General features: G+C 40.0%; 1 protein-coding gene across 1 annotated transcript; it reads right to left on the bottom strand.

The window, feature by feature from the left end:
• Positions 1 to 34,385: 34,385 nt before the first annotated feature.
• LOC113895104 (hepatitis A virus cellular receptor 1-like) lies at positions 34,386 to 57,015 on the bottom strand. Its single transcript, XM_027545839.1, has 9 exons — positions 56,827 to 57,015; positions 56,362 to 56,416; positions 53,781 to 54,113; positions 48,931 to 50,484; positions 47,799 to 47,894; positions 44,414 to 44,469; positions 41,236 to 41,350; positions 40,340 to 40,376; positions 34,386 to 34,777 (listed from the first exon to the last, which is right to left on the bottom strand). Exons 2-9 carry the CDS (start codon positions 56,402 to 56,404, stop codon positions 34,681 to 34,683), a joined length of 2,331 nt encoding a protein of 776 aa, XP_027401640.1. The 5' UTR covers positions 56,405 to 56,416; positions 56,827 to 57,015; the 3' UTR covers positions 34,386 to 34,680.
• Between the last annotated feature and the right edge of the window lie 15,074 nt (positions 57,016 to 72,089).

The raw sequence follows: 72,089 nt of genomic DNA, 5'->3' as shown, positions 1-72,089 counted from the left end.
ACCATAAACCAGGAAATCCTGAAGAACCTGCACCTTTCATCAAGTGATAAGGAAAATTAGGATGTCTACATCAAGATGGAAAAATGTAAACTTCCCCGATTTTTTTTATTTCACAAAATTATTAAAAGCTACAAGTGAACAATTATTGAGATGCAAATGCTTTCATACTGCAATAAAGCTATTTTGATTTTTAAACAAGCAATTTAGTGACATGGTGTGACATCTGCTTCAAAAAATCGAAGACAGAGCAAAGGAAAGGTTGAAACTATATAGGCTCATACAAAGTATACGCAACAAGATGGAATTGACAGTTGTTAAGCCAAATGATGCATCTACTTGCTGTTGCTCTTTAATTGCTAAATTGTGTCCCACTCTTTGCCACCCCATGGACTCTAGCCTGTGGGATTTCCCAGGCAAGAATACTGGAGTGGGTTGCCATTCCTGAACCAGGGATCCAACCCTCGTCTCCTGCGTCTCCTACATTAGCAGGTGGATTCTTTACTTGACAGGGCTTTATATTATCTATCTAAGTTGTAAAATGTTAAGAAATGACATTTTAAAATTCTCCTAAGACATAATCTCAGAGAAAAGGACAGTTCTTCAAGTGGAATATATTCAGTTCCATAAAAATATTCACTATATTTCAGTGTGGAACAATGAATGCTTTTTCATGAACCAGCCAGCACTCCTGAAGCACTGCTTTAGAAGATAGTTTGCTGACTGGAAATATTCTCTTGACTTTGGTTTTGAATCAAGGTTCGTCTTAACACTTCATTCTACACAAATACAAGTTATTCTATTGAACAGTTATTAGAAAACAAGATTATAGGAACCTCCTATTTCCCTATTTAAAAAAGAAAAAGTTAATATCAAGCAGAAAACTCTTATCTCTGGAAACTCATAGGAAGTAATCAAAGGAAGTAAGAAGACAAACTCACCTGGTGTTATACGCAGCTCTAGGGTGACTCTTCTGTCATTGTCCCACCCTCTCTGCTCAACACGGCAGCAATACAAGCCACCGTCAGATTGGACAGCATTGTCTATGGTCAAAGAGGCATCCCTTTCACGGTTATTTCCCTTTAGACGAAAATGTCTGTCTCTCCGATCGACAGCTCTGTATCCATCAGTCCAGATGTGTCCACACGGAGTCCAATTACATGACCCTCAGCCCCAACACGTGGGCATGACATCTCCAGTGTAGGTGCAGGGTAGAGTGAGACTGACCCACCACTCCACTCACTTGTTCGTAAGACGTTACGTCATCTATAGATAAAAAGAAACCAGAGCATGAGGTCTCAATATTTTACCTTTATTTTCATTTTGTTCTTATGTAGCTTATGTGGTTTGAAATCATCTGATTATCTTGAACTTTTAAAATTTAGTATAAGCATTTTTCTAAGCTAATATATTATTTGGTGGCATTACCATTTACTTGATATATATTTATAGATGAAACTTCTTATAAATGTTTTTCTGTATTCATGATTACTTTCTAATATGATAGATTTCCAACTGAGAAACTATCAGCATAAATGGCAGAAATATGCTCAGTCTCTTGGTATATATGACCAGATTTCTCTCCAAAAGATTCGAAACAAATGACACTGCAGCAATGCATGAGTGTGTTTATATTTCATCCTGTATTTGACAGGTATCTACTTATTAAATATGTAATACTTATACGTGGCTTTTCCTTTTCCCTTGATTCAATGACTGTCTCAGTTGAAATCTGCTTATAAACTATTGAATTTAAAGTTTTGATTTTCAATTTTTATTGCAATTTTAAAAATAGCTATTGCAAATAATGTCACCTCACAACCCCTCTCTTATTTAAAAAAAAAAAAAAAAAAGCTGAGCTAATGTTTTACTTGGATGCTTCCCTGATAGCTCAGTTGGTAAAGAATCGCCTGCCAAGCAGGGGATGTAGGTTTGTTCCCTGGGTCGGGAAGATACTCTGGAGGAAATGACAACCCACTCCAGTTTTCTTCCATGGGAAATTCCACGGACAGAGAGAAGCCTGGAGGGCTACTGTGCTTAGTCGCTCAGTAGTGTCTGACTCTTTGCGACCCCATGGACGAATCCCCATGGGGGATTCTCCAGGCAAGAATACTGGAGTGGGTTGCCATGCCTTCCTCCAGGGCATCTTCCCAACCCAGTGATCAAACCCATGTCTCCCACATTGCAGGTTTCTTTACAGTCTGAGTCACCAGGGAAGCCCAAGAATACTGAAGTGGGTAGCCTATCCTGTCTCAAAAGGCTCTTCCCAACCCAGGATTCGAACCAGGGTCTCCTGCATTGCAGGTGGATTCTTTACCGGCTGAGCTACTAGGGAAGCTAAAAAAAAAACAACAGTGCTTTACTTTAAGCATCATTGGCTAGAAGGCAGAAGCAAGGAACCCTTTTAGAAATCAATTCTAAAAAAAAAATGAGTCTATAATACTTTCAGGAGAAACTGAGGCTTATAATAAGTTTTAGGATCAATCCAAGAAATTCAAACAGGGATCCCTGCTCGTGAGTTGATGACAGCTCCGGAATGGGCACAGTCTGCTTACCCAGGTAAAACCAAAAATTAGAGAATATTCAGTCAAATACTAAACTTCGCCTCTTAAAAACAAACAGGCAGGAAAACTCTCCCCTGTGGTAGTGGCTTATAAAACATTGCATTGCCAAATGTAGTCTGAGTGGTTCTTAAAAGAAATCTGAGATTCAACAACTAATCATACTTATAATTGGGCTGTGCATCTGGGAAATGCTCTGGGAATAAAATGTTCATATTACATAAAGTAAGAGTCTATTTTTTCCCTGTAATTCTGATAATATTTAATTTAACCACATATCATTTTTGGACTACAAAGGTAAAACATACTATTTATAAAACTTTAAGTAACAGAAGTATAATTCTAAAATGTACTTTTCTTAATTCCCACTTCTAGAGATTGTTTTGGAAATTTACGGGATGTCTATCCCTAAAATTTCCCTTATTACATCAAATGCTTTTAATTAATTTTTTTCTTTCGATTTACTTATTTTTTTTAATAAACAATTTTGACCATACTGCAGACATGTGGGATCTTAATTCCCTAATGAGGGATTGAACCCACATTCCCTATATTGGAAGCACGGAGTCTTAACCACTAGAAAACCCAGGGAAGTTTTCTTATGCCAAGAAAACCCAAGAACATCTACTCTCCACCATCACATCTACATATCCCCTACACCCTCCCAAGCTCAAGGCTTCCAAATCATAGACCACATGCTCACGTACCTGGCAGAAGGAGTAGGAGGCCCAGGATGGCTAACCAAGGATACGTGATGCTATTGAACTGAAGGAAAGAGAAAGCAGACTGGTTAGTGTGCCTTCCAAACGTATGGTATCAGAACCAATACAGCTAGGTGGTATTATGGGGGCTCCGAGGAGCTCAGATCACTTATATCTCAGTACAGAGAGAATTCAGCAGGAGGTTGAAAATGGATAGGTAAGAAGATTTATTAGAATAGGATGTGTGTGAGACCTACAGCTGGTAGGTGAGTGTTGTGCTGCCCGAGGTACTTAGTAGGTTACATTTTTATAATCAAAGGAAGAGAGAGAGGGCAGAAGACCACCTTCTTTGTCTGAGTTTTCCATCACTAGTTCCTCCTACAAGTCAGATGGAGAAGTTTTTGATCCTATATGATGCATTTGGGACCATCATGGCACTATGGAGAAATTATTTCAGGTTTCACACATACAGGGTCGTTTATTTTGAAATGTCACATTTCCAACTCTGGCAATTGTCTTAACCTCTTATTGATACTTCTCCCGGCAATCTTGATTCCAGCTTGTGCTTCCTCTAGCCCAGCATTTCTCATGATGTACTTTGCATATAAGTTAAATAAGCAGGGTGACAATATACAGCCTTGATGTACTCCTTTCCCAATTTGGAACCAGTCTGTTGTCCCATGTCCAGTTCTAACTGTTGCTTCCTGACCTGCATAAAGGTTTCTCAATAAGCAGGTCTGGTGGTCTGGTATTCCCATCTCGTTAAGAATTTTCCGCAGTTTGTTGCGATCCACATAATCAAAGGTTTTGGCATAGTCAATAAAGCAGAAATAGATGTTTTTCTGGAACTCTCTTGCTTTTTTGATGATCCAGATGTTGGCAATTTGAACTCTGGTTCCTCTGTCTTTTCTAAAACCAGCTTGAACATCTGGAAGTTCATTGTTCATGTATTGCTGAAGCCTGGCTTGGAGAATTTTGAGCATTACTTAACTAGTGTGTGAGATGAGTACAATTGTGCGGTAGTTTGAGCATTCTTTGGCATTGCCTTTCTTTAGGATTGGAATGAAAACGGACCTTTTCCAGTCCTGTGGCCACTGCTGAGTTTTCCAAATTTGCTGACATATTGAGTGCAGCAGTTTCACAGCATCATCTTTTAGGATTTGAAATAGCTCAACTGGAATTCCATCACCTCCACTAGCTTTGTTTGTACTGATGCTTCCTAAGACCCACTTGACTTCACATTCCAGGATGTCTGGCTCTAGGTGAGTGTGAATGATCACACTATCATGATTATCCGTGTCAGGAAGATCTTCTTTGTACAGTTCTTCTGTGTATTATTGCCACCTCTTCTTAATATCTTCTGCTTCTGTTAAGTCCATACCATTTCTGTCCTTTATCAAGCCCATCTTTGCATGAAATGTTCCCTTGGTAGCTCTAATTTTCTTGAAGAGATCTCTAGTCTTTCCCATTCTATGAGAGTAGAAGAAAATAAGCAAACAAGCAAATAAATAAACAAACAAAAACCCAAATGAGTATCACCCAAGAAATAAAGGAGGAAACAGAAAAACTATTAAAAAGAAAAGTCAGAGAAAAATAAGAGCTGTTAATAATTAAGATTATACTTACTCCAAAATTTTATGACAGGCTTTGAAAAATGACATTGAGGAAACTTTCTAGAAAATACAACCTATCTACAAAGTCAAATGGCTGGGTGTGTTTCAGAATATTAAAACAGAAAATAGAGAGGAAGAAACTATTAATTCTTATACTAAAAAAAAAAAAAAAATGAGTCTCTAGACTGGGAGGGCCAACCAAATGCTAAACTTCAGGAATAAAAAGATCCCCACAGAAATAGTACATTATCATGAAATAGAAGAATATTAGACATAAGGAAAGATATTAAAAGTCTCCAGAGTGAAAACAAACAAAAAGATACTCACTGAAAGGACATAGAGTCAGAACGGCATTGGTCTTCTAAATAGACAAGCTAGAAAATAATGCAGGATTGCTTTCAGAATTCGTGGGGAAATGATGGTCATGAAAATAAAAACTCTGACTACAGGTTTAATACAAAATTGTAATTTGATGACATTGGGGAAATGGGCAGACAGAAAGTAGGGTGGTGGTGGCAGAGAGTCAAATACTATTTGCCCTTATAGGATGCCACTAGCTAATGTCCAAATTGACTAAAGAATACCAACATAAGCACATTATTACTAAAATCGAGGTAAAAAACAGAGAGAGAAAACTAAGGATTTAAAATTTTATGAAAAGACTTAGGAAAACAATTTATTATATTTTTTTATTAGTAAGCCTTAAAAAATTTAGAATAAGTTATTTATATTATTTTTAACACATTTTTTAAATAGAAATATTGAGCATATTTAGCACCTAGATCTTAGTTTCCAACACTGCTCTCCAACAACAGTAAATAGAGCACCTTGGAAAAATGGCTGATTCTGGGCCTGAGGCAAATACTTGAGATGAGTTTGGAACATCTTGCAATGCTAGGAAGTATGGAATGTTGGGGAAAATCCATAATTTAACAGTAGGATTATTAAAGGGACAGAGGAGACAACAGAAAGAGCTCCCAATGACCAGAGCTGGAACAATCTGAACAATAAAAAATAATGTAGTACTGGATTATAATGCAAAGTAGACAATAAATCCTATGATTCCATACTGACACAATAAATAATTGAATCAATACATACGTTGGGGAGAAGAGACAAATCTTCCCAGAATTCCAAATAATTGATGTAGATACTCCCTCCCCAAGGAGGTGAAGCAAAACTCCCTTCCTAATGTGTGGGCAGGACACAGTAATTTTCTTCCCTAAAAATACAGAATGGAGAGGGAGAGAAAAAGACTAACTTTGCAGTGGAGAAACCTGGCAAACACTGTTTGAAGCAGGCAGTCAAGATCAATGTCAACAGAGATAAGTCATGGTGATAGCTTGAGAGATGGGAGGTAAATGGAGCTTTTACTCTGCAGCCTCCTCCCAGAACCCACAACCTAAGTCTAGATACAAGGAAACTATCAGACACAACCAAATTGAGGGGTTTTCTACAAAAGTTCTGTCAAGGTCATCAAAAATACGGAAGGTTCAAAGAACTTACAGCTAAGAGGAACCTATGAAAATATGATGACTGAATGCAATGTGGTATTCTGAATGGAATCCTGGAAGAGGAAATGGCCATTAAGTAAAAACTAAGGAAATCTTTGGACTTTGGGTAATAATAATTATCAATGTTCGTTCAATAATTGTCACAAATAACCACACTTGTGGAAGATATTAACAATTGGGGAAAGTAGGTATTGGGTATATGGGAACTCCCTGCACACTCTTCAGGAGTTTTCTGTGAACCTCAAGCTGTTGTAAAATACATTGTTTATTTATAAAGAAGTACATATACCTTTGTTTTAGACATGAAAATGTTAACAGTAATGTGGTATCTGGAAGGGGTCACACACTGGAAACATGGACTAAACTTGGTTGTCTTCTCTTCCAAAGATAAGGTCAGTGGACAGACTTCAGGGAATTCACAAATATCCTAATACTGGATGGTTAATTCATATCATTGTACAAAAGTCTACTATTCTGGGGAGGGGCCATAGTAGTCCTAGACACTTCGTGTGTTTGCCACCTTCTCTCTGTGCATGCAGTTTGCTTCTAGAGAACCAATTCTCCCTCCTTCTCAGTCAACAAAGTTCAGCTGGCATTGATTTCATTTGTGGTGATTGGCTCAAGGATGGAGAGGTAACCCAAACAAAGGCAAGGATACACAGTCTTCTCACATTTACAGGCGCAGTTGAGAAACAGGGACTTTCCCTGTTTTTCACTGGGCTTTGAACGGCATGGACATAAGCCTGAAACCAATGTTGCTCATTGTGCCGCCAGTGGGTGAAGTATGCCTACAAGAGAGCCATTCAGGCAGAAGGCAAGTGGAGACATAGAGAAATCCCGGTTCTCTGACATGGTTTGAGCCCCTGCAACAAGGTCTACTAATTATGCCAATACAATCGCTTCCAGGTTCAGCATTGTTTTGAGTTTTCCATCATTAGGAATCAAAAGACCCCAAGTCTAAACCTAGAAGGGCATCCACATGTGGTGATGTGGCTGGATGACTAAACTTTTCCCAGTCTTAAGAATTTAACTATTATCTGGTCCAATAACCTGCTTCACTAAATGCCTTGCTTGTTGGTTTAGTCACTAAGTAGTGAGGGACTCTTTTGTAACCCTATGGACTGTAGCCCACCAGGTTCCTCTGTCCATGGGATCTCCCAGGAAAGAATACTGGAGGAGGTTGCCATTTCCTTCTCCAGGGTATCTTCCTGATCCAAGCATCGAACCCAGGTCTCCTTCACTGGCAGGCAGATTCTTTACCATTGAGCCACCTGGGAATCCCCTCACTCAACACCTGACTTGCACCAACTATTGTCACCTATTTCACTTTAGGCATGTGGGAATTCTTCTAGGTTCTGGGCACTGGGAGTAAAGACAGATTTTTTACACTTAAGGACCTGAAAGTTTCAAAACTTTAAGCAGAGGCAGCATTATCAGGTCCCATTTTAATGACAAGATCCTGAAGGACATAGACATACAAGACTTTTAAGTAATAGGAGAAAATAGAATCCAAGTTTTTGGATAAATGGCTCTTTCTGGTAGCCAGTAATTTCTCTCTGGTTAAATGTAATCCCACTCATTCACTTTTATTTGTTTGTTTCTTCATCAGGTATAGCGAGGGTTGGCAAACTGTGGACCATGGACCACATCCAGCTTTATAAATAAAGTTGCAACACAGCTTTACTGCAACACAACCATGCCCGTGTGTTTATCTATTGTCTGTGACTGCTTTCAAACTGCAATGGCAGAGTTGAATAAATGTGACAGATGTGATCTGTATGTATCTGTATACAGATATATCATCTGTATACAGTATGATCCACACAGCCAAAAATGGTTACTATCCAGTCTTAACAGTAAAGAATTGTCAACCTCTGAACTATATATTGCTGTGTGCCAGGCTGCAGAGTTACCCAAATGTTCTTGTCTTCAATAAGCTCACAGGCTAGTGCTTCCTAGTGGGAGACAAGCAAGTTAACAGACAACAGAACACATTGTGATAAGATGTGACAGGGAAAGGACAGAACACTGGGGGTGGTAGGAAAGAATCCTAGCTCCATCTTAAAGGCAGAAGGAGAGAGTCAAGGTCACTCTCTAAGTCTACAACTAAGGAACATCGGAGAGGATTGGGGTGGGATAGAAGGAATTTCAGGCAGAGGAGATTATCAGTGGTGATAGCTGCAAGACACTTTGGATTAACAAGAATTTCAGGTTTGCATGTGTTTTTTTGTATTATTTAAACTCTTTAAATATGTATATCATCATATCAAAACATAAAAATATTCTCTCTAAAAATAACTTTAAAAAACAGGGCTAACAATGAGACAATGCAGCAACCCAAGGATTTTGAGTGATATGTGTATGTGTGTGTGTGTGTGTGTGTGTGTGTGTATTTCACTATGGCTAGACTTGAAATCCCGTGGACAGAGGAGCCTGGTGGGCTGCTGTCTATGGGGTCGCGCAGAGTTGGACATGACTGAAGCAACTTAGCAGCAGCAGCAGCAGACTTGAAATAGAACTGGACATGGAACAACAGACTGGTTCCAAATAGGGAAAGGAATTCATCAAGGTTGTATATTGTCACCCTACTTATTTAACTTATATGCAGAGTACATCATGAGAAATGCTGGGCTGGAAGAAGCACAAGCTGGAATCAAGGTTGGGGGGAGAAATATCAATAACCTCAGATATGCAGATGACACCACCCTTATGGCAGAAAGTGAAGAGAAACTAAAAAGCCTCTTGATGAAAGTGAAAGTGAAGAGTGAAAAAGTTGGCTTAAAGCTCAACATTCAGAAAACGAAGATCATGGCATCTGGTCCGATCACTTCATGGGAACCAGATGGGGAAACAGTGGAAACAGTGTCAGACTTTATTTTGGGGGGGGGGGCTCCAAAATCACTGCAAATGGTGACTGCAGCCATGGAATTAAAAGACGCTTACTCCTTGGAAGGAAAGTTATGACCAACCTAGATAGCATATTCAAAAGCAGAGACATCACTTTGCCGACAAAGGTCCATCGACCTTTGTCAAGGCTATGGTTTTTCCAGTGTTCATGTATGGATGTGAATGTTGGACTGTGAAGAAGGCCAAACACCGAAGAATTGATGCTTTTGAACTGTGGTGTTGGAGAAGACTCTTGAGAGTCCCTTGGACTGCAAGGAGATCCAACCAGTCCATTCTAAAGGAGATCAGTCCTGGGTGTTCTTTGGAAGGAATGATGCTAAAGCTGAAACTCCAGTACTTTGGCCACCTCATGCGAAGAGTTGACTCATTGGAAAAGACTCTGATGCGGGGAGGGATTGGGGGCAGGAAGAAAAGGGGATGACAGAGGATGAGATGGCTGGATGGCATCACTGACTCGATGGACGTGAGTTTGAGTGAACTCCGGGAGTTGGTGATGGACAGGGAGGCCTGGCATGCTGCAATTCAATGGGTCACAAAGAGTCAGACATGACTGAGCAACTTAAATGAACTGAAACTTCTGTTGTTTAAGCTGCCCAGTCTGTGCTATTTGTTATACAACCCTGCAAACTCATACACACACACACACATATATACCTTAGAACAAGTCACTAGGGTCAAGGGATCAAAAGTACATCTCAGCAGCAGAAGAGGAAGACTGGCCAATTGAATCAGGTACCTACAGTGAGGATGGGCCCTTTGGTGGAAGGCTCAAGGGTAAGTAGTATGGTGTCTTCCTCAGGAAGGGAGCTCAGGGTTGTTAGAGAGCGCATAAAGGGCATGGTCCTGAGTTCAACAGGGGATCTCATCTGAAGTGGTGGTGTGGATGTGAGGTCAGATGTAGTCACGACTGTTGATGGAAGCACAGCTGTGGGTCGGGTGTCCTCATGCCAGAGGTGGTGGTGGTGGTGGTGGTGGTGGTGATTGGGTGGTAAGTGATTGTTGAGCATGTCGATGTGGGGGCTGTAACCGATTGAAGATATGTCTGGTACTAAGTGGAGACAGAGGAAGAAGGAAATACCACAGATATAGCTGGCATCTGTCCATTTCTTTGTGTTTCTGTTGCCTCATATGGTCCACAAGTCTGGATCATTAAAATGCCCACAATGATTGGGATTATTAACTCTAGTCTTGGCCTTTACAACCTGTACTTCATACACTGGCTAGAATAATCTTTGAAAATAAGAAATCATTATGTAATGACTACTTCTGCTAGCATACTGTTGGCTCCATGAGGGAAAAGCTGGTAATTATTTTGTTCTCTGCTATAAAACTAATATCTACTACAGCATCTGGTTCATGGTAGGTATTCTCAAAACATGGTATGAATGAATAAATGAACAAGGCCATCAAAAGGGAGTGCAAGATGGATTTTGCTGCACACACTGTATTCATAATTAACAATAGTACATCGTACAATTCAAAATCCTTGAACAGGGTAGAAACATGCTAGATATTTTTGCCACAATCAAAATCAAAAAAGCAGCTCCAAAAAGTGTGACATAGGGTGAAAATTCACCTCCTAAGCATCTGAATTTGGGCTCATTAGTAACAGTTATTCAACACATACCACCCTCTCTCAAATAGGCCAAAATTTCATAAACTTTAATGGATGAGAAAGACATCATTTTCAAGTGAATTTAGAAATGACCTCATATAATACTGAGGTGAACCAGTACTTTACAAAATAATATGAACAGCTGGTTATATCAGGCTTGAAAAGCAAAGACTTGGATTGGCATTGTTTATCTTCAACAAATAGGAATAACACTTTCTACCTCACAAAGTTGCTTTGAAAGAAAAATATACTAATGCTTATGAAAGTTCTCTAATTAAAAGCATCCACATCTGTTCTCCTCAAAGTTTAGAGCACATGAGAGTCACTTGAAGAGATTATTACACATAGTGAGACCCCACCTTCCAAGATGCCATCCAGTTAGGAAAAGAGCTGGAGAATCCTCAGTCCCTGGTACAGATTGATTTGGCATCTTTGAAGAGCACATTCAGCTCTGATCCTTGATGGTCTGAGTGGTCACTGTCTTCTAAAATGGTCATTTTAAAAAAGTAACTTGCCTTCTTCAAGTAGGATTGGAGAAGCTCACTCAATCAGTGTTCAGCCTGTAGCCAGAAAGGTGGCATTAGCAACAATCAGCATCACCAAACCCTCCACACTTCCAGTCCAAGATAGGACCTGGAAAAAACAATGATAAAGGAAGTGACAGGAATTGCTTTCATTCCATTAACTCGCACAGGGTATCTGGGGAGAGAGGCGGTTAAAAGAGCAATTATTACAGGGTGACAAGTTCTCTAATTGGCATACTCCAAGGAGGAGAGCAACTCTTGGTGGAAATAATTCAACCAATTAGGAGGCTACAGGTGGTCAGGAAAAGGCTGACTTACATGAAGCCCTGAGGATGCATGGAATTACAGATGAAAGAAAGGAACAAAGAACAATATAACAAAGGCTTGTTTTTCTTGGAATGTAGGTGTTTTCTCATGCAGCACATTTGAAAGATTCATGTGCAGAAACTATGAACTGTTTAAACTGCAAAGAACATTAGGTATTCTTTTCTCCTAGAGTCGTGGATTGTTAAAACCGGTCTTATCCAGGTCCTGCCTTTCTTACCTGGAAGGGCCATAGTTGCCAGTGTGAAAGGATAATAACCAAGATGACTTAAGCTCAGCACAGAGCATCTCACCCTATAAAATCAGGATGTGAAGGTCTATACTGGTCCACACTGAGTGTATACTTTTGCATCATCCAAAACCTGAAAATGATGTGTGGAAAAGGCAAACCTCACCTTGATGCCTGACCCCCAGCAAAATAAAACAAATCAAAAGCAAACAAAAGTCCTAAAAATAAAGAGAATAATAAAAAATGTATTCAGAGCTCTTAGCAGAACAAATTCCCCTGGCTCTAACTGAATAACACCTACAAAGGATGTTTCTTTTCCACATGTTATCTGACCTCTCATCTCTATGTCTTTTCTTATCTTACCATCTCTGGTATTAACATAAATACCCCCACCCTAAAACATCCAAACCAATCTCAGGATAAACCCTGTGTCACAAATAGGGGGAGAGACCTTCCAGGAAGAGAAATTGAGTGGATGAAGGAATGAAAAGGGCTTCTGCTTTACAGATCAGCTGTGGAAATCCATCACAGGGACTCCTGGATGGAAGGACTGAGAACACTTACTCAGAAAAAGCCGCCCAAGTTCAATCACCAGCCAGAGAATCAGAGGCCTTTGGACATTTCGGCTGTTGGTAGGCCACAGGAGTCAGTCTGTCCAAATTCCATTTCTTACACTCTAATTAATGCTGACAGAGCAGGACTTGAGGTTTCATTTCTCTTTTGCATCATAATTTTCTTTTTCCTTCTCCTGAATGGCCTCCCTCAATCTGGGATGTACGATCACATGTGCGGAGCACTTTTCTCCTGGCCATTAGTGTGTATGCAGACATGTGGAATGGTGGTGTGGGTGTGCTTGTACTCCCTTGTCCACTCATGTAGAGGGTTTTCCAGCATGTACATGAACACCTACGCTGTGTGTATGCATGCTCATAAACTATGCATCAGCCATGGTCCTTCTGGCTACTGTGCAGCTCACACTCGAATACAAATAACTCTCCTCCTACTGGCAGTGTTTCACACACAGACTCCTCATGGAGCCAAAGGGAAATTAGATGGGAATTTTGCCCTGCTCCCATTCTGGGTTCTCCCTCATCCAACTCCTTGGCCCCCTTGCCCTGATAAAAGAAATAAAAGCAGGGCTGCCATCAACCATCCCATAAGCCAAAATCCCCATTAGAGTTTATTGGGCAAGGAAAGAAGAGGTTCAACAGAGGAAATGTATGGTGATTGTTACCAGATTATACCAGGCTCAGGTATAAAAAAGCCAATGTCTGGGCCCAATTCCAACACTTGTTAGAGAAACAACTTGATATTGAAGAGCACACAAACCATATTTCAGGGCTTAAATCTCCTGATATTTATGACCCTTCTGGACTCTGGATTCAATGATATATTCTGAACCACAGAATCAGTTAGAAGAGAAATCAAATCAATGTTCAACAACCAAATATGTTTTATAAAACAGATTTATCTCATCATTAGTTATTGAATGCTTAATTATATGCCAGGCACTCTGCTATATATTATATGCTAGGCACTCTGCTATAGATAGATTGATAGATGTATTATTTAATTTTCACAGCCCTAATAAATAGATACTACCATTTCCTATGTAGCAGATTAGGAAACTGAGACTTAAGTGAAAGTGAAAGTAGCTCAGTCGTTTCCAACTCTTTGCAACCTCATGGACTCCTCTGTCCATGGAATTCTCCAAGCAAGAATATTGGAGTGGGCAGCCATGCCTTTCTCTAGGGGATCTTCCCAAGCCAGGATCAAACCCAGGTCTCCTGCATTCTTTACCGTCTGAGCACCAGGGAAGCTCAGAAATACTGAAGTGGGTAGCCTATCCCTTCTCTAGGGGATCTCCTCAACCCAGGAATCAAACCATGGTCTCCTGCATTGCAGACGGATTCTTTACCAGCTAAGCTACCAGAGAAGCTTAAGGGAGCTAAGTGATTGACACTCACAGCAAAAAATATTGTAGAAACAGAACTGAAGCCAAGACTTTCTGACCTCAAAGCCCAGATCTTAATCACTACACACTCCTTTGATCTGTGACCCTTAGGGCAATACACCAGGAGACCAAGCATATCAGTGGCTAGCGCCTATCTAGCCCCAGAGAGGAAATTTAAGGATGCACAAATATTCTAGGATTTTTTAAAAAAATCTTATTTGATTGTAACCAGCCAAATGAGCCTTAAATCTTCAAATTTCTCACACTGAGATATTATTGAAAGTACAAATCTTGGGTGAGGCACTGGACTCAAACTAAAACAGAGAGAAAAGGATGGAAATAGAGGGATTCAGAGAAAATCTTTCCACTCAGTGTTCACTAAACTGTGGAATTCTTTTCCGACCCCATTCCTAGGAACCTGGAAGACGTAATCTCTGAATAAATGGAATGGTCCAAATAAAACACTCAATAATACTGAGATTTGCGTGCTTCCAACAATGTCACCCAATCTCCCTTCAATAAAGTCATCAGAGAGTGAGTCTTGGTCATGCATGCACCTCTCCTAATTACTTTTTAGAACATTAATTTAAAATATGAATAGTAAAATGAGGATCTCCAGACATCTCAGGAAAGTCCTCAATATGAAAAGGATACAAAAACAAGACAGAGACCAGAACAAAACAAGTAAGAAAACAAACAAATAACCAAAACCAGTATCACCCCCCAAAAAAGAGAAGGAACAGAGAAACTCTAAAGCCAATCTGTAAAGTCAAATGGCTAGGAGTGTTTCAGAATAATAAAACATAAAATAGAAAGGAGGAAATTATTAAAGAAATCATTTTCTTAATTCTCATATCCAAAAGACATGAGTCTCCAGACTGGGGGGCTCAAACTAATGTTACATACAATGAATAAAAAATATCCCAGAAAAATACTGTTATCATGAAATATAAGAATATGAGGAATTCCCTGGTGGTCCAGTGGTTAAGAATCCACCTGCCAATGCAGTAAAGAGGGATTTGATTATGGGAAGATTACACATGCTACCAAGGAACCAAGAAGGCAGCCATGCCTGTGTGCCACAAATACTGAGCCTGCACTCTTAAACCAGTGTTCTTGAACAAGAGACGCCACCACAATGAGAAGCCCGCACACCACAATAAGAGTAGGCCCTCTCCCTACACGGAGAAGGCAGTGGTACCCTAATCCAGTACTCCTGCCTGGAAAATCCCATGGACGGAGGAGCCTGGTAGGCTGCAGTCCATGGGGTCGCTGAGGGTCGGACAAGACTGAGCGACTTCACTTTCACTTTTCACTTTCACGCATTGGAGAAGGAAATGGCAACCCACTCCAGTGTTCTTGCTGGGAGAATACCAGGGACAGGGGAGCCTGGTGGGCTGCCATCTATGGGGTCGCACAGAGTCGGACACGACTAAAGTGACTTAGCAGCAGCAGCAGCCTTTCCCTACAAGGAGAGAAAGCCCACTGTGCATAGCAATGAAGACCCAGTGCATCAAAAAACAAATAAATTAATAAATAAATAAATCTTTAAGAAAAGAATATTAGACATAGTAGAAGATATTAAAAGACTCCAGAGGGAAAACAAATAAAAAGGAGGGATTCAGAATTGGAATCTCATTGGTCTTCTAAATAGCCAAGCTAGAAGAAATGCAGGAATGTTTTCAAAACTCATAGGGGAAAATGATGCTCATAATAAAAGAAACTGACTCTGGTTTAGTACAAAATTGCAATCTGATGACTTTGGGAAAATGGGCAGACGGAAAGCAGGATGCTGGTGCCAGAGAGTCAAACTTTATTTGCCCTTACAGGACGTCAATAGTTGATGTCCGAATTGACTAAACAATATCAGAGTAAGCATATTATGACTAATATGGAGGTAAAAAACAGAAGAAAAATCCCAAAGTTAAAATTTTATGGAAATTAATAGAAAGGAATTTATTTTATTTTTAGTGATTAGCCTTCTAAACAACTAGATTACTCTAGACCTTTAGAACAATTTATGTTATTTAGAATACATTTAGGTTTTTAAAAATGTACATACTGAGCACACCTAGCACCCAGATCTTAGTTTGCAACACTGCTCTACAACAAAAGGAACTAGAGCACCTGGGCAAAATGGCTGATTCCAGGGTTGAGGCAGGAAATATAACCAGAGCCGGAACAATCTGAACCACATAATACAGGAGTTGTTGTTCAGTCACTCAATCATATCCTACTCTTTGAGACCCCATGGACTGCAGCATGCCAGGATTCCCTGTTCTTCAGCATCTCCCAGAGCTTGCTCAAACTCATGTCCATCGAGCTGGTGATGCCCTCCAACCATCCTGTCCTCTGTCATCCCCTTCTCTCTTGCCTTCAATCTTTTCCAGCATCAGGGTCTTTTCTAAATGAGTCAGCTCTTCACATCAGGTGGCAAAAGTATTGGAGTTTCAGCTTCAGCATCACTCCTTCCAATAAATATTCAGGACTGATTTCCTTTTGACTGGTTGGATCTCCTTGTTGCCCAAGGGACTCTCAAGAGTCTTCTCTAACACCACAGTTCAAAAGCATCAATTCTGCAGGATTCAACCTTCTTTATGATCCAACTCTCACATCCATACTTGACTACTGTAAAACCATAGCTTTAACTATACGGACCTTTGTTGGCAAAGTGATGTCTCTACTTTTTAATATGCTGTCTAAGTTGGTCATAGCTTTTCTTCCAAGGAGTAAGCATCTTTTAATTTCATGGCTGCAGTCATCATCAGGAATGGTTTTAGAACCCAAGAAAATAAAGTCTCTCACCTTTCCACTCTTTCCCCATCTATTTGCCATGAAGTGATGGGACCAGATGCCATGATCTTCATTTTTTGAACGTAAAATTTTAAGCCAGCTTTTTCACTCTCCTCTTTCACCTTCATCAAGAAGCTCTTTAGTTCCTCTTTGCTGTCTTTCATAAACATGATGGCATCTGCATATCTGAAGTTATGGATATTTCTCCTGGCAATCTTGATTCCAGCTTGTGCTTCATCCAGCTTGTCATTTCGCATGATGTACTCTGCATATAAGTTAAAATAAGCAGGGTGATAATGTACAGCCTTGATGTATTCCTTTCCCAATTTGAACCAGAAGTTCAGAATTTGAATATAGCATTACTGAATTATAGCCCAAGGTAGATAAGGAATACCTATGAGTCCATCAGTTCAGTCGCTCAGTCATTTAGGACTCTTTGTGACCCCATGGACTGCAGCATGCCAGGCTTCCCTGTCCATCACCAACTCCCGGAATCCACACAAACTCATGTCCATTGAGTTGGTGATGCCATCCAACCATCTCATCCTCTGTGTCCCCTTCTGCTCCTGCCCTCAATCTTTCCCAGCATCAGGATCTTTTCCAGTGAATCAGCTCATCACATGAGGTGGCCAGGTATTGGAGTTTCAACTTCAACATCAGTCCTCCCAATAAACACCCAGGACTGAGCTCCTTTAGGATGGACTTGTTGGATCTCCTTGAAGTCCAAGGGATTCTCAAGAGTCTTCTCCAGCACCACAATTCAAAAGCATTAATTCTTCTGTGTTAAGCTTTCTTTATAGTCCAACTCTCACATCCATACACGACTACTGGAAAAACCATAGCTTAACTAGATGGACCTTTGTTGGCAAAGTAATGTCTCTGCTTTTTAATATGCTCTCTAGGTTGGTCATAGCTTTTCTTCCAAGGAGCAAGGGACTTTTAATTTCATGGCTGCAGTCACCATCTGCAGTGATTTTGGAGCCAAAAAAATAAAGTCAGCCACTGTTTCCCCATCTATTTGCTATGAAGTGATGGGACCAGATGCCTTGATCTTAGTTTTCACACTCCACCTTCACTTTCATCAAGAGGCTCTTTAGTTTCTCTTTGCTTTCTGCCATAACGGTGGTGTTTCCAGCTTGTGATTCTTCCAGCCCAGAGTTTCTCATGATGTACTCTGCATAGAAGTTAAATAAGCAGGGTGACAATATACAGCCTTAACATACTCCTTTTCCTATTTGGAACCAGTCTGTTGTTCTATGTCCAGTTCTAACTGTTGCTTCCTGACCTGCATACAGGTTTCTGAAGAGGCAGGTCAGGTGGTCTGGTATTCCCATCTCTTTCAGAATTTTCCACAGTTAATTGTGATCCAAACAGTCAAAGGCTTTGGCATAGTCAGTAAAGCAGAAGTAGATGTTTTTCTGGAACTCTCTTGCTTTATCAATGATCCAGTGGATGTTGGCAATTTGATCTCTGGTTCCTCTGCCTTTTCTAAAACCAGCTTGAATATCTGGAAGTTTACGGTTCAAGTACTATTGAAGCCTGGCTTGGAGAATTTTGAGTCCATATGGATATAATAAATAATTGAATCAATATATACGTGGTGGAGAAGAGATAAATCATCACAGAAGAATTCTGAAAAATTGATGTAGATACTCCCTCCTCAAGGGGGTGAAACAAAACTCCCCTCTTCCAGTTGTTCTAAATAAAATTTATTTTTAAAGAAATACCTATATCTTGGGAAAGACCCTGATGCTGGGAAGAATTGAAGGCAAAAGGAGAAGGGGGTAGCGGAGGATGAGATGGTTAGATAGCATCACTAACAAAATGGACATGAATTTGAGCAAACTCCAGGAGGTATTAGAGAACAGAGGAGCCAGATGTGCTGCAGGCCATGGAGTCACAAAGAGTCAGACATGACTTAGCAACTGAACAACTACAACAAACATATATCTTTATTTTAGAAATGAAAATGTTAATAGTGATTTGGTATCTGGAAGGGGTCACACACTGGAAAGATGGACTAAGCTTGGTTGTCTCCTCTTCTTAAGAGCAGTGGACAGGCTTCAGGGAATTCACAAACATCCTAATACTGCATGGTTAACGTTAGTATTCTTGGGAGGGAGGCCATAGAATTCCTAGATTCTTCATGTGCTTGCCACCTTCTCTCTGTGTATGTAGGTTGCCTCTGGAGAACCAGTTATCCCTCTTTCTCTATCAACAAAGTTCAGTTGTCCTTGATTTCATTTGTGGTGATTGGCTCAAGGATGAAGAGATGACCCAAACAAAGGTAAGGATACACAGTCTTCTCATGTTTACTGGAGTTTTTGAGAAATAGGGACTTTCCTGTTTTTTATTGGGCTTTGAGCTATGAGGACACGATTCTGAGGCCAATATTAGTCATTATGCCACCAATAGGTGAAGTCTGCCTGATAAGAGAACCAATCAGAAGGCAAATGGAGACATAGAGAAACCCTGGATCTCTGACAAGATTTGAGCCACTGAAACAAGGCACATCAATGTGCCAGTAAATTCCCTTTGGTGTTTCAGGCACTTCTGCTGAGTCTTCCATCATTTGGAATCAAAAGACCCTAAGTCTAAACCTAGAAGGAACACTAGAGTGATAATCTGGCTGGATGGCTAAAGTTTTCCCAGTCTTAAGAGTTTACACTATTATCTAGTTGAACTACCTGCATCACCAATCACATGCTTTGCCCCAGCTAGTATTTGTCACTTATACTCTAGGAATGTGGAAATTCTCTTAGGCTCTGGGCTCTGGGAGTAAAGACAAATAAGACATAGATTTTATCATTAAGGACCTGGTAGTTTCAAATCTTTAAGAAGACATGGTACTATCAACCCCCATTTTAAAGATAAGGCCCTTGCGGCCACAGAGAATAAGTTTTTTAAATACCAGAAAACAGAATCCAAGTTTTCTGATGAAGGGCTGTTTGTGGTAGCCAATAATTCCTTTCTGGTTAAATGTAATCCTACTCAATCATTTTTACTTGTTCATTTCTTCATCAGTTATAGTGGGGCTCAGCCCATGGACCACATCTAGCCCATCATCTAGCTTTGTAAATAAAGTTTTATTGCAACACAACCATGCCCATGTGTTTATGTATTGTCTATGGCTGCTTTCACACTGCAATGTCAGAGCTGAGTAAATGCACCAGATACAGTATGGTCAACACAGCCAAAAATGTTTACAATCTTGTTTTAACACTAAAGAATTGTCAATCTGCAAAACATACATATTGAGTTCTTGCTTTGTGTCAAGCTGCAATGTTTGCCCAGCCATTGTTGGCCTCAATAAGCTCATAGGCTAGTGCTTCCTAGTGTGAGACAAGCAAGTTAATAGACAACAGAGTACACTGTGATAAGATGTGACAGGAAAAGGACAGAACACTATGGGAGTGTTACAAAAGACCTAGCCCAGTCTTACAGGTGGAAGGAGAGAGTCAAGTTCAATCTCTAAGTCTCCAGGATAACTGAATTTCAGGTTTTCAGGCGTCTATATATTATTTAAATTATTTAAAGATGTATATGGTAGTATTTAAAAGTAAAAGTAGAGGTTTGACAGAAAACACATAATTTTGTAAAGCAATTATCCTTCAATTAAAAAACAAATAACTTTTAAAAAGAAATCAATTTTCAAACTAAAAAAAAAAGTAAAAGTAGAATTTAACGCTCTCTCTCAAAAAAAAAAAAAAAGAAAAGAAAAGAAAAGAAACCTTAAGAAATAAAACAAGGCTATGTGCAGACTAACAGTGAGGCCATGTAGTGACCCAAGGATTATGACTGATGTGTTCATGTGTGTGTGTGCATTTGTGTGTGTGTGAGTGTTTCACTATGGTTGGACTTGAAGTCAGGAGAATGAAGTGGAAGTGTAAACTGAGGTGCCTGGAACACAGTCTGGGGTCAGATCACCAAGGGCCTGAAAAGCCACATGAAGAAGTATGGGTACTTTCATGAGAGTAAAGAGGAACTCTTTTTTTGTTGTTTTTAACTTAAATATAGTTGATTTATAATTTTCATGCATGATCATTGAACTTTAAAGCAAAATTTATTTAAAAGAATAAGAATTTCACGATTGGAAGCATTTTCAAGAGCTAGCTGTAAGATCACAAACATCTCCTCTACCTTGTACTATATGACTCTTGAGATCTGGAAATAACTTTAACGTGAGAAAGAGGCTCCTTTTATGGGCTCACTTACTTTTCCTGCTTATTATCAACCATGAGGATCCACTCAGCAAGCCTCCTATCATCTACGACATAAGCATCAGCTTCCGTACTTTCTGTGATTTCCTGTGGAATGCGAATTCAGACTGCCTGGATTCTATCTTGACCACATATGAGCTGTGCGGCAATGAGCAATTTCCTTAACCTCTCTGTGCACAATTACCCCTCTGTAAATTGGAGATAATCATACCTACATCTTGGATTGCTGTAAGTACTAAATGACATGGTCCATGGAAAGCGTTTAGCCAAGTACTCAGCAGCAGCAGCAGCAGCAGCAGGCAAATAGTAAGCAACCAATAAAAGTCACTTATCATTCAAGTAGCTGCTATTCAGGTAGTGTTGGAGGAGCATAGGAGAGAGAGTGACCTGTTGCAGTGTGCATTTTGTTACTGCCTGCTCAACATCCCTTCTTTTGTGGAACCCTTTCTTCCTCAATCAGTGTGAATCCAGTCCAGCATTTGAGTCAGTGGGTGCAACTAATCATTTTAACCTATTCCTTCATAGGAACTGGTACAAGACAAAGACAATATATGGTTTACTGGGAGAGGCTAGTTTAGAGCCATGGAGAATCATGACACCTGGAAAAGAAAGAAGAAGAAAGATGGTTAAATTATCCATCTATCCAAAGCTTGATACATGGTGTCAAGCCTCTGCTTGTGTCTTTCTTTCAAGTTGTCCTTTCTAGCTCAGTACAGCCCTAATGTTAGGAAAATGGGAAGGAAGTATTAGTATCATTCACTCAGTTGCCATTATGTGCCAAGTACTATGTCGTGTACATATATTCCCTTACTGCAAACCTGTAAAGAAGAATTAATATTTCACATGATATAGGCAAAGAAAGAGGAATTGCAAGTGTCGAAATTTTAACTCCCAATATAACTTTTGTTGTCTAGTATATTAGCTAGAGTTTTTATGGGACCAAGAGTCGCTCATATTACCCCTGGAAAGAACGAATTCCCAACAAGGACACTCACGGTCAGGAATCACTACACCATCAGGAACCTCCAAGGCATCATTTGCTTTGCTCTCCTCTTAGGTGTCTCTCTCTGCTTGTCCTGAACCTCTCTCTGTGACCAGATTCCTCATGAGTTCAGCTAGTTCCTGGTCCACTTTATACAACCCAGTCCCAAGTCCTCTCTATGACCCTCAACTCATCTCTCTGAGCTCACTGACTCATCCTCTTATTTATGAGTTCATTGGCCTTGAAAGAGGACTCCAGTCCCTCCAGTTCTCATTTCCCATGGCAGACTTCAGGTTGTAGTTCACTGGCAGGTCTGCGACTGGCACCCCAGGATCATGAGGGAAAGGACCACACAGAATACATCATTCCATTTGAAACTTGAGGAATGAGGGCAATGAATGGGACATAGTCCCTCAGAAGTGGCTGGGGTAAATGAGAAATGGCAAAAAAACTCTAACACAAATAAGATTTGTTTATGTTTTCCCCAAAATAGTCAGTTGAATCCAGTCAATAGTAACAGAGAATCCATTTCACAGAAGCCTAAACACATAAAGAGCTGGTTTTCCCTCTCATAACAAGACATCTGGATGTAGGCAACCCACATATTCAAAAATGTCAAGGACCCAGGCTCTTTTCTTTCTGTTCCTCCCTATTGAGTTGTCACAACATGGTCACTGTAGGGCTGACATTATTTCTGGATGTCAAGTTCATCTTTGGGAAGGGGAAGAGAGAGTCAGAGCACTTTCACATCGTGTACTATGACTTTCACTGAGGAAGGGAAGACCTTCTACGGAGACTTCCTCTCATAATCTGGAGCATGGCTACCAGTCAATTCTCAAATCCAAACTATATGTCTATGACTGGTTTAGGATGAGCAGAGCAGGGACATCCCTGAGTGTGGGGTTGGGACTTAGGGTCTCTGACATCAAGGGATGGAACATGGTGGTCTCATGAGAAAGTACTACAGTGGTATTAGGAGAAGGAAAGGCTGTTAGCTGAGCAACAAAGAGCACCTTCTTTAATAGAGCACACCTCTAAGAAAAGAGATCCTGAAAATGCACCCTATAGCTGGTCCAGTGCTTCCAACAGCAACAACTTCTTATTGAGTGAATGAGTAGATGAATAAATGAATGAATATTCTGACTCTTGAAACACAGAAACTAATACCAAGTTGAAAGAAGACAAGAGTGACAGTTATGAGATACAAATTTTCAGAAATATATGTGATATCTTGTCTCACCTCTTTGAACCTCAATTTCTTTATAAAATAAGACTGAATAATCCATTTGCCATAATTTGGGGATTAAATGAAACTGCTGCTGCAGCTGCTAAGTCGCTTCAGTCGTGTCCGACTCTGTGCGACCCCATAGACAGCAGCCCACCAGGCTCCCTCGTCCCTGGGATTCTCCAGGCAAGAACACTGGAATGGGCTGCCGTTTCCTTCTCCAATGCGTGAAAGTGAAAAGTGAAAGTGAAGTCGCTTAGTTGTGTCTGACTCCAAGCAACTCCATGGACTGCAGCCTACCAGGCTCCTCTGTCCATGGGATTTTCCAGGCAAGAGTACTGGAGTGGGTTGCCATTGCCTTCTCCATAAATGAAACTACATACAGGTAATTCTTTGAAACCAAAAAATTAGGAAATACTGTTTCAATTTACAAGCAATGGAAGCAAACACAGGAGGGAACTGGCATGGGTCATAAGGCCTTAAAGACCATCTTTCCCAGTGATGGAGGAGCTCCACAAAATGAAAAGGAGAAATAGAGCTTGGGATACATATTCTGATTGGCTCAAGAAGTGACTGTTAAATTAATTTTACCCTCTGAAGATTTTACCCCAAAGAGTTTCCATTTGAATTATTTAGGAAGTGCTATAATATTGGAAACTCATAATCTTTTGGCAAGTCCAAGACTTGGGTTAAGAAATTGAAAATAGAAGCATTAGACATAAGAGATAAAAAAAAATGTACACCATTCAGCTCCCCTGGGGATATCCTACTTGGCCCGAATATAATATAATCACTACTTTCAGGTTATATGACACTGTGGAACCAACCGCATATGAGTATAGCTATCTGCCTGTGACAGTTGAGCTCAGTTCAGTTTCAGAGACTTAGTGACAGTTGTTTTTTAAAAATATTTAAGCTAGCACAGGGTGAAGGAGCATGCCCCACCCCCATGACATTAGATATGATAAGGCCTGTGATTGAGGCCAGAACTGTCATGAGTCACCTGCAGGCAGAAGCTTATAAGAATTCGTATGCAAGTCACTATTCTCCCTCCCCTGTTAGAACGACTGGCTCCAAACAGTGGGAGCTCCACAAGCCTAGATCCCAGGCTAAGAATGACATCAAGCCAGAACCCCTGCCTCATGGCCCTCCCATGGAAGCAAACAGAAACACAAACAAAGCTGTATTGTTCTAAACCATTAAACTGGGTCACTGCAGCATAATGTCACGTGTCCTAATGCCACTGCAGTCACATGGAAGCAGCAGCAAAAGGGGTTAGAAACATTTCTTGAAGTAAGTCAGTCCAGGAGTGGAGGCTCTGACACTTCTGAACCAGAAGTCCTTCTACTCTTCACCCTTTATCCTTGCTCTCATTCATCCATCAGCCCAGATCTGTGGCTCTCAGATCCGCATCTTCAAACCACCAGAGGAACCTCAATTACTTGCCCAGCTTCTACCTTGGACATTGTGATTTCACTGGTCTTGGGCAGGGCATAGGCATTAGTACTTTTTATGCCAGATGTGCAGTTGGCTTTGAGAGCTACTTGTCTGCAGTTGCTTAACGTTATTTAACTGGTTCACCCTTCAACACTCAGTCTGAATCTTTTCCAAAATGTCCTCCTGAATTCAAAGTTCCCCCTTGGGCTCCAATAGCAACCTGGTTACATCCGATCTCTAATTAGAACATCACATAAAAGTATCCATTTCCACATCTACTTTTCAAACAGAATGTAATCTCCCAGAACACAGGGACTGTACTAAAGTCTTCCTGTGGGCCAAGCACCTGGATCTTGGCATCATCCTATATATCAAGGTATATACACAATAAATGCTTATTTAAGCAGAGAAAATACCACCTGATTAAATTTAAGAAATCATTGGCAGTCTCATAGAAAACAACTTTCATAGAAGCTTGGAAGAAATGACAACCATTCGAAGTTGAGAAGTGAATATGAAAGTAAGTTATTTGAAGATGTCTTGAAATGAGAAATAGAAAGGGAGATGATGATGATCAAGAGAATGGGTCATTTCATGGATGGGAAAAAAGTCAGTTTTGTAGCACTGGGAATGAAATTAATCAAAAGGGGAAATGTGTTTTGCAGAAAAGTTTAATTTTTATTAGCCAAAGTTACAAAAGTAGGAGAAGGAGGTAGAGAAAAGAGTACAGGTGTACACAAAGCCAAAAATAACCACTTCTGTGTGGAAGGTTTGGGTGATATTTTTTGTCTTCAAGCAAGTGCTCAATAAGTATTTGTTGGATGAACACATTATCTCTGTGTGAGTAAATGAGTGTATTTTTTCACATGTCCATAGTTGAGTTCATCGTCAAGTTGAAGGCAGCAGTTCCCAAACTTTTTTGCAGCTGTGACTGGTTTTGTGAGACATTTTTTCCACAGATGGTAGTTTCAAGATGATTCAAATGCACTGCACTTATTATGCCACCGCTAATCTGGCAGGAGGCAGACCTCAGGTGGTAATGTAAGCGATGGAGACCAGTTGTAAATACAGATGAAGCTTTGCTCACAAGCCCGCCAATCACCTCCTGCTGTACTGTCTGGTCCCAGAAGGCTGGGGGGCCCCTGCTTTAAGGCACAATATCATCTCAAATCTGTTAAGCCTTCTCAGATTTTTCTTTATATCTCCACACCTGTCTGAATTTTTCTTTTGTGTATCATGTTAATGCCATTTGATATACAAACATCCCTAGAAAATGCAGAGTATTGCTTTGTATACTATATTTCAAACTCACAAAATATTTTTCTATTGATCTCATGCTGCCTCCTTGTTTACTCAACCCAATGTTCTTGAAATGTAACTGTGGTACCATGTGTACATTTATCTTATACCCCTAACTGCTGCATAATATTAATATATCACTGAAGTGAAAGAGGAGAGTCAAAAACGGTCTTAAAACTCAACATTCAAAACACTAAGATCATGGCATCCAGTTCCATCACTTCATAGCTAATACATGGGGAAACAATGGAAACGATGACAGACTTTATTTTCTTGGGCTCCAAAATCACTGCAGATGGTGATTGCAGCCATGAAATTAAAAGACACTTGCTCCTTGGAAGAAAAGCTATGACCAACCTAGACAGCATATTAAAAAGCAGGGACATTATTTTGTTGACAAAAGTCCATCTAGTCAGAGCTGTGGTTTTTCCAGTAGTCATGTATGGATGTGAGAGTTGGACCATAGAGAAAGCTGAGTGCTGAAGAATTGATGCTTTTGAACTGTGGTATTGGACAAGACTCTTGAGAGTCCCTTGGACTGCAAGGAGATCAAACCAGTCCATCCTAAAGGGGATCAGTCCTGAATATTCATTGGAAGGACTGATGTTGAAGCTGAAACTCCAATACTTTGTCCACCTGATGCACAGAATTGACTCATTGGAAAAGACCCTGATGCTGGGAAAGACTGAGGGCAGGAAGAGAAGAGGATGACAGAGGATGAGATGGTTGGATGGCATCACCGACTCAATGGACATGAGTTTGGGTAGACTCTAGCAGTTGGTGATGGACAGGGAGGTCTGGCGTGCCTCCCTATTCATGGGGTCACAAAGAGTCAGACACGACTGAGCGACTGAACTGACTGACTGACTGTAGGCATTTTCCATATTATAGTCATCAATTCTTTTAACAATGAACACCTAGTTTACCTCCAACTCACTACTAATACAAAAAAGAAAAAAAGTTGCAATAAAGAACCTCATACATGTCCAAACATGGACTTGAGAAAGTTTCTTAGGGGTAGGTATCCAGACAAGGGACTGTTAAACAATAGGCTAGTCACACACTTAACTTCAACAGGTACTTAAGCTCTCTCCAGAACAACTGCACAGTTTTACTCCTACCTGCTGTGCTTCAGAGTTCTGTTTACCCACAACCTTGCTAACAATATGATCTCTCTAGAATTTTTGCTATGCTGACAGATATAATGTGCTACTGTGTTCCCTTTCTCTGACTACTGTTGACTTTAATCATCTCTTCACTTATTGGTAACATAAGTGAACATATTAAACTTATGTTTTCCCTTCAGTGAATTGACTTATCTTTGCCCATTATTCTAACTGTTTCTTTTCTCTCTCTCAAAGTGTGTGTGTGTGTAATGTGATCTGTGAACATTACAGTAATTCCTTTTGCTCCATTATCTCTCTGCCATCCTTTTCCATTGAATACTTCATTGAACTTAAATCCTTAATAATGACCTATTAAAACCTAGTGAACGTGATGGAATGCCAGTTGAGCTATTTCAAATCCTAAAAGATGATGCTGTAAAAGGACTGCACTCAATATGTCAGCAAATTTGGAGAACTCAGCAGTGGCCACAGGACTGGAAAAGGTCCATTTTCGTTCCAATCCCAAAGAAAGGCAATGCCAGACAATGCTCAAACTACTGCATAATTGCACTCATCTCATGCACTAGTAAAGTAATGCTCAAAATTGTCCAAGCCAGCCTTCAGCAATATGTCAACCATGAACTTCCAGATGTTCAAGCTGGTTTTAGAAAAGGCAGAGGAACCAGAGATCAAATTGCCAACATCTGCTGGATCATCAAAAAAGCAAGGGAGTTCCAGAAAAACATCTATTTCTGCTTTATTGACTATGCCAAAGCCTTTGACTGTGTGGATCACAATAAACTGTGGAAAATTCTTAATGAGATGGGAATTCCAGACCACGTGACCTGCTTCTTAAGAAACCTGTATGCAGGTCAGGAAACAACAGTTAGAACTGGACACGGAACAACAGATTGGTTCCAAATAGGAAAAGGAGTACATCAAGGCTCTATATTGTCACCCTGTTTATTTAACTTATATGCAGATAAATCATGAGAAATGCTGGGCTGGAGGAAGCACAAGCTGGAATCAAGATTGCTGGGAGAAATCTCAATAACCTCAGATATGCAGATGACACCACCCTTACGGCAGAAAGTGAAGAAGAACTAAAGAGCCTCTTGATAAAAGTGAAAGAGGAGAGTGAAAAAGTTGGCTTAAAGCTCAACATTCAGAAAACTAAGATCATGGCATCTGGTCCCATCACTTCATGGCAGATAGATGGGGAAACAGTGGAAACAGTGTCAGACTTTATTTTTGGAGCCTCCAAAATCACTGCAGATGGTGATTGCAGCCATGAAATTAAAAGATGCTTGCCCTCCTTTGAAGGAAAGTTATGACAAACTTAGATAGCATATTAAAAAGCGGAGACATCACTTTGTCAAAAAAGGTCCATCTAGTCAAGGCTATGGTTTTTCCAGTAGTCATATATGGATGTGAGAGTTGGACTACTGAGAAAGCTGAGCACTGAAGAATTGATGCTTTTGAACTGTGGTGTTGGACAAGACTCTTGAGAGTCCCTTGGACTGCAAGGAGATCAAACCAGTCCATCCTAAAGGAGATCAGTCCTGAATATTCATTGGAAGGACTGATGCTGAAGTGGAAACTCCAATCCTTTGGCCACCTGATGCGAAGAGCTGACTCATTTGAAAAGACCTTGATGCTGGGAAAGATCGAAGGCAGGAGGGGAAGAGGATGACAGAGGATGAGATGGTTGGATGGCATCACCGACTCAATGGACATGAGTTTGCATAAACTCTTGGCGTTGGTGATGGACAGGGAGGCCTGGCATACTGTAGTCCATGGGGTCGCAAAGGGTCGTACACGACTGAGAGACTGAACTGAATTGAATTGAATGATTTTCCTATTCTATTGGTTTTTCTAGCAAAGAGGCTTTGAGAAGAGTTATTCTTTGTGAGAACTCAAAAGGAGAAAGTTTAGTGCATATGACAGCACAGAGACAATTTGAGAATGGACTCTGACAGAAGAAGAGGACTAAATTTTTATCATTGTCATTGTGGATGGTTACTGAACTGGCTCTTTCCCTGTCAATAGATCTACCCCCACTCTAATATAAAAGGTCTTTTCAACAGGGTCCAAGTATTTTAAGAGATTTCTAGCTAGGAAAGAGAAAAGGAAGAGGAAGAAGTGAAACTTCTGGAGCTGCATTGCTAAAGAAAGCTTATTCTTTCAGACTCTTTGCTGTTAAATTATTACTTAAAGTTATCTTCTATAATTTAAACAAATAAGAAATAAATTCCCAGATGCCACCTTTATTACTGAATCAGAATCTCCAGGAGCAGACCCCAGGAATCTGTATTCTAATGAGTGCCCAGTTGATCTAACTCAAGAATCCCCAACCTTTGGCACCAGGGACCAGTTTCCTGGAAGACAATTTTTCTGTGGAGGAGGGGCAGGGGATGGTTTAGGCAGTAATGAAAGCAATGGTTTAGGTAGCAATACAATTCATGGGGAGCAATAGGGAGCAGCAAATGAACCTTGCTGCCAATCACCTCCTGCTGGGTGGCCAGTTTCCTAACAGGACTCCTACTGGTGCCAGTGCAAGGTCCAGAGGTTGGGGATCCCAATCTAACTCATTGTCTCCTAGGCTTCAGGCATCGGCATAACCTTTGCCAAACTCACATTGTCCTTTTGCCATTATTCACTCAAGTTGTTCTAGGTTAACTAAAATTGTAGTCATCCTAAATAATATCCATTAAATCATAGTTTTAATGCATTGTTTTCTAAAAATGTAATTAAAACACATAACTATTTTAAAAATCCATCGTGAACTAGCTGAAGGCAGCACCTACTCCACTTAATGATTCAAAGGTGTAAGTTTGGGAAGACTGGGTCAGCTGCTTCCAGGTCCATGTGATTCAAACTTTGGAGTCAAACTTTGGCCCTCTTATTCCAGGACCCACCTTCCTAGGCCTGGGCATCCTCACACAGTCCTATGGAAAGCCCCACACTTCCAGGACTCTACCCTGTCTTTCCCTATGTACCCTCTCCTGTCATGCCAATCAAACTGGATTTTTACTTCTGAACGTAGGACAGTATCACCTAAAGCATGTTAATAAATGTTAATATATACTCTGCAGGTTTAACCCTTGATAGCAAAAGTGCTTTCTATTCCAAGAATGGGTTTCTCCTCAAACAGATACATTCATACAGCCCTTTGCATCAGCATCTGAAATGGTACATGATTCTCCAGCTTCATTTCTTTTCAGTCTTCCTCAGTCACTCTGCCTCAGCCACACTAGAACACACCTCACTTTCTCCCTCTTAATATACAAGCTCTTCCTACCTCAGTACCTTTGCACTTGCTGGATTTCTTCCACATGTCTGCCATCTACACATTCCTTGGGTTTCAACTCAAACTCCCCACTTTCCCAGAGGCAGCTCCTAACCAATCCAGCTAAAGTGAAAGTGCAAGTGAAGTTGCTCAGTCGTGTCCGACTCTTAGCGACTCCATGGACTGCAGCCCACGAGGCTCCTCCGTCCATGGGATTTTCCAGGCAAGAGTACTGGAGTGGGGTGCCATTGCCTTCTCCGAAATCCAGCTAAAGCTACACCAATTCTCCACATCCCCATGCCCTCCAGGCATCCTCTATCACAGCAGTTTTTAACCAAGGGTGATATTTCCTCTAAGGGAGACATCGGTAATGTCTACAGACTTTTGCAGTTGTCACTACCTAGGGCTGGGTGTGTGGTAGGGGGGAAACAAGTGCCCTGTAGCAAACAGAGGCCATGTATGCTGATAAACAATCCTATGATGCATAGTACAGTCCCCTCCTGCAATGCATTATCTGGACCCAAATGCCATGTTTGAGAAGTTTAGCTCTATCAGTGTATTATGTTTTTTGCTTCTCATCATCAGCACCAGAACTGATGGTGTCGGGGTTTCTTTCCTACTGAATAGAGTTCCTCAGGAACTGGAGTTCAGGGTTGTTCTCTGCTTCACCTCAGCACCTAGAGGAGTGCCAGGCACCTTGACTCTCAAATCTGGTCCCATTTATCCTTGTCCTGAGAGCCCACAGCAAGTTGAGGATGACTGACCTCAAGTAAATGATGAGGATAAGAAAATATGTCACTTTAGAAAATGAAAACAAAAATGTGTTCAATTAATGAGTGTGCATACAAATGAAACTCATGATTGGGAGTTCTTCATGCTTTCATGTACTCACAAAATTATCTTTATAGCCATCAGTGAAAGATTGGTTCCTCTACTTTTAAAAATGTGCAAAATTTCTAAGTCCAAATATATGGTTTTAATTATGTTGTTGTTGTTGCTTACTCACTAAGTTGTGTCTGACTCTTTTGTGACCCCAGGAACTGTAACCCACTAGGCTCCTGTCCATGGAACTTCTCAGGCAAGAATACTAAAGAGGGTTCACCATTTCCTTCTCCAGAGGATCTTCCCAACTCAGGGACTGAACACACATTTCTTCCATTGGCAGATGGATTCTTTTACTACTGAGCCACCAGGATAGCCCTGGTTTTAATTATACCAGGATCCTAATGTCATAAGCAGATTGTAGAAATGTAATCTCAATGATCTCAAAAGACAAAAACGAAGGTCAATACATTCTATATTATTGGCATATCGACAGAAAATAATTTAATATTAACTAAATACCTTGCCTTCCTTCCTTCTAACCCATTCTTCCTCTTGCGTGTGTGTGCTCAGTCAGTGAGTTGTGTTCAACTCTTTGTAACCCCATGGACTGTAACCCAACAGGCTTCTCTGTCCATGGGATTTCCCAGGCAAGAATACTGGAGCAGGTTGCCATTTCCTACTACAGGGGATCTTCACAACCCAGGGATGGAACCTGTGTCTCTTGAGTCTCATGCATTGGCAGGCAGATTCTATACCACTAACACCACCTGAAAAGCCCATTCTTCCCCTCAGTTATCAAAAACATTTTTCTACATTACGATAGCCAAATTACCCATTATCAACTTTTCCAAAACAGATACATTTTTTCAGAAAAATAATAAGGGACCATATAGCAAGAGACCTCTGAATGCAATACCACAGAAATTATATACTGACCCCTGATGATAGATCTCCTATCACTGCAAACTACACACACACAGACACAATCTGAATTTCTGTAGTGTTTTTCTTTTTTCTTTTTTTTTACTTCTATTTTTCTCCCAAATAACGTCACTGGAATTACTACTACACCAATGTATGTGTGGAAATATTTCTAATAGGTGTAAAAAAATTCAGGACAACATTGTAAATCAACTATACTTCATTTAAAAATATATTAAAAAATTAGGCATAAAGAATGACCTACTCTAATGTCCACGGGGTCACGAAGAGTCAGACACAACTGAGTGACCTCACTTTCACTCTTCACTTTCATGCATTGGAGAAGGAAATGGCAACCCACTCCAGTGTTCTTGCTTGGAGAATCCCAGGGATGGGGGAGCCTGGTGGGCTGCCATCTATGGGGTCGCACAAAGTCGGACACAACTGAAGCAACTTAGCAGCAGCAGCAGAACTCTAATGTCATCCAACGTTCCTGGTAAGACTTAGAATTAGAGCTCAGGGACAGTCTCTAATTCTGTGTACCACTTGCTTTCTACTAAGCTTCATGTCTTGTTTCACAGAATGCTACTGGGTATGCCAGTAGTCATTGTGCTCAGGGGTTTCCAACATTTTGAAAATGCTCAATTAAGCAAAGTTAAGCAGGTTCCCAGAACCTGTAATGTTCCATCACAAAACTTCCAGAAGGAAAGGGAAAATAGAGCATAAATCATAAATTCAAAGGCCCACAAGACACAAAGCAGGTAACAAACATGAGGTTGAAGGCAAGGCAAGGGCTGAGGGATGTGGTACCATCTAGTGGAGCCCCGACTGCATAGGGATGCCGCCCAACATTGTCAGGGCTTTCCTGACAACTTTCAAATCTGGGCTTCAATTTGAAATCTGCATATTTATACATGTTGTCTTGGATTTTTAAAAAAAAAAATACATTGTAGTTGGAACATAATTTTTTTAAGTCAGATTAATCTGGCCCCATCGGTGAAAACTAGTAAACACTGTTTAGCAATCTTCTTTGACCATATAACCTTTATTCAGAGGTCCTATTTTAATTGCCAAGAATTTAACAAAAGTGTCAAAAAACATTGCCTTCAAAAACAAGCATCCAGCCCTCATGGACCACTTTGGTGTGAGTAGCTCTGAATGTCCCCCAAATTACTCAAGCATGAGTTATTTCAGGGTTTACTCAAAGTGAAATTAATCTCCAGTCTTTTAACTGTTCATGTAGAAATGCTTCTAAATGATTAAAATTATCCTTACATTTAGCCTTTGTCTAGTTCTTCTGGGAAAACAAAAATTTAATTGAGTTGTGAAAAAGAAATACAACACAGGTATTAATTCAATATGAAAAAGACCTTTTATTCTTCCAAAACAATTCTAAAAATCAAAGTTGTTTGAGGACAATTTAGCATTTTGTAGAAACTGGTAACACTATCAAACAATACTATTATATTTGCAAACTCTGTTTTCTAAAACAGAAAGCCTCTTTTGCTACTCCCTCCTTCTCTTTTTTCCTTGTATTTATTTCTGCCCTGACTCATTCTAAAAATCAGAGCCTGCCAGTTGTCAATATAAGTACCTAGAACTGTGGCACTGAGGTAGCAAAAATATCATAAATTATATGGCTATTGATTTTCTTCTGGTGCCTTCATAGTCTACCCAATATCATTGCTTCCTCTAACTGCTAAAATACCATCCTCCTTGCAAAGAAAGCATTTAATGCCTTGTATTTCTAGAACTCTGAGAAACCAAATTTGTCTATAATGGAAAAATCACACTCACCTCCATTTTTCTATTGGATAAATAGAAACCTGTACACACCATGATTTGAAACCTTGAGGACCCTATGCAATATCACATTTGGAGTCACTTTATTTAAAAAAAAAAAGGGGGGGGGGGACAATCATGAAATGCTTCCATGTTAAGTCCTCTAAGTCCCAAACTAGATGTCCTAATTCTAAGTTGTTTTCAGGTATTCTTGACAGCCTTGGTAACTGAGGTAGAAGTGTTTTTTTCTATCTTGCCAATGAGAATTCTTGATGGAAAACAGGATTCATGAGGTCTAAAGAGAATGTACAATTCTAAGAAGTATGTTTCATGTTTTGAAGAGACCTCTGCAATGTTCCGGCAATGGCACCCCACTCCAGTACTCTTGCCTGGAAAATCCCATGGATGGAGGAGCCTGGTGGGCTGCAGTCCATGGGGTCGCTAAGACTTGGACACGACTGAGCGACTTCACTTTCACTTTTCACTTTCATGCATTGAGAAGGAAATGGCAACCCACTCCAGTGTTCTTGCCTGGTGAATCCGAGGGACGGGGGAGCCTGGTGGGCTGTCGTCTATGGGGTCGCACAGAGTTGGACACAATTGAAGTGACTTAGCAGCAGCAGCAGCAGCTGCAATGATCAGAAAGTTTGAGCCAATTTAGTATAAAAAATTAGGACTCTGTGACAGAGGTTGACTTTACACAATTGAGCTAGCATCACTCTACCCAGTGGCCCTGAATCATAGGAATGCCATGGGAAACTGACTGAAAAATTGTGCAGCTGATTGAAAGCACTCTGACATGGTATCTGGTCACTGTCTTCTACAGTCAAGGGCATAATACTTTAGAATCTGGATCCAGGACTTAGTCTTCAGTAATGTAGACATTGTCTTCTTCTTGGATAGGCTTCGGAGCTGCATTTTTCAAAGCTCCGATGTGAGACTCTTTCAATGGAATCACACTGTAGAATAACAAGAGTAAGAGAAAAGGAGATCACTTCTCAAGTATGAGCAGCATATTTGTTTATGTTCATTCAAGCCTGGGTATTTCCATTTCTCAGAGCCCCATTCAAACATCCTATGAAATGAATAGAAGCTTCTAGAATTGTGAATATGAAGTTACAGGAAATTATTTTTACTAAGGAGGTAAAAAGTCACACCTTTTAGTTTCAAAAAACTCACACTGGTCTCTTTCAAGACACTCATGCAAAGGAACACAAAAATTTATAATCTAAGAAGACAAATACCACACACCAAATTGAAGTACTAAACCAGGAGGCACAATCTCAAAGATGGCCAGGAAATGGTTTGGCTGGTGTTTTTTAGCTGAGCACTGTGACCCTTTCAGTTTTTATTCCAATCCCAAAGAAAGGCAATGCCAACGAATGCTCAAACTACTACACAAAATTGCACTCATCTCACACGCTAGTAAAGTAATACTCAAAATTCTCCAAGTCAGGCTTCAGCAATATGTGAACCGTGAACTTCCTGATGTTCAAGCTGGTTTTAGAAAAGGCAGAGGAGCCAGAGATCAAATTGCCAACATCCGCTGGATCATGGAAAAAGCAAGAGAGTTCCAGAAAAACATCGATTTCTGCTTTATTGACTATGCCAAAGCCTTTGACTGTGTGGATCACAATAAATTGGGGAAAATTCTGAAAGAGATGGGAATACCAGACCACCTGACCTGCCTCTTGAGAAATTTGTATGCAGGTCAAGAAGCAACAGTTAGAACTGGACATGGAACAACAGGCTGGTTCAAAATAGGAAAAAGAGTCTGTCAAGGCTGTATATTGTCACCCTGCTTATTTAACTTATATGCAGAGTGCATCATGAGAAACGCTGGACTGGAAGAAACACAAGTTGGAATCAAGATTGCCGGGAGAAATATCAATAACCTCAGATATGCAGATGATACCACCCTTATGGCAGAAAGTGAAGAGGAACTAAAAGGCCTCTTGATGAAAGTGGAGAGTGAAAAAGTTGGCTTAAAGCTCAACATTCAGAAAACGAAGATCATGGCATCTGGTTCCATCACTTCATGGGAAATAGATGGGGAAAAAGTGGAAACAGTGTCAGATTTTATTTTTTGGGCTTCAAAGTCACTGCAGAAGGTGATTGCAGCCATGAAATTAAAAGACGCTTACTCCTTGGAAGGAAAGTTATGACCAACCTAGACAGCATATTCAAAAGCAGAGATATTACTTTGCCAACAAAGGTCCATCTAGTCAAGGCTATGGTTTTTCCAGTGGTCATGTATGGATGTGAATGTTGGACTGTGAAGAAAACTGAGCACCGAAGAATTGATGCTTTTGAACTGTGGTGTAGGAGAAGACTCTTAAGAGTCCCTTGGACTGCAAGGAGATCCAACCAGTCCATCCTAAAGGAGATCAGTCATGGGTGTTCTTTGGAAGGAATGATGCTAAAGCTGAAACTCCAGTACTTTGGCCACTTCATGTGAAGAGTTGACTCATTGGAAAAGACTGATGCTGGGAGGGATTGGGGGCAGGAGGAGAAGGGGACGACAGAGGATGACATGGCTGGATGGCATCACCAACTCAATGGACATGAATTTGGGTGAACTCTGGGGGTTGGTGATGGACAGGGAGGCCTGGAGTGCTGCAATTCATGGAGTCGCAAAGAGTCAGACACGACTGACTGACTGAACTGAACTGATCCTATATTTAAGATAAATATATATAAGTATACAAAAAAAAAAATGGCTGTCTGAGGAGACCTTACAAATAGCTGTGAAGAGACGGGAAGCAAAAAGCAAAGGAGAAAAGGAAAGATATACCCAGTTGAATGCAGAGTTCCAAAGAATAGCAAGGAGAAATAAGAACGCTTCCCTCAGTGATCAATGCAAAGAAATAGGGGAAAACAATAGAATGAGAAATACTAGAGATCTCTTCAAGAAAATCAGAGATACCAAGGGAACACTTCAGGCAAAGATGGGCTCCATAAAGGACAGAAATGGTAGGGACCTAACAGAAGCAAAAGATATTAAGAAGAGGTGGCAAGAATACACAGAAGAACTGTACAAAAAAGATCTTCATGACCCAGATAATCACAATGGTGTGATCACTCACCTAGAGCCAGACATCCTGGAAAGTGAAGTCAAGTGGGCCTTAGAAAGCATCACTACGAACAAAGCTAGTGGAGGTGATGGAATTCCAGTTGAGCTATTTCAAATCCTGAAAGATGACGCTGTGAAAGTGCTGCACTCAATATGCCAGCAAATTTGGAAAACTCAGCAGTGGCCACAGGACTGGAAAAGGTCAGTTTTCATGCCAATCCTAAAGAAAGGCAATGCCAAAGAATGCTCAAACTACTGCACAATTGCACTCATTTCACACACTAGTAAAGTAATGCTTAAAATTCTCTAAGCCAGGCTTCAGCAACACATGAACCGTGGACTTCCAGATGTTCAAGCTGGTTTTAGAAAAGGCAAAGGAACATGAGATCATATGCCAGCATCTGATGGATCATCGAAAAAGTGAGAGTTCCAGGAAAACATCTATTTCTGCTGTATTGACTGTGCCAAAGCCTTTGACTGTGTAGATCACAATAAACTGTGGGAAATTCTGAAAGAGATGGGTATACCAGACCACCTGACCTGCCTCTTGAGAAACCTGTATGCAGGTAAGGAGGCAACAGTAGAACTGGACATGAAACAACAGACTGGTTCCAAATAGGAAAAGGAGTACGTCAAGGATGTATATTGTCACCCTGCTTATTTAACTTATATGCAGAGTACATCATGAGAAATGCTTGGCTGGAGGAAGCACAAGCTGGAATCAAGATTGTCAGGAGAAATATCAATAACCTCAGATATGCACATGACTTCACCGTTCTGGCAGAAAGTGAAGAAGAACCAAAGAGCCTCTTGATGAAAATGAAAGAGGAGAGCGAAAAAGTTGGCTTAAAGCTCAACATTCAGAAAACTAAGATCATGGCATGTGGTCCCATCACTTCATGGCAAATAGATGGGGAAACAGTGGAAACAGTGTCAGACTTTATTTTTGGAACCTCCGAAATCACTGCAGATGGTGATTGCAGCCATGAAATTAAAAGACACTTACTCCTTGGAAGGAAAGTTATGACCAACCTAGATAGCATATTCAAAAGCAGAGACTTCACTTTGTCAAGAAAGGTCCGTCTAGTCAAGGCTATGGTTTTTCCAGTAGTCATGTATGGATGCGAGAGTTGGACTGTGAAGAAAGCTGAGCTCTGAAGAATTGATGCTTTTGAACTGTGGTGCTGGAGAAGACTCTTGAGAGTCCCTTGGACTGCAAGGAGATCCAACCAGTCCATTCTGCAGGAGATCAGTCCTGGGTGTTCATTGGAAGGACTGACACTGAAGCTAAAACTCCAATACTTTGGCCACCTCATGTGAAGAGCTGACTCATTGGAAAAGACCCTGATGTTGAGAAAGATTGAGGGCAGGAGGAGAAGGGGACAACAGAGGATGTTATGGTTGGATGGCATCATCGACTCAATGGACATGGGTTTGGGTGGACTCTGGGAGTTGGTGATGGACAGGGAGGCCTTCCGTGCTGTGGTTCATGGGTTGCAAATAGCCAGACAGGACTGAGCGACTGAACTGAACTCATAAAAAATATCAGAGCATATCAGAGGCAGTAAAATAGTATTGCTTCACCTAAGCATGTTCTAGATCACAGAGTCAAAAATCACACCCTGCCTTAACAGTCAAAATTAGAAAGCAATGGGTTAGATGAGTTTTATAACATGAATGCTCACAAATCAAGTTTACATAAAGGTCATTTGTGGAGTTTTGATATCAATGCTTTTTTAGAAGTTGTCTATAGGCACTATTTTTATTACCTAAGCCTGCCCAGAAATGATATGAAATGCAATGAATCATCACTCAGCTCTGATCTTTAAACAGATTAGTCATATAGCATGGAAACAGGTTAGTTGTCAGCAGCTCAAAATGAGTCAATGTGATATAGCTGCCCCCAAAATAACATCATGAGAAAATACACCTTTTTGTTTTGTTTGCTTTTCTATATTATACAACATCTTCTACAATAAATATTTTCTTTCTAATTAGGTGATTGAAAACTGAAACTTTAAAGAAGTAAACATTGAAAGAACAAAAGTAAACTAAAAGGATGTTATCATTCATGCTTTTCTGTCTGTAGGGAGCACTTATTTTTTTTCCACTCTTGGAAGCTGACAGTCAAAAACTCCTAAAGACCTGAGTTTTGAACTCTAAGAGACCTGCTGTGTGCTGTGACCATGGATTGGCACTTAACATCTCTAAACCTGTTTTATAATTTGTAAACTGAGAATACTACTACTGCCTGTCTCACAGGTTTATTGCTGTGAAGGGCATGTCTGCAATAATAAAATCCAGCATCTATGGAACACTTGCAATATGCTGGAGATTATTCAAGGCGTATTTTGTGGACTGGCTCATGTGATTAACTCAGATGTAGGAAAGACTGGGTACAAACATCCAATGAAAGAGAACTAAGAATAATGGATGGCAGTTAAAGAGGGACAAATTCGGAACAAACAAAGACTTTGCTGAAAACCCAAGCTGGACCAGATGAAGAAGTTTATTTTGTTAGAAGTAGGCAGTGGTTTCCTACCTTTACAGGTGCTTGGGGAAATGACAGCAGGGATGCATACAAAGAAGATTTAATTTTTTATTGCGTGAAGGGGTAAATTTGCAAAAACTGTAAATTGAAATGCCTGTGACGCCAGACAACTAATGTAAATGAACACAGCAGTCTGGGTATGGAATAATAGGGGTCGGAACCGTGGGGAGCTGGAGGCATGTCCCTATCCCCTGCCTTTGCGGGTCTTCAGCCTGGAGGTGTCTTCCTGCAGATTTTTGCAGAGCTGCCTTCTGCTTCTTTGGGGCTCACTCACATAGCCTACTGCCCTGCTCCAGTATTCCCCATGGTATTTCTCTGGAAGTTCTAGAAGGCCCTGCTTATTCATTTATATGTTTTCTGTCTGTTCTGCTCATCTTTTCAGAATATAATAGAAATTCAATAGACATGCAACAAACAAAGCACTGAATGAAATCAAATAAACTAAACAACCCATTCAAATGACCCCTGAAACAATATCTGCAATTTAGTTCTCTTGCTTTAAGACATAAGGTTTGAGGTGTTGTTTCTGTAGCAGTTATGACACAATTCCAGAGAAATATAGAGATGCTTGGAGAAGGAAATGGCAACCCACTCCAGTATTCTTGCCTGGAGAAAAGCAGGGAAGGAGGAGCCTGGTAGGCTGCGTTCTATGGGGTCGCACAGAGTCGGACATGACTGAAGCAGCTTAGCAGCAGCAGCAGCAGCATAAAGATGCTAAAATCATCACTGGAAGGTTGAACAGCAATGGAGGTGCCATATATACTAGATTTTGCAGGATCCAGAGTATAAAATGGAGAACTCGGAAGGAAAAGAGGAGAGGGACAGAGAAATTTTCCTTATGTTTACTAGAGTAAGAACATCAAAAGGCATTATTAACACAAACCATTTCAAACATACCGTAGTAGCTCCGCCTTCCTACCCTGGCAAAAATATCCTAAATTGAGGAAAAAATGAAGAGAAAATAAAACATATAAGCCAAAGAGTTTTTGAGATTTTTTTCCAAAGTATATTATTACGATTATTACTTTAATATGTGCAAAATCAGTACAGCTCTCAGAGTCTAAAAAAAATCAATTTAGAAGAAAGAATATTTTTTAAAAAGGAGAAAAAAATCAATCTGGACCCTAACCTGATAACTCCAGGTAACTTCACTTGAATCTCTAGGAGCCAAGTAAGCCCCTCTGTATAGAATATCTTCTGATTCATAGGTTTAGTGTATTGACCTACATGCCCTAGCTTACTTTAATACCATTATATTTCACTGAAAAAAAACCCTGAATATTGCACTTCTCCCACAGAAGACAGGTTTTACACACACATACACACACAATTGGTGGAAGGAGACCAGGAGGTGCTGGATAACTGTCATGTGAAACCCTTTGTTCTTCTCCTAGCTCTGAAATCATGTACCCTCCTAATGTCTCTTGTGCTTCTTCTATTAAGTGGGTGTTATAAAACCATCAACAGTTTTACTCCCGATAGGTATAAAATATCGTTATTGAGGGAATGCGAGAAGAACAAAATGGGAGGGAACAAATCTTGTATATTACAATGGCTTTTGACTTCCAAATCTCAACTTTACACAACCAGTGCTTATTTCTCCATATTTAAATTCTGAAAATGTTTGTTTGTTCCATGTTTGTGGAACAATAAATTTGAGATAAATTAAAAAAAAAAAGAAGAAGAAGAAGGTAAGAACCGAGAAAGTTATATGAAACTGAAAACATGTGGCTCAAGAGTACTCCTGTGGGCTCAAGAATATTTCTGAATATTTCAGTCCTGAGGTGACTTACTTCTCCTAACCAAGAATACCACAAACATGACCAACAATGCCAAAATAGTAACCAAGATTCCAATGTAGACTCCCTTGTTGGTGCTCATCCATGTTTCCTTTGCCAGCACCGCAACCTACAGAAACATCAGCAGATCAAACACAAAACAGAAAAATAAAACAACCTTGTTAGAATTACAGGCAGAAAATATTTCAGAAAATAATACACCCAGTCACATTATTGTTTAGTGGCCCCTTGCTAGTTCTGGATCACGAAGGGTAAGACCAAATGATGTAAAGTTATAGCCTTATGATGAAATTCTAAGACAACTCAAAAATCAAAATGTATTTCGGAGTGGTGGAAATGTTTACATCTTACTTGCAGTGATATTTAGAGAAGGGTACAGACTTGTTAAAACTCAAACTGTATGCTTCAAATGACTGTGCTTTATTAATTTATATATTTTATTTAAAAAATCTCTTTTCATAAATAATCCTCTTATGATACTAATAAAAAACAATTCTGATTCCTATATAAGTTGCCATGGTGGTGCTATTTGAATGTGTTCAGTTACTGAAACTGGCCATTAATTTAAACACTTTTTTGAACTAGAATTCAAGATTCTATGTCTTTATAAATGGGCATGAAAGTAGCTGCTCAGACTCATGGCTCTGCTTAACAATTAAAATGCTGTGCAATTGGGAAAAAAATTCCTAGCGTGACAGATCATCACTTCCTAGAGTAAACACCAAATATACCAGGTCATCATGCTTGCCTCCTTTACATAGCTTAATTCTAATTCTAAAAATGTCCCACCACCTAGGTATTTTAACAGAAAGGAAGTGGAAAATCAGAGAAAAAGATTAAGTCTCAAGTCTCCTCCTGCATAAGAGTTTAATCTCTGGAGTCAGAATCCCAGATTAACTTTTATTTAGTTGCTCTGTGACCCTAGCAAGTTATTTAGCCTCTCCAAACCTCTTTTTCTGTCAAATGCAGATTAAATAGGGTTCTTGGGAAAGGTACTTCAGGTACCCCCTGATAAATACTATGAGGAATACAGAGGAGGGTGACCTAGCCTCTGAGGTGTCCTTGCCTAAATGGAAAACAGCCGGTGCCTTGGGAGGGAAAAGCTGTTATCACCTTACTTGTGGGAGGGAAAGCAGTTAGATGGAACACAGGGTTACAGGAAGCGGTCTTTGCTTGCTTTTTAAAAAATATTATGTTACATAAAAACTGGAAGTTCATATTAGAGTGTGCAGCTCAGGATAAAGAAAGGAAAACAAAAATCAACCATAATTTCAACATTCAGAAATAGTTACTATTACAATTTTTCATTACATACTCTTTTAGAATTTTATCTTTCTAGTAGTTTTCTTAACAGACACAGTTACCGTATCCAATGTATACTACAGTATATACATCATTTTATTTTGTATCTATAACCTATATCTAATAATTTTTTTTTCATTTTTGGCAATGCTACATGGCTTGTGGGATCTTAGTTCCCTAATCAGCCATCGAACCTCTACTTACTTCATTGGAGGCATGAAGTCTTAACCATTGGACTGTCAGGGAAGTCCCAATGCTACCTGAAAAGTTAGTTTTTTCATTTAACAAATGACACTGTCTTCTCATGGCAGTAAGTACACTGCAGTGACAACATTTTTAGTGGCAATAAATGGGCATGCTTAGTTGATAAGTTATTAATCTCTTATTATTGAACTTTTAGGTTGTTTATAACATTTTCATGATTATAAACAGCAGCAATGTATATCTTGTTTTATACATCTTTATGTATATGTTCATTCTCTCCTTAAGATGCATCTCAAGAAGTTGACCTACTGGGTGGAAATATATGCTGCTTGGTTTCAAGATACTTGGGAGACGCTTGATATCTTCACGGTCAAGACACAAAAAGCCCACAATTATGCTACCACCTATTGTGAACTTGCTTCTATATTGCTTACATTATATAGAAGAGATTAATTGCTACTGAATATACCTATCCTGCAGGTAACTGAGGTCAAAAACAATCTTCTCATTCAGAGTGTTTGTTTCTTTTTTTTTAAAGTATCACAAGTCTGACTGACATGACATTTACATGGTGGCAGTTCTGCTATTTAACAAGAACAACAAAATCAGCCCATATCCATCAGATCAATCAGTACCCATATCATCAGAGTGATTAAAATCTTTCATATCATTCCTACGTGGTAGTGTTCTCATTGTCACTAAGTTATGCAACATAAGGCCATTTGGCGTCACATTAACCCCACTTTGCTTGAACTTGAATTTCTCTTATAATGTCCATGCTGCAATTTCTCACCACTTGCAATCAAGATTACTCTCATACCTGAATCTGTTCATGTTTTTTGCTTCTAAGAGTTATTTGCACATAGTGAAAGGAAAGTTGTTTCACCGAAAGGAGCCAAAAGTGAAAAATCTCACTGATAAATTCTTCTAACTTACACACAAAGATGAGGCTTTGATGAACATCATGAGACTATAGTCCCTTGGATTTTTCCCAAGCTAATTGTGGGGAAAATGCAAGAACAAATTACAGAATCAAAGAGTTTGAAGACCTTAGGACCTTAATGTGTCATCGTATGGGGAGGATTATATATAGAAAGACTCAGAAGTGGCCTCAAAATTTCTCTATAGGAGGAAAATTGGATTGGAAAAGGATATTAGGGGGCCTATGTTTAAGGAATCACACTTTCATTGACATAATATTTTTAGTGGGGATGGCCCCCATTCCACTACATCAATTCAAGTCATGTTATTTCTCTAACAATGATCTAAGTCTTTCTTGGTATGTAATGTTAAGTCACTATGCCTGAATTAATTCACTCTCTTTTTCTTATTTTCTGGTCAGGATAAATTCTGTCCTGGGTGTATATGTGTGTCATAAGTAAAATATGACTTCCCTGGTGGCTCAGACAGTAAAGCGTCTGTCTACAATACAAAAGTAAAATATAACTTTTCAGCTATTTCTAACAAGGTAGTGTATTTATATAGACTTTTAAAATTAATTAAACTATCCCTATTTAAGAGTCAAAGTGTTTCTTCCTTTATTTTTTTATATTAGAAAGAATCAATCTGTGGACTAGTCTGACAATAATAATCTCTAAATGTAACTTGATTCCAGAAGAGACATATAAGTGAATCAGGCTAATAAAATAGGAAGGAATATGCTTACAGTTTGATTGTTATGCCAATGAGGATCTGGAGACTGGGTCACAGTGCCATTTCCATCTGCTCAACAAGAAAGAAAATTAACGAGAATTACAAAAAGATATTGAACTTTCCTGTGAACACCAAATATATTCACACTGCCTTCTGGTAATGAAGGGAAAGTTGAATAATCATAGGGCCTAATGCTGTAGGCATCCCAAGAATAATACCAAGTTACTGCTGCTGCTGCTAAGTCGCTTCAGTCCTGTCCAACTCTGTGCGACCTCATAGACGGCAGCCCGCCAGGCTCCCCCATCCCTGGGATTCTCTAGGCAAGAACACTGGAGTGGGTTGCCATTTCCTTCTCCAATGCATGAAAGTGAAAAGTGAAAGTGAAGTTGCTGTCGTGTCCAACTCTTCGCAATCCTATGGACTGCAGCCTACCAGGCTCCTCCGTCCTAACATTTATTAATTTAAGTAGTAAGGTTGTGCTTTTTAACCATTTTGTCATTTTGAAAATGAACCCTTTTTTTTTTCTCCCTATTGGGAAAAAAAAAAATGCATGCTCACAGAAAATTTACTGACAACTTTAGACAAGTCAGAGTGGCCCATTGTCAGAACTAGGTTAAAAATTACCACTTACAGATAAATAATCAGTATTTTCATGGCAGCTCAGAAACTTCCAGTGAGTGCTCAGAGGTCATTACACATCCAAAGAGCAGAACCACTCTGCTCAAAATGAACATTACATTGGTTTTACATTCAAAATGTGAGTGAAATGCACTAAGATACCTCAAAACAGGTGGCATTCAACTCCTACATTATACGCCAGTGTGCCCAGACACTGATCCAAATGTGCTGTAGAAAATATGTTACATCACTCCCAAGGCCAGTATACCTTATACTACCTAAACTCCCAATATAAAAGGATACATTGCCTTAAAGTTTTCAATGTCCAAATTTTAATAGTGTTTTGAAATATCTCTTTTGTCCCACAGAACATATACTGTTGGCCCTTCTAAGCAACTATAGGTCAAATACAGGATTCTCTCTTTACTGAGTATCTATTACACACAAGCACTTTACATCCTTATACCCATTTTCTTAATCCGAAATTTTAGATGAGGTGCTGAAATGGTTGAAGTTTCCAACTCTACTAAAGGACAACAGCCTCAGCTCATAACCACTGCACACACTATGTTTCCATTCAATGAAAATACTGCAGATCTCAGAGATTGCCGTACTACTGACAGAGCTAGAAAACCATCATTTTCTAATGACAGTGAAAATGAACTAACCATATCCCCCTAAATTTTAACAGTTTACATAACTGTATCTACAATTTAAAAATTCCAACACTACGTCTTCAAGAGACAAAGACAGTGTCTACAGTCTAGTCTCCGTGTATGACTTATGTTATAACCTTAAATGCTTAAGCTATAGAATGAGTGATGTTTTTAAAAAAATAAAAAGGACTTCAGTCAGATGAAACTTGACTTCAGTGCTGACATGTCACTTACCAATGTGACCTCAATCAATGTCCTTTACATACACATTACATACATATGCATGTAAATGTAAGTATTTATATTTCTAGCTGGGGTAACCTTGAACTACAAGCTGTTGATAGCACCCGTCTCATAAAGTTATCACATTAGATGATGCAAGTAAGGTGCTTAACACCATATTAAACAAATATCAGGTATCACAATTATGTTGCTATATAATAGGAGCAATGGGGAAGGAACACCATGCAATGGATTTTCCAAATATCCTATCCTTCATTCCTTACAAACATGTAGTGAGGAATGAAACAACTTGCCCATGGGCATGCAGCTTGAAACTGCCATTGGCGGGCAGTTGAATTGGAAGCTGTTTGTCCAAAGTAGAACTAAATGTCCTCCTCAGTCTGGCAATGGCAAGAAATAAATCTGCCCTGAAAGAATTAAATGAGATATGCACAATAATTTGCTGGCACATGTATCTGAAAAGGTAGGTGCAGACTCTATGAAAACCAAAATTCCTCCTGGACTAACATTCTTGGCTTTGTGAGGCTTTAACCCACTGAAGTGTGACTCGGGCACTGTGAGGATTTGGCTGAAGGGCCTCAGAGATGCTGCCAAGACGGCAGCAGTCACAGAAGTCGTGGGGACACAGCTGCTGCAATGCCTGTTCCATGCTGCCAAGTCTACTTGACCAGGTTTTAGTGCCATATTTTAGAGTATAATTTCCCATTTTCTACTTTGTTCTTCCTCTTAGCCTAAAAGTGTGGGGTGCAGTTGCCCCAACTGCTCTTACCTGTATTTTTATCTGCTTTCTGTTTCTGTGCCAAGAAACACTTCACACCAAGGATTCCACTTTCAAAACCAAATGTCACTATTAGCTAATTTCAAGTAAATTGGTCCCTCTCTGAGTCCTGCTGCATGTCCATTTTCAATTAAGAGCTTCCTTGAGTGATTGGCAAAGTAGGCTACCCTGGGGGTCTCCTATAGCAACTCCTGAGCATGATGAATCACTCGCACAAGTCTTACAAAATCTTACAAAATCTGACCTTGTTGGATGCTTCACAGGCACATGGACAAATAAGCCAGTTCTGCATTACAAAGGGGTTCACATGTGGCACTCTCCAAATTTATCACCATGGGTAACAGAATTGGTTGGGAAAGATGACAATTCAATATCATCTTTATCCATTATAGGAAAAACAGACTAATCTTATATCTCAAAAGAATATGGAATTTCCAAAACTAGGGAGAACTGGAGTCTTTGGGAGTGAAATAGCACAATCCTAGTGGGACCTGCCTCTTTGGCTCTGGTGTCCATGTCCTCAACCCAACTCAAAGTGTCCATGTGAAATGAAAGCTCGACAAGGCAGCAGGGGAGCCTCCTGGCTCTGTGTCGTGTCTGGGGCTTAGAGGAAGCATAAACAGGCAACCAGTTTGGTCTGGACCAGTTTGGACTTAATTGTTTTAAGGCTCTGTCCAGGGAAGTATGCCTAGAAATAAGTTTAAAGACAAGGCTAATTCAATTTATTTAGAAAAATGTGGATATGTATGTGAATGATCCCAAATCATACAAGCTGCCTGTGTCACTCAAATGTACCTATTTCTGGACATTATAAGTAACAGTCATAGTTGCCACTCTATCACTTACCTTGTAACTGTGTCCCCAGATCTTTATCTCATATAACGCTTGTAAGAATAAGTAACATTTCCCCCATTTTCCAAAGGATAAAAACAGATTTAAAGAGGATAATAAGACATTTGTTCAAGTTGCATAGCTGAGTGGAATAGCCATTGTTGGCATTCAAGTTACGCTTGTCTTATTTCAGAATATGTGCTCTGAACAATGTGCTAATATTTATCAAAATTTGAATGCTATCAGGTGTTGAGGAAAGAAACTGAAGTTACCTGTTGAACAAGAGTGCCATGGTGAGCTGGTTATGTTTGTTTCATACAGGGTAGTAGGCTGGCTTTCTGCTGTCTGAGTTGGAGCAGATAAAGAAGCTATAGGAATGACAAGAACAGAAAAGTAGTGTTCAATTAGTGGGGGAAAATTTACACCCCCAGCAGAAAGAACAAACAAAACTAAATCAGAAATTACCCTTTGACTGTTTCTTAGAAATGTATTAATAGATGTCCTTGAGGTATTATCCTGCTATGAAGGCATTTCATTATCATGAATAAATCTGATCTAGATAATGATCTGAGAGCTTAAAAACAGAATTATTTCACTTTTTATACTTCTGTTGTTGTTCAGCTGCTAAGTCGTGTCCGACTCTTTGCAACCCCATGACTGCAGCATGCCATGCTTCCCTGTCCTTCTCTGTCTCCTGGAGTTTGCTCAAACTCATGTCCATTGAGTCAGCAATACTGTCTACTCATCTCATTCACTGCCACCTTCTTCTCCTTTTGCCTTCCATCTTTCCCAGCAGCAGGGTCTTTTCCAATGAGTCCGCTGTTTGCATAAGGTGGCCAAAGCTTTGGAGCTTCAGCTTTAGCATTAGTCCTGGGTTGTCATAAGAATTAAGGGGCTTAATACTTATAAAGCAGTTAGCATGTTTCCTGACACAGGAAACAGAGTAAGTGTTAACTTCACTGAAATCGTATCCTCAAGTGTTGGATTAAGCTTCAAAATGGATTAAATGATCTCTATTCAGAGCTCCTGTAAGACAGAGTCTCATTCACTTGGCCCTGTTCTGGCACCCTTATTTTTTCCTCATAATTCTATGTTAAACAGGGCCGAATGCATCATCCTTCTTAGATGTCTGCAAGCAGTGGTCTGGCTTTTTTTTTTTTTTTTGCTATTAATGATTCCTTTGAGAATCTAGTAAAAACCATAGGTCCCTCTCACTCTGAAAATGCTTTAAGATACAAAAGATGAATATAAGAGGGTACAAGTTGTTCACAGATTCTGTGAAGCCAGGTTTGGAAACCTGTTAAGAATCCCTACCCTAGATTGTACATCTGCCTTAACACCGTGCTCTGGATGGTGTGTATCCTTACTTTAAAAAATTCTGCACTTAGAAGTACTTTTGCTTACCTGGCTGGAGGTCCTCTGTGGGTGCTGGCATTGGAAGAGCAGAAGCAGAGGACCTCACTGTCACTGGAGCAGTGGTGACTGTCATGGTTGGAGGAGTGGTGTTGATTGTTGTTGGCACAGCAGTGGTGGTGGTTGTTGGAGCAGTGGTGACCATTGTGGATGGAGTAGTGGTGGTGGTGGTTGTTGGAGTTGTGGTGGGTGTTGTTTTTCGGTTAGTAGCAGTGGTTCTTGAAATAGTGGTAGTCATTGTTGAAGTAGTAGTAATGGTTGTCTTTCTTGTAGTTTTGGTTGTTTTTGGAGTAGTGGAGGTGGTGGCAGTGGTTGTTGGAGTCATGGTGGTTGTTTTGGGGGTAGTAGTGGTGGTTGTTGGAATAGTGGTAGTCATTGCTGGAGTAGTGGTAATGGTTGTCCTTGTAGTGGTGGTTGTTCTTGTAGTGGAGGTGGTGGCAGTGGTTGTTGGAGTCATGGTGGTTGTTTTTGGGGTAGTAGTGGTGGTTGTTGGAATAGTGGTAGTCATTGCTGGAGTAGTGGCAATGGTTGTCCTTGTAGTGGTGGTTGTTCTTGGAGTAGGGGACATGGTGGCAGTGGTTGTTGGAGTCATGGTGGTTGTTGTTTTGGGGGTAGTAGAGGTGGTTGTTGGAGTAGTGGTAGTCGTTCTTGGAATAGTAGTAGTGGTTGTCTTTCTTGTAGTGGTGGTTGTTCTTGGAGTAGTGGAGGTGGTGGTGGTGGTTGTTGGAGTCGTGGTTGTTGTTGTTTTGAGGGTAGTAGTGGCGGTTGTTGGAGTAGAGGTAGTCGTTCTTGGGGTAGTAGTAATGCTTGTGTTTCTTCTAGTGGTGGTTGTTCTTGGAGTAGTGGAGGTGGTGGTGGTTGCTGGAGTCATGGTGGTTGTTGGAGTCGTGTGGGTTATTGTTTTGGGAGTAGTAGTGGTGGTTGTTGGAGTAGTGGTAGTCGTTCTTGGAGTAGTAGTAATGGTTGTCTTTCTTGTAGTGGTGGTTGTTCTTGGAGTAGGACTGGTGGTGGTAGTGGTTCTTGGAGTAGTAGTAATTGTTGTCTTTCTTGTAGTGGTTCTTCTAGGAGTAGTGGTGGAAGGTGTCTTTCTTGTAGTGATTCTTCTTGGAGTAGTGGTAGTAGTTGTCTTTCTTGTAGTGGTGGTTGTTCTTGGAGTAGTGCTGATGGTAGTAGTGGTTCTTGGTGTAGTAGAAATGGTTGTCTTTCTCGTAGTGGTGGTTGTTCTTGGAGTAGTGGTGGTGGTAGTGGTTCTTGGAGTAGTAGTAATTGTTGTCTTTCTAGTAGTGGTGTTTGTTCTTGGAGTGGTGGTGTTGGTGGTAGTGGTTCTTGAAGTAGTGGGAGTAGTTGTCTTTCTTGTAGTGCTTGTTCTTGAAGTAGTGGTGGTAGTTGTCCTTCTTGTAGTGGTGGTTGTTCTTGGAGTAGTGGTGGTAGTTGTCCTTCTTGTAGTGGGGGTTGTTCTTGGAGTAGTGGTGGTGGTTGTTGGAGTAGTGGTGGTTGTTGTTGTTGTAGTAGCAGTGGTGGTGGTCGTTGTCGTTGTAGGTGGAGCTAGAAATCAACATGAAAGCAGGGATTCATCAAGCAGCAGGAAACAAGAGACTCGTGCTGGGCCTGTGCACCAACACAACCACGGAGACTGTCCCCAGGCAGAACTCAGCACTTATCTCCCATGAACTCCAAGTTCTTGTCATGGGTCAACTAGAATCTGTGACTGAGGAGCGAGTGAAGACATGGTCACAACAAGGCAACATCAGCATTTAAAGGATGATATTTCGGGAGGTGTTGCTATTCAAAAATGACACATGGGATTTGTGTTGAAGCAGTTTGTAAAGACTAGTCATACATATCAGATTTACATATCTTCATAAGCATCTGTGAGGGAGGGGAAAGTGTCTAGAGCCTGAAGCTCTCTTTGTCCTCTCAGCAGTACATGACTGGAGCCCAAATAGTAGTTCCCAAGAACCAGACTATTGACCAAATAAATAGCATTTGCTTCTGTCAGTTCTAAGGGCACCCTCCCAACATATCTGCATCCTAAATGCGGATTAATTCACATCATTAACATATGCTGGATAACACAGATGCCATATGCCACCAGGGAAGCCCTGAAAACAGTCATAGATAGTATATACATGAATGGATGGGGTTGTGTTCTAATAAACCTTTATTCATTTAAAAAAAAAAAAAAAACTGTTGGTGAGCTTATTTTATAATATGATCTGGTCCTATGGCTACAGTTTGCCGACCTGGGTCTAACAGTGTGGTTAAAGATTTTGAAAAACAGTGCAGTCTCAATCCCCTCCCTTCAGTTTGAAATGAAACCTAAGAAAAAGAGGAAGCAAGAAAAAAATCTGATCAAAGGAGTATAACAAAGAGGAAATTTAATCAGCTTATTTCACTAATGTGTCTTGCTCAGGAGTAAATTGGAGAAGGCAATGGCACCCCACTCCAGTACTCTTGCCTGGAAAATCCTATGGATTGAGGAGCCTGGTAGGCTGCAGTCCATGGGGTCGCTAGGAGTAGGACAGGACTGAGCGACTTCACTTTCCCTTTTCACTTTCATGCATTTGGAGAAGGAAATGGCAACCCACTCCAGTGTTCTTGCCTGGAGAATCCCAGGGACGGGGGAGCCTGGTGGGCTGCCGTCTATGGGGTCACACAGAGTCTGACACGACTGAAGTGACTTAGCAGTAGCAGGAGTAAATATTTCCTAAGGAAGAAGCTAGGACACTAAGGCTAGGAAAAGCTGCCAAGAAAGAGCCCTAAGAGAGGTTGAAAGTAAGCTCATTCTCTGAAAAGCGCAAGAAAACTTAAGTATTGAGTTGGAGGCAGAGAGTCACTTTGGCTCAGTTATGAACCCGTTCCCCACTGAACAGAGCAGTGACTTTGCAAATATTCATCTATTAAAGAATTTATAAACACTATAAATGCCCCCTATTAATTTCTTTCTTCCTCCAGACCAATCATATAATTCACAACTCCAAAAATAATCTCTTATCCACACACAGCCTCCTACCACATGTGTATAGCACCAGCATCTTTTGGCTTTCTTAAATTGCCTCCTAGATGTTTTCCCAGAGTCAGCTATTTTCTGCATCACAATTGACCTGATTTTACTTGCCTTCATCAAATAAGCTAAGTATCTTTGATGAAGTTAGGAAAAGTTATGAAATTGAAATATCAAGTTCATTTAAACTAAAAAAGAGATCTAGCTTATAAAGGCTCTGATTGGGGTTCTGTTTTCATTAGAAACTTTAGTGGGAGAGTACTTACTATGAAAAAGCATTAGAAACCAAAAAATCCTTTAGAACCTGCTCCTTTCACCAAATGGTAAGAAAAATTAAAGTGTCTACATCAAAATAGAAAAATATAAACTTCCCAGAATTTTGGATTTCACAAAATTCTTAAAAGCCAAAAGTGAACAGTTACTGAGATTAAAACGTTCTCATATTGCAATAAGGCAATTTTAATTTTTAAACAAGCAATTTAGTGATATGATGTGAGTAAAGTGAAAGTCACTCAGTTGTGTGCAACTCTTTGTGACTCCATGGACTATAGAGTTCATGGAATTCTCCAGGCCATAATACTGGACTGGGTAGCCATTCCCTTCTCTAGGGGATCTTCCCAACTCAAACATCAAAGCCAGGTCTCCCACATTGCAGGCTGATTCTTTACCAGCTGAGCCATGATATGGTGTGAATTCTGCTTCAAAAAATCCAAGGGTAGAGGGAGGGGATGAAACTATATAGACTCTTTCAATGTATATGCAACAAAACTGAGTTGACAGTTGTCTAAACCAAATGATACATCTATCTGACAGGACCTTCGGAGAAGGCAATGGCACCCCACTCCAGTACTCTTTCCTGGAAAATCCCATGGATGGAGGAGCCTGGTAGGCTGCAGTCCATGGGGTCACTGAGGGTCGGACACGACTGAGCGACTTCACTTTCACTTTTCACTTTCATGCATTGGAGAAGGAAATGGCAACCCGATCCATTGTTCTTGCCTGGAGAATCCCAAGGACGGTGGGGCCTGATGGGCTGCCATCATGGGGTCGCACAGAGTTGGACACGACTGAAGTGACTTAGCAGTAGAAGCAGTACATAGGACCTTATATTACCTGTTTTATACGTGTGAAACTCTCTATGAGTTTAAAATGTTAAGAAAGAACATTTGAAAATTCTCCAAAGAAATGACCTCAGAGAAAAGGTCAGATTTTCAAGAAGAAGAAATTCAGCTCTATAAAAATACTCACTGTATCTCAGTGTGGAACAGTGAATGCTTTTTAATGAACCAACTAGTGTTCCTGAAGCACTGCTTCAGGAGACAGTTTGCTGACTCGGAAGATCCTCTAGCCTATGGTCTTGAATCAAGGTTAGTCTTAGCACTTCACTCTACACAAAAACATGGAGAAGGCAATGGCATCCCACTCCAGTACTCTTGCCTGGAAAATCCCATGGACAGAGGAACCTGGTGGGCTATAGTGTATGGGGTCGCTAAGAGTCAGACACGACTGAGTGACTTCACTTTCACTTTTCACTTTCATGCATTGGAGAAGGAAATGGCAATCACTCCAGTGTTCTTTGCTGGAGAATCCCAGGGACAGGGGAGCCTGGTGGGCTGCCGTCTATGGGGTCACACAGAGTCGGACACGACTGAAGTGACTTAGAGGAACAGCAGCAGCTACACAAATACAAGATATTCAGTTGAAGAGTTATTAGAAAACAAGATCATAGGAAACTTTTCTTTCCCTACTAAAGGAAAAGAAATTTAATATCAAACAGAAAACTCTTATCTCTGGGAACCCACAGGAAGTGATCAAAGAAGTAGGAAGATAAGCTCACCTGGATTGATCCTCAACTCTAGGGTGGTTTTTATGTCATTGAACCACCCTCTCACCTCAATTCGGCAACAATACAAGCCACTGTCAGATGTGGCAGCATTGTTTATGGTCAAAGACACATCCCTTCCACGAATATTGCCATTTAGCTGGTAACGTCCATCCCTCCGATAGGTGACTCTGTATCCATCAGTCCAGATGATGTTAGTTCTGCAATTCAACCAAGGACATGACCCTCGGCCCCAACACATGCTTGTGACTTCTCCATTATAGTAGCAGGGTAGAGTGACACTCTGACCCGCCACTCCAGTCACTCGATGGTAAGAGGTTACACCATCTGTAAATAAAGAGAAACCAGAGCATAAGGTCTCAAAATTTTAACTTTATTTTCATTTTGTTCTTTATATAGCTTATGCTGTTTGAAATTATCTAACTATATCTTGAGTTTGTAAATTTAATATATGCATTTTTCTGGTAAATATATTCTTTAGCAGTATTATTATTAACCAGATATATTTGAGGATGAAACATCAGATAAATGTCTTTCTGTATTCAGGATTACTTCTAAATAGGACAGATTTATGAGAGAAAGTATCAGGATAAAGGGCAGAAATATGTTCAGTCTTTTGGTGAATATGATTCAAATTCCTCTCCAAAAGGTTTGAAACAAACGACACTCCAGTAGTACATCAGTGTGTGTGCATTTTTTTCCTGTGTTTGACAGGTATCTGCTTACTAAATGTTAATACATACAGGTGGCTTTTCCTCTCCCCTAGATTCAGTCACTGTCTCAGTTGAAATCTGATTTTAAAACTGTTGCATTTAAAATTTTGATTTTCAATTTTATCAAAATTTTTTAAATGGCTATGCAAAAAATTTCACCTCACAAATCTTCTCTAAGTTAAAGAAAAAACAGCTAATATCCTACTTTCAGCATCATTGGCTAGAAGGCAGAAGCCTAGTAAACTCTTTACAAATCAGTTTTCAGAAAAAAAGGTTTATAATACTCTCATGGAGAAGCCTGGTAGGCTGCAGTCCATGGGGTCGCTAAGAGTCGGACATGACTGAGCGACTTCACTTTCACTTTTCACTTTCATGCATTGGAGAAGGAATTGGCAACCCACTCCAGTGTTCTTGCCTGGAGAATCCCAGGGATGGGGGAGCCTGGTGGGCTGCCGTCTATGGGGTCGCACAGAGTTGGACACGACTGAAGTGACTTAGCAGCAGCAGCAGCAGCAGAAGGAACTGAGGCTTATAATGGGCTTTGTTGTTTTTGTTTAGTTGCTTAGTTGTGTTGGACTCTTTGCCACCCCATGGACTGTAGCCCACCAGACTCCTCTGTTCATGGAATTTCCCAGGCAAGAATTCTGGAGTGGGTTGCCATTTCCTTCTCCAGGGGATCTTCCGGACTCTGGGATCAAACCCATGTCTCCTGCATTGGTAGGTGGATTCTTTACCACTGAGCCACCTGGGAAGCCCATCATGGGATTTAGGATCAGTTAAAAAAAATTCAAGCAGGGATCCCTTCTTGTGAGTTGATGACTGTCCTGCAATGGAGCACTGTCCAGTTGACCAGGTGAAACCAAAAAATTGGACAATATTCAATCAGATATTAAACTTTACCTCTTAAAAACAAACAGGCAGGAAAACTCTCTCCTGCAGCAGTGGTTTAAAAAACTGTATTGCCAAATGAAGTCTGAGTGGTCCTTAAAAAAAAATCTGAGATTCAACAACAAGTCATAGTTAGAACTGGGCTGTAAATCTGGGAAATGCTCTGGGAATATAACATTAATTGTTATATAAAATAAGTCTAGTTTTTATTACCAAAATTCTGATTATATTTAATTTTGCTTAATATTATTTTTGAATTATAAAGGTAATTTATGCTGATTATAGAAATTTGTTAGAATATAACTTTAAAAATGTACTTTTCCTCATATTCCTACTTCTAGAGATTTTGTTTAAATTTAGGATCATGTCTATTGCTAAAAATTTCCCCTATCTCATAGAATGTTAAAATATGAGATAAATTAAATAATTTTGTTTATTAAAAATTAAATTTTTTGTTTATTGATTAAAAACAAAATTATGGCCACATGGCACCACATGTGGGATCTTATTTCCCCAGCCAGGGATAGAATTTGTGCTTCCTGCGTTGGAAACACAAAATTTAACCACTGGAAAACCAGGGAAGTTAAAATATTTCCTTCTTAAAAGAAACAGTTACACATGGTTAAAAAAATCAAAAAGTACAAAATGGTACAATAAAGGACTCGTCTCCTTCCCACCCATCCCCATTACTTCTTCCCACCCTCGTCCACGGTTACTCTCTTACATACACTTCAGTAGTTCATGCATACACATCCATATACCTACTTTTTTTTTTTTAATTTAAACACAAAAGGCAGCATAAGCTGTACTGTATGGCAGCATGCCTTATTCACCTACCCATAGATTTTTTAATTCTTAGAATTTAATCTTGAACCCATTACCTTTGACAAAGCCCCCCTCTACCATGTCCACACACCCCCTACACACCCCCTACATCCTTGGGGTTCCAAAGCACAATCCACCTATTCACTTACCTGGCAGGAGTAGGAGGCCCAGGATGGCTACCCAAGGATGCATGATGCTATTGGCCTGAAGGAAAGAGAAAGCAGGCTGCTTGGTGTGGCCCTCAATCAGATGGTATTAGAACAAGTCTTAATTCTCAGATTGCAATTTCTCCTTTCACCCTTACAGGGTGAATCACATAAGCCTGCCTGCAGGAAACAGGGGCACACTTGCAAATGCTTCAGCTGTCTGTCTGCTCCAGGTAACTGAGAGCTCTGCTCCTTCCAACAGACAGGTAAAACTGTCCTCTGAAACAGTGCCTACTTACCCAGCTCCTTTCCTACACCTAGAGTCCAAACTAACTCTAGGTGCTGACAGAGGAGATGAGGGAGCAAACACGAAGGAAATGAGAGGAAGGCTTAGCAGGGAAAGCCAGAGCAAAGGCCAGACTTCCCATGGCAAAGGCACACTTATCCTTAGCCTTGAAGATGAGTCACCTGGCTTTCTGGTGAGAAGAGGGTACTTCTTCCTTTGTGGTCACAATGGCTAGTCCCCAGCCTTAGTCAAATTATCAAATGTCCACTGAACTAAGAACTGAGAGTTGTGAGTTTTACTTATGGCTCAGGAGACTGCCTCTCAGATAGCTCTGATGAACCACACCCAAGAGGGTTGGAGAGATAAGCTTATATGTGATTTTGGAGAAGTACAATCAAATATCTCAGAAGAAGGTTGCCACTAGGTACAAGAAACAAATAGCTCAATTAATGCCTTTAGCATTTTTCTAAGTACAAGAAGATGAAACTTGGATTCATAAAATTTTCTCCTGTAAACATCTACCTGAAGGCTTGTTTTACAAGTTTTCCAAGAGCACAGAGTACTTCATTTGGATCACTGCACTGAATTCATTTCAGGGTATATTGAGTAGAAGTGACTACAGTGGCTAGAGACTTAATTCTTACAGAACAAATAGCAAGGGACACTCCTTAGCTGGCAGTGCCCCCTCATGGTTACAAATTCAATCACGATTTAGGAGGCAGTTCATGGCCACTTTATTCCATAGTGCAGAGAATACTTTTTTCTCAGTCAGGCCAGTATTTTGATGATCTTCAGTGTGCTCTTACTGGACTCAGTTCAGTTCAGTTGCTCAGTCGTGTCTGACTCTTTGCGACCCCATGAATTGTAGCATGCCAGGCCTCCCTGTCCATCACCAACTCCCAGAGTTCACTCAAACTCACGTCCATCAACTCGGTGATGCCATCCAGCCATCTCATCCTCTGTTGTCCCCTTCTCCTCATGCCCCCAATCCCTCCCAGCATCAGAGTCTTTTCCAATGAGTCAACTCTTCGAATTAGGTGGCCAAAGTACTGGAGTTTCAGCTTTAGCATCATTCCTTCCAAAGAAATCCCAGGGCTGATCTCCTTTAGGATGGACTGGTTGGATCTCCTTGCAGTCCAAGGGATTCTCAAGAGTCTTTAACACCACAGTTCAAAAGCATCAATTCTTTGGTGCTCAACTTTCTTCACAGTCCAACTTTCACATCCATACATGACCACTGGATAAACCATAGCCTTGACTAGATGGATTTTTGTTGGCAAAGTAATATCTCTGCTTTTCAATACATTATCTAGGTTGGTCATAACTTTCCTTCCAAGGAGTAAGCGTCTTTTAATTTCATGGCTGCAGTCACCATCTGCAGTGATTTTGGAGCCAAAAAAAGCCTCACACTGTTTCCCCATCTATTTCCCATGAAGTGATGGGACCGGATGCCATGATCTTCGTTTTCTGAATGTTGAGCTTTAAGCCAACTTTTTCACTCTCCTCTTTCACTTTCATCAAGAGGCTTTTGAGTTCCTCTTCACTTTCTGCCATAAGGGTAATGTCATCTGCATATCTGAGGTTATTGAAATTTCTCCCGGCAATCTTGATTCCAGCTTGTGCTTCTTCCAGTCCAGAGTTTCTCATGATGTACTCTGCATATAAGTTAAATAAGCAGGGTGACAATATACAGCCTTGACATACTCCTTTTCCTATTTGGAACCAGTCTGTTGTTCCATGTCCTAGGCACTGCTAATAGTAGCCAGAAGTCTTTGGCCCACATGTCTTTCAAATCTGTTTTGGTCCAAGTAAAATACCCTATGTTGCTTCTTCCCATATGTAGAGCTACACTATTACAATCTTGAGTTCATAAATAAATATATACATGTATAGCTCTTAAATAAATATATATTTTCAAGTTGCCTAGTCATCATTTTTATCAGAGGCTTAGTCACACATTTAGTAATGCAAGAAATTACAATCTTGTAAAATACACCAAATGCAAGTAACATAGCTAGTAGCTTAATAGGGTCATAAGCAAATATTTAGGCCAAGAGTTTCAATTAGGTGTGATCCAGTATATTACCAGCTCATCTGACTCAGTCTGTCCTGTACAAATCACTATCTTAAAGACAATGAAATACTTGTATTGTTCACAAGGCATCCAGCCTAATTCCCTAGTGTTATTAGGCTGATTATCCTTAATTTAACTATTCCCAATGTAAGGGAGATTTTAAACTTAAATGATTTAAATAATCTGGTGGGAGTCATATAAATCCACCCTGTAACTGAAGGAGGGTCCCTCCTAATAATCAGGAAGGTATATTTGCTGACTGAAATTTTGTTTGTTATTATTGAGCTTGAGTAACTTTAAAAGAATATTCATACTATAACCATGGGCAGAGAAAGCACCATTAATCGGCCTAGTGAGGGAGTCCAATCTAATAATATCAATAGTTGCTCAAACAGAACTATAGCTTTCTTCTGGAATAAATTTCCTAAGGGTCATCCAATTAGACCTGTGGAGAGGAGAAATCCACCAAGGTAACCCAGAAGTACTAGATGTAGGTAACTGATCATATGCCTAACAATTGGATTAATTTTTAAACTCTGTGTAAGATTTACCCCATGATAGAAAAACATGGATTTATGAAAAAGTCCAAGAAATTATCAATATAATTATAATATATAATTATATCCATATTTCTATAATTATAATTATATGACATTATTATCTAATGTAACTATTATGCTGAAAGTACTATAACTAATCATACAGGTCACATCAAGAATCTAGGGATAGCTGCCCACTTCTGATGTTGTCTTCTCTTTGTCTTGGTCGGAGTGTAGTTTCTCCTCTGTTTGAACTTTGTTTCAAGGTGAGTCTAAGGGCTCCAGTGCAAGACCTCTTTCTAAGTGGTAAATACAAATCCAAAAGTCAATTTCTTTTGTTTGTTCTGTGCACGAGCCAATCAAGATTATCTGACAAGTGTCCTTTGATGTAGGTTGGAGACAGTTCTTTAAATGATGCCTTTCCAAAATGCATAACCTTCTGGTTATAGGTCATGGGGCATCGAAATACAGTAATAAGCTTCAGATACAAACATAGTGTCCTTTTAATAATTCACTTAAACTTTACAATAATGTAACCTAACAACAGGGGTCTATCTCAGAAGTGAGTCTTGGGCAGTAAATACAGACCTAAATGAACAATACTAGAATTTAATATCCATATATGTAATTTTTCTCTCTAAAATTATGCTGACTTCTATCAAATATAATCAAATTAAGAGTAATTTGTTGGCAAAAATAAGTCTGCTTTCAGTAAACTTGGCCTGATTACTTATATAAGTGTAACTGAACATACAATCCTTTTAAAAATTGGTTTAGGTGGAACTCTTTATAAAGAATCTCAGATTGAATTTTTAAAAGGCTTCTTTCTCAAGGTGAGAAAAGTCATCCCAAGGGCATGCCATCAGATCCCACCTGTGAATTAATTTCTCTCTTCTTAGTGTTCCAAAGTGTCTTCTGACTCCCTCAACTGTCAGCAGGTGGACTTTCTTATTTACTTGATAAGTCTGCTAGCAACCTAAGGGTTTACAATTTTGGAGGGATCAGGTAGAAACAAAAGATATATGTTTCAGTTTTGCTTACAAAGGTATCACTAACCAAATTGCTGTAAGTCATAAGTAGTTTAAGGGGAAAGGTTTCCTTATATCTGGAAAACAGATTAAAAAGCAGTAATATTTCAGACCAGAAAAACCATAAAATCTATAACCATGTTCATCAGTTCACTCAGTCCTACGTAACTAATTCTTGATTTTTTCTTAACTGTTTTATAAAGCTTTTAAAAGCCTGCACTTGTCAAAAATCCTTTCTGTGAATTTTCTTGAAAATGAAGCATTTTTGCAAAGGCGTCAGGATCAAACAATAACTGTCTATGAACAACCAAGATTTTTAAAGACATGGTTAAAGATCCAATTCTGATGCAATTGACAAAGAAACTTCTTTACTGCTGTGACAGAACATTTTAAGATAATAATCAGAATTAAGACTGATAACATTTTACTATGACATACCAGATTCTTAGGAATTCCAATAATTTCTAGAGTATCTAAAACATTTCCCCTTACAATATAGCCTAAGGATGTTTATCACCATCCCTTTGAAATGCTTTCCATGCAGTTTAATATATGATATAAGCCTAGTTAGTTTAACATTTTTATCTTTGATAAAGAGAGAAAACAATTCCCTTAGGTGTTTCAGGACCTTTTGGAAAATCTCAAAGTAAGCTAAAGGTCAAATGAACTTCAAGTAGAATTTGATCTCTGGCAAATTTGCCAAAAATATCAAAAGGCTTTAAAAAAAACAATTGGTCAGGTAGCATCACAGGTCACTGTGAAACAATACTTATTCATTTAGCCAAGAAACAATAAAATATTTCAAAGGCAAATACAGAAAGTTATAAAAAAATTACTTAAAATACAAAAAAAATTAACAATCTGTTACAAAAGTAGATCAATATTCTTAAGAAAACTCTCCCCTCTTAATAGAGAGAAACCAAATTCAGGTTTTGTACCATTTTACCTTTGATATTGAAATTCATTTGCCCAATTGAATTAATTCTAACCTTAGTTCTGCCCAAACATAAAATCCTTTCTAAAGTTTCTTTTTTCCTCTCAAACCTACAGTTTTCTACACTTACAATAATCTGTCTCTTCTTTCCTATTAAGAAATAATTAGCATCAGAACACTCCAGTACTCTTGCCTGGAAAATCCCATGGGCGGAGAAGCCTGGTAGGCTGCAGTCCATGGGGTCGCTAAGAGTCGGACACGACTGAGCGACTTCACTTTCACTTTTCACTTTCATGCATTGGAGAAGGAAATGGCAACCCACTCCAGTGCTCTTGCCTGGAGAATCCCAGGGACGGGGGAGCCTGGTGGGCTGCCGTCTATGGGGTCGCACAGAGTCAGACATGACTGAAGCAACTTAGCAGCAGCAGGAACATCAGAACAAAATTATTTTCTTTTCCTTAATAAAACACATTTTTATTTCTTATATCTTCTTTTTACTTGCATACAAATATGTTTTCCATATTAACTTTATAGTCTACTTAGAATTATCAAATTTTAAAAAATATTTATTTCTTTGACTGCATTGGGTCTTCATTGGGGCATGCAGGATCTTTAGCTGCAGCAGGTAAACTCTTAGTTGGGGCACATGGGGTCTAGTTCCCTGAACAGGGATCAAATCCAGGCCCCTGCATTGAAACCACAGAGTCTTAATCACTGAACCACCAGAGAAGTCCTGAATTATCAACTTTCAAAAACCTTAATCTCTAGTGAAAACTGAGAAGCAAGCAATTACATACTGTCTTTTACATTAGCATCCCATAGATTGGCAAACTTGAAATACTATTTATAAAAACTCAACATGCAAAAACTAAGATCATTCAAAATTGGGAAAGGAGTACATCAAGGCTGTATATTGTCACCCTGTTTATTTAACTTACATGCAGAGTACATCATGTGAAATTCTGGGCTGGATGAAGCACAAGCTGGAATCAAGATTGCAGAGAAAAATATCAATAACCTCAGATTTGCAGATGACACTACCCTTATGGCAGAAAGCGAAGAGATAACAAAGAGCCTCTTGATGAAAGTGAAAGAGGAAAGTGAAAAAGCTGGCTTAAAACTCAGTGTTCAAAAAATGAAGATCATGGCATCTGGTCCAATCACTTCATGGCAAATAGATGGGGAAACAATGGAAACAGTGACAGACTTTATTTTCTTAGGCTCCAAAATCACTGCAGATGGTGACTACAGCCATGAAATTATAAGACACTTGTGCTTTGGAAGAAAAGCTATAACCCACCTAGACAGCATATTAAAAAACAGAGACATTACTTAGCCAACAAAGGTCCATCTAGTCAAAGCTATGGTTTTTCCAGTAGTCAAGTATGGATGTGAGAGTTGGACCATAAAGAAAGTTGAGCACCCAAGAATTGATGCTTTTGAACTGTAGTATTGGAGAAGACACTTGAGAGTCCCTTGAACTTCATGGAGATCCAACCAGTCCATGCTAAAGGAATGAATATTCAGTCCTGAATATTCAATTGAAGGAGTCATGCTGAAGCTAAAGCTCCAATACTTTGGCCACCTGATGTGAAGAACTGACTCAATAGAAAAGACTGATGAACGGAAAGATGGAGGACTGGAGAAGAAGGGGACAACAGAGGATGAGATGGTTGGATGGCATCACAGACTCAATGGACATGCGTTTGACCAAGCCTTGAGAGTTGGTGATGGACAGGGAAGCCTGATGTGATGCAGTCCATGGGGCTGCAAAGAGTCGGACACAACTGAGAGACTGAACCAAAAATCGTGGCATCCAGTCCCATCACTTTATGGCAAATAGAAGGGGGCAAAGTGGAAGCAGTGGTAGATTTTCTTTTCTTGAGTACCAAAATCATTGTGGACGGTGATTGCAGCCATGAAATTAAGACACTTGCTCTTTGGAAGAAAAGCTATGACCAACCTAGACAGTGTATTAATAAGCAGAGACATCCCTTTGCTGCCAAAGGTCCGCATAGTCAAAACTGTGGTTTTCCCAGTAGTCATGTGAGAGTTGGACCATAAAGAAGGCTGAACACTGAAGAACTGATGCTTTCAAATTGCGGTGCTGGAGAAGACTCTGGAGAGTCCCCTGGACTGCAGGAAGATCAAACCAGTCAAACCTAAAGGAAATTGACCCTGAATATTCACTGAAGGACTGATGCTGAAGCTGAATCTCCAATACTTTTTCCATCTGATGCAAAGAGCTGATTCATTGGAAAGATCCTGATGCTGGGTAAGATTGAAGACAAAAGGAGAAGAAGGCAGCAAAGGATGAGATGGTTAGATAGCATCACCAAGTCAATGGACATGAATTTTAGCAAACTCTGGGAGATAGTGAAGGACAGGGAAGCATGGTGTCCTGAAGTCATGGGGTCGCAAAGAGTTGGACTAGACTTAGTGATTAAACAACATAATTTCTAAAATGTGTGTGCTTTCTTAGAGAAAATGTTACAGTGTGGCACCAAATGTATTTATTAATAGTCCTGAATCTTTAGGTTCCCTGCAAAATGATATCTACATTCAGTAATTAATGTTTCAGCTACCTTGTTTTATTTGGAAGGGAACTTGATATTTAATAAACTTTCATCATTCAACTTAATGTAGGAAAATCCTAAAGTTTCAAGTTACCTAATATTCAGAGATACTAGTTATAAGTAGACATTGCTAAAACATGATTATATCTAAAGAGTTTACCTAAAACCTCCTATCTCTTTTACATTTAACAGCTTGATATTTTATAAAAAAAATTTCATCATACCAAGTTATTTTTCTTGCTGACAAGAAGATCTTATTGTAGTAAATCTAGGTATAATAAAAGTATTACATTTAATGTTGATAGCCCTAAAAACATGTCTATATTAATTAAACCAACAAATTTTTACTTTTACTTCAAATATTAATTTAATACTGAATATTCCTTAGTTCACATGAATGTAAAATTCATTTGGGTTAATTTCTTTTATATTTTTGAGAATCTATGTAAGTATTTAATTTTCTTTAAGTCAAGTAAATAGAGTTCATTTACAAGTTAATTTTGGTAATGCTTTCCAGAGGTAGACATATCATATCTATAAGGCTCGCACAGACATATAGACAGATACAACCAGAGATTTCATAGCTTCATTTTTAAAACTTAGTCATGAATCAGGTATTACAATCCCCTAGTATTTTAAATAACAGTTGGAATAAGTTGTTTACTTGCTTGAATTTAAAAAAGGTTTCTCCTTTTTTTCCTTAGTCTCTAGACCATCTAGAGATGGTCTAGATACTAGTTCCTGAGAGCACTGGTAAAGTCTTCACGTCTCAAGGCACCAGGAGAGAAATGCAAACTTCTCCTAGGAGGAACGAGTCCAACTTCCCACCTAATCACCCAATCCAGATTTCTCCAGCCTCTTTCAACCAACCTCCCAGTGTCTTCCAACTTCAGGGAGGTGGGGGAGAGGGGAGCAGTTATCAATTATACACTGCCAAATAAAACTTAGGATCATCAGTCAATAATCAGGAGACGTGAGAACCAAGAAAGGTCTACTCAAATTCATCTGGACTCATCGAGAATGAAGACAGACACAAGAGACCCTGCTGGTCTTTGAAGTACCAAGGGCTCTTGATCCTCATAAAATTCAAGCAAAGGAAAGTCTGGTCTGTGTCTCTTCATGGTCCCCAAAATAGTCAACTGAAATAATAATGCACAATGTACCTGTGAGTTTCTGTTTTATTTGGAGACTGACTGAGTACAAGGAGATGGCCTCTCAGAGAACTCTGAGGAACTGCTCCAAAGAGGTGGGGTGGAGCGAGGGGATGTTGGCTTGTCTGTGATATTGAAACTGTGCAGTCAGGGCACACAGTAGAAGGTTGCTAGTCACAAGGAACAGACATCTCAGTTAACTGACTTTAGTGCTTTTCTAAGGATGGGAAAATGAAAGAAGTTTGGATTCATAAAATTTTCTCTCAAAAATATCATCTGAAGGCCTATTCTGCCAGTTTTCCCAGAGCACAGAATGCCTCATTCCTGATCTCTGCCCTGAACTCCTTTCAGGGTGTGTTGAAAGTCAGCTACTACCGTGGCTACAGATTCAATCTTGGTAGAGCCAAGTGGGGAGCAACATTCTTTAGAAGCCACAAGAATTCGGCACGAATGCAAATAATTATGCCTACCCATTCATTCCACAGGATGTCTCAGGCCACATCTTATTGAGTGATATCAGGAGAATGTTTCAGGAAGCAGGGTCTGGACTAGACAGGTTCAGATCACAGCTCTGTTACTTGATTTCCTCATTTGGAGAATAGCACTGAAAATACTTGCTCTATCTCTATTTTATAAAAGTTCATAAGAACTTTTATTATGAGAAACAAGGCTGTGGGAGCCCTGTCTGGGGGTGCTTCAGTCTGAAGAAGGCCTTGGATGGAGGAGGCCCAAGTCTTAGAGCTTCCTTGACCTACTTGAACACAAGCTCCCTCCTGTTGCTGGGCCTTCACACATGCTGTGCCCTGAACTACTTGCTAAAAATCAACTCTTCCATAAAACCAAGAGGTGATTATATGTCTTTAATAGTCCTCCTAGGGGTTGCAAAAAGTTGGACACAACTGAGCAACTAAGCACAGCACAGCTTTATGATGCTATGCACGTGAATTTAAGTAGACAACAAGAGGTGTTCTACCAAGGAATAGCATATTTCTGGATACCTGCTTTCCTCTTTTCCACTGCCTCTATACTCTTGGAGGGGACACTATTGACCCCACTTCAATCAGCACCAAAGGTTAGAGGGGGAAATCTGAAATGCCTCATACAAAAGTAGGCCTTGCCTTATTTATTTGAGAGACATGGCCAAAACCCAGTATATCAGTGATAAAAATGTTCTAATTTAATTCAATTCTAACACTGTTATTAATAATATATTGACAGTAACAGGGCACGATTCAATGCATCAAGGATGAAAAATATCCAGAATTGTGCAATCAGGTAGAGATAGAGATAAGTAAGCAACTAATAAAATTGGGCAGAATGATAAAAATGATAAACTTATAATTGGACTATGTCACTACTTGACTTACAACCCTTCTATGGTTCTTTTACGGGAAAAAAAAAAATCTAACTCCTTACTCAGATTTACAAAGCCTTTAGTTCATTTCAGTTACTCAGTCGTGTCTGAATATTTGCGACCCCATGAACACAGCACACCAGGCCTTCCTTGTCCAGCACCAACTCCCAGAGTTCACTCAGACTCACATCCATTGGGTCAGTGATGCCATCCAGCCATCTCATCCTCTGTCGTCCCCTTCTTCTGCCGCCAATCCCTCCCAGCATCAGTCTTTTCCAATGAGTTAACTGTTCGCATGAGGTAGCCAAAGTACTGGAGTTTCAGCTTTAGCATCATTCCTTCCAAAGAAATCCCAGGGCTGATCTCCTTCAGAATGGACTGGTTGGATCTCCTTGCAGTCCAAGGGACTCTCAAGAGTCTTCTCCAACACCACAGTTCAAAAGCATCAATTCTTCGGCGCTCAGCTTTCTTTACACTGCAACTCTCACATCCATACATGACCACTGGAAAAACCATAGCCTTGACTAGACGGACCTTAGTTGGCAAAGTAATGTCTCTGCTTTTGAATATGCTATCTAGGTTGGTCAATACTTTCCTTCCAAGGAGTAAGCGTAGCCCCCGCGAATCTCTCAGGTTTCTTTTACCACTCTCTCCTTGCCCACAGGGCTCCAACAAATGGAGTTCCTTCAAATGTATCCCTACGTTAGGACCTTTTCCCTACTGGTGCTTCAGCCTAGATCCCTATTCTTTCACCCCATCATTTTCAAATTTCTTCTATTCATTCTGATCCCTGCTTAAATCTCACCTTCTCAGACACTCCCTTGGTCCTTCTATCTAAAGTAGCCAACCAGTCACTGCCTTTTTTTCAGTTCTCTGCATTTATTTACCTTGTTTCCTATGATGTATTTGTGTGAGAGGGAGAGAGAAAGAGAAATCCACCTCTCCTCCCTCTTGTACAGTAACATCCAGTAGAACTTTCTTTGATGCTGGAGCTCTATGGGTATTGTGCAAGCATTTGTAATGTGACATTACAATCAAAGAATTAATAATTTTTTCCATTTAACTTGATTTATATATAAGTTTAAATAGCCAAACATGGATACTGTGTTGGATGGTGCTCGACATAGACTATAAATAAAACCCTTCAAGGTAGGCCTCCCCCTTTCATTCTCTATCCCTGAAAACTTGTTAGGGATTTGATGGGTATTGACTGAATAAAGTATGAAAGCACAAAGGCACAGAGAGACTGTTCATTGACTGAGGGGCTGGGATTTTGGATGGGGGGAAGTCTCTTCAAAATGTGACATATGAGCTTCACAATTGGAGAATGGGAAATAGGCAAAGGGTGTTTTAAGTGGGAGAAATGATGAGTAAGAGCCAAGACAGGGACATAGAATCAAGGCTCTGTGATGTGCAGTAAGTGTACAATTCCATAGGACTGAATTTTCGGACAAGCTGTCTCCCACGGGAGCCCCCACTATGTCCTCAAGGCTCCCAAACAGCACAATGGATGTTTTCAACTTGAGCTATTCCACAGTTGCTACTCTAGAATCAACTTTGTGACCCCTTGAAGATACATCCCAGTTGAGGGATAAAGTTCAGGCAGCAAACATGACTTTCCAGCTGCTTACTCCACAGGAAATGAAGCCCCAGTGCAGGCACAGAGAATGAGAGGATCAGACCCACCTTTGAGAAGGAATGCAGGGGCCACTATGGTGAGAAGCGTGAGGGCCTGTCAGGAAGCTACTGCAATATTTCTGTCTGGGGGTGCTTCAGTCTGAAGAAGGCCTTGGTTGGAGGAGACCCAAGTCTTAGAGCTTCCTCGACCTACTTGAACACAAGCTCCCACCTGTTGCTGGGCCTTCACATATGCTGTGCCTTGAACTACTTGCTGAAAATCAACCCTTCCATAAAACCAAGAGGTATGATTATATGTCTTTAACAGAAGAGAGGAGGGAGAGCAGCTCAGGCCCTGGTTGTTTCAACACAGGACCAGCAGGACTTCTCGCAGAGTGTGGAGTAACAGCCTAAAGATGACTCCAAGCAATGTGGCCTGAGCAACTGGAAAGATTGGAGGTGCCACGAACTGAGACAGGGGTAGCTGTGTGTAACACTTTGAGAGGAAATATTGTGGACTTCAGACATGTTGAGTTTCAGATTTCTCAGACACCCAAGTGAAAACTCTTCAGGAGAGGGGATCTGGAATGAAAATACTTATTTGAGAGACATCAGCATAGAAATGGGATTTTAAAGCCATGAACCAGAGTTGATGCTCAGGGGATGTCCTTGGTTTATAGACTAGGCCCTGGGGCCTTGAGCAAAAGTAGGAGGTGGAAGAGGCACATCACACACATAGAAACAAGCCAATGAAGCAGGAGGAAAGGTAAAAAGTAAATGGGATCCTACTGCAGCCAAGTGAAGCAAATGCATTAACAAAGAGGCAATGATCATGAATCAAATGCCACAAAGGCAAGGAATGAGATTTGCCTGTAGGACAGAGCAACCTGGAGATCATTAATGACCTTAATAAAACAGTTTCAGTAAAGAATAGTTGAATGACTGTTCACTTTCCCAATCTATGTTACATCTCAAGAAAAGGGTTTACAAGGAAAGGGAAAATCAAAAGAGAATTAAAAATTAAGGCCAGGGAACTCTTTCAAGGAATTTTGTGACAAAAAATAAAAGGAAGGAGGAGTTTGGAAATAGGGTTAAGAGACAGATGATAAAAATAACAGTATGTTTGTATGATCTGGAGATGCCTGAGTGGAAGAATTGATTTGGGCAAGGAAAAAATGCATGGAGCAATAGAGGGACAGAATTCACTGTCCAATTAGGGGATTCTACTGAGACATGACTGGGGTAGCACATCTTCAAGAGCAAATGGACGAGGGACTCAAAAATGACCATTTGGAAGTGCTGAGGTGCCTCTGGAAACCAAGGGGTCATGAAAGCAAAGCCCAGGAGGTCAATGCTCTCCAGCTATCTGCAATTGCCAACTATGAGGAAGAACCCACATCAGAGGATAGCTATTTTTTAAATATTCTCCAGTATTTAAATAATCCCATCAATTATCTTCCCCATCTTAAAGCATTCAGGTGTTTCCTAAGACCAAAGTTGAAACTCTAAAAGCTGCCCAAAAAAAGACTTCCCAAGATAGCCATACCCTTCCTTCTATCCCAAGCCTAACAAAACTCCAAGCCAAAACTTGTACTTGCTAATCTTTGCAAGACCAACTTTCTAACACATACAAGAATACTATCAAACCTGCAAAAGTCAGAAGCAAATATCAGGCTCCTCCTTTACATTTTACCAATATTTTAATTTTACAAACCACAGACATTGATGAACAAAATTGTTCACAGAGATACATGTACTCCTATTCCCATTTCTTTGATACTTTATAACACCCATCTGACAGATAAGGAGAGACTCTGCAAAGGGATGTATTGACTCTAAGTCACACAGCTTTTGTTTGTTTGTTCCCCTCGCATGCCTTGTGGGATTTTCATTTCCCAATCACAGATTGAATCCATGCCCTCTGCAGTGGAAGCTCTGAGTCCTACCACTGAATTTCCCACACAGCTTTCAAGTGAGCCTCAATGAGTATTTCTTCCTACAAAAGTGAAAGTGAAGTCGCTCAGTCCTGTCCGACTCTTTACAATACCATGAAATGTAGCCTATCAGGCTCCTCTGTCCATGGGATTTCCCAGGCAATAGTACTGGAGTGGATTGCCATTTCCTTCTCCGGGGGATCTTCCCAACCCAGGGATCAAACCTGGGTCTCACACATTGTAAACAGACACTTTACAGTCTGAGCCACCAGGGAAGTAGGTACCACACAATTCTGCCCAGGTTTCTTTTCCCCTCTCTTTCCCTCACTGACGTTACCCAGGAAAAGCTTAAACAATTCCAATGTGTAAGTCCATGATTCTATTTAAATGAGGATTCGTCTCTCAAGAGATACAAATCCATTTTATATGAATGACCCAATTTCTATTGATTCATTCATCATTGTATTAAGATTCCATATTTTACTGAGAAAGTTCAAGCAGCAAAGTTCCAGTTTTCTCTTCAGCATAAGATCAGATTGTACTTACAGGTGGATGTAAGTACATCCATCGATGTACTTGGATTCAATCAGTGATTGGGAAATCCCACAAGCCATGCAGGGGGACCAAAAAAACAAACAAAAGCTGTGTGACTTAGAGTCAGTACATCCCTTTGCTGAGCTGAAGAGAAGTACAGTGCTTTCCAGAGGATTGTACTTACAGCTGAGTTAGGAGGTAGTTTTCCAGCTTCTCTGGTGGTCTGTCACTGATTCTGTCTCTTTTCTTTTTATGGATAAAGATGGAATTCTAGTCCTTATCTCTTTGCCACACCTTTCCAGAGAATGTTGGGAAGTATTTTTATTATTTTTCTTAATTTAAATATATTTATTTTAATTGGAGGCTAATTACTTTACAATATTGGTTTTGCCACACATCAACATGAATCTGCCACGGGTGTAAACATGTTCCCCATCCTGAACCCCTCTCCCACCTCCCTCCCCGTACCATCCCTCTGGGTCATGCCAGTGCACCAGTCCCAAGCATCTTGTATCATGCATCAAACCTGGACTGGCAATTCATTTCTTATATGATATTATACATGTTTCAATTCCATTCTCCCAAACCATCCCACCCTCTTCCTCTCCCACAGAATCCAAAAGACTGTTCTATACATCTGTGTCTCTTTAAACTTCTCTAGTCTGCCAGTCTTTTTGCTGGATTTGATCCAGTCACTAAATAGATTACCTGGAGATTTTAGTGAGCTGGAATAGAATTTGCTCTCTGCTAGGCTGCTTTTATTTTTTTAATTGAAGTAGAGTGGATGTACAATATTATATAAGTTACAGGTGTATAATGTAGTGATTCACAATTTTTAAAGGTTATGCTCCATTTACAGCTATTATAAAGTTTGGCTGTTGTACAATATGTGTTGTACAGTATATCCTTGTAGCTTATTTTATACCTAGTGGTTAATACGTGTTTTTTTTTTGTTTTTTTTTTTTTCTTTTTGATTTCTTTTTTTTTTTCTAATTTTATTTTATTTTTAAACTTTACATAATTTTATTAGTTTTGCCAAATATCAAAATGATTCCGCCACAGGTATACATGTGTTCCCCATCCCGAACCCTCCTCCCTCCTCCCTCCCCATACCATCCCTCTGGGCCATCCCAGTGCACCAGCCCCAAGCATCCAGCATCGTGCATCGAACCTGGACTGGCAACTCGTTTCCTACATGATATTTTACATGTTTCATTGCCATTCTCCCAAATCTTCCCACCCTCTCCCTCTCCCACAGAGTCCATAAGACTGTTCTATACATCAGTGTCTCTTTTGCTGTCTCGTACCCCGGGTTACTGTTACCATCTTTCTAAATTCCATATATATGCGTTAGTATACTGTATTTATGTTTTTCCTTCTGGCTTACTTCACTCTGTATAATAGGCTCCAGTTTCATCCACCTCATTAGAACTGATTCAAATGTATTCTTTTTAATGGCTGAGTAATACTCCATTGTGTATATGTACCACTGCTTTCTTATCCATTCATCTGCTGATGGACATCTAGGTTGCTTCCATGTCTTGGCTATTATAAACAGTGCTGCGATGAACATTGGGGTACACGTGTCTCTTTCCCTTCTGGTTTCCTCAGTGTGTATGCCCAGCAGTGGGGTTGCTGGATCATAAGGCAGTTCTATTTCCAGTTTTTTAAGGAATCTCCACACTGTTCTCCATAGTGGCTGTA

Source organism: Bos indicus x Bos taurus, chromosome 7 (assembly GCF_003369695.1).
Source record: "Bos indicus x Bos taurus breed Angus x Brahman F1 hybrid chromosome 7, Bos_hybrid_MaternalHap_v2.0, whole genome shotgun sequence".
Lineage (NCBI taxonomy): Eukaryota > Metazoa > Chordata > Mammalia > Artiodactyla > Bovidae > Bos > Bos indicus x Bos taurus.
This window is presented reverse-complemented; position numbering and strand designations above follow the sequence as displayed.

Coding starts and splice junctions, on each gene's coding strand:
- LOC113895104 (XM_027545839.1), bottom strand. CDS start 56,404: ATGCATCCTTGGGTAGCCATCCTGGGCCTCCTACTCCTGCCAG. Junction 54,114..56,361: donor GGGCCTCCTACTCCTGCCAG/GTAAGTGAATAG, acceptor CTTTATTTACAG/ATGGTGTAACCTCTTACCAT. Junction 50,485..53,780: donor AGAGTTGAGGATCAATCCAG/GTGAGCTTATCT, acceptor GTTGATTTCTAG/CTCCACCTACAACGACAACG.